Source organism: Lepidochelys kempii, chromosome 14, assembly GCF_965140285.1.
Source record: "Lepidochelys kempii isolate rLepKem1 chromosome 14, rLepKem1.hap1, whole genome shotgun sequence".
Classification (NCBI taxonomy): Eukaryota; Metazoa; Chordata; order Testudines; family Cheloniidae; genus Lepidochelys; species Lepidochelys kempii.
The window spans coordinates 29,811,664-29,882,115 of NC_136393.1; the positions used below are offsets into that span (position 1 = coordinate 29,811,664).

Consider the following 70,452-nt stretch of genomic DNA (forward strand, 5'->3'; position numbering starts at 1 on the left):
CTGTTATTTCATGTTAATCATCCAGAACCCAGAAAGGGAGAATAATTCCAGTGCACCAATTGCAGGGCTTTATTTGATTGGGAAAGGAGAATAACTTGTACAGTGTGAGGGTCTGACACCAGTTTGGGGTTATCCTTAAGCCCTATCCATAACCCTAACCCATAACCAATAGGGACTTAAGTATAAGTTTTTCTTTAAACCTTCAATGGGGCCACTCATGCTTAAAGTTTAGAATGTGCTGAAGTGGCTGCAGAATCAGGGCCTTTGTACAGAATATTCAAAGTGAGTTTTAATTTCATAAACGTGAGTGTTTGGACCAGATCCTCAGCTGGTGTAAATTCTCAGAGATCGATTGACTTCAACAGAGCGATGACAATTTAAACCAGCAGAGAATTAGCCCCTTGGTTTTTCAGGAACCCATGTATAAGTCCATTTATTCAGAGCAACAAAACAGAGCATGTTTAAAATGTATCCGGTCAATACAGCTCAAAGTCCAAACACCGAGTACTTTTGATGAGCTGTTTGTAAATGAGCAATGGAGTAAGATAGTCATAACAAATCTTTGCTAAATAATGTTTAATGAGGAGTACTTATAAGAAAATCAGCCCCTTCACACTTGCCCATAGGAGACCACCTCTATTTATAATTCCCTACCCGTCATTAAATCCACAGCCTGCCCTCGTATCCCACTTCACTACTGGCTATACCTGAGGTAAGAAGACACCAGTGCCCTGCTCCTGACACAACCTACCACAACCCAGTTCTGTATTGAATTGATGCAGACGGGACCCTCAAGGAACAGGTGCACCTCTCTCCTTTGATCACACCCATAGGGGGACGCAGACCCAGATCTTGTTAGATCACAATCATGGCTCTGTGATGCTCCTCAGCTCATCCCAAAATCTCCTCATATCACAATCACACCTCCATCTACTTGCTCTACCTACTGCCTCCACTACTCAACACAGCTAAAACGAGCACAGTGAATGCAGCTGGAGTACATGCAGCTAATTCCCAGCAGCTACTGTCAGCTCCTGGGGACAGAGTTAAGGTTATGTGAGCAGGTACCTTAACTCTGTATTTCTTGGGTTTCCAAAGTTTAAGGATTGCTGAACTTAATGTTCTGGTATGGAAAGAACTATGACCAGGTGACCTCAGCTCTGTGTTAACAAGTGTTTTTTTAGATAGATAGATTCTTATCTAATTTACACCGGTGTAAACCTAGAGTAACTCCACTGACTTCAGTGAGCTTAGTCGGGATTATTACTACCGTGAACACAAAGGTTTTGCGCAAAATGACTGCACATCCCGTTCTCGTGGAGACAATAATGCCATCAGTTGATTATATCTGTAAAGAAGCACAGTATGCAAACATAGTCATGGGAGAAATCTGGAAATTTTATTCTTCTTAAATAACTTCCCCTCAGTCAGTTTCCTCAGGGCACCTTTTATCTCCATGTTCCTCATGCTGTAGATGACTGTTGCTGTAGATGCTGGAGGAACCACAAAATCGAGAACAGTCACCATGAGATCCAGACCTGATGTTGAGCTGGAGGTGGGTTTCAGGTAGGCAAAAATACCAGTGCAAAGTAACAAGGAGGTCACAAGGAGGTGAGGGAGGCAGGTGGAGAGGGCTTTATGCTGGCCCGGCTCAGAGGGGATTCTCAGCACTGTTTTGAAGATCTGAACATATGACACAATTTTAAAGCAAAGCAGATTAAACCTAAAAGCACACTAAGAGAAATAACAACAACTTCACCGAGGTCTGCGTCAGAGCAGGCGAGGTGGAGGAGCTGGGGGATTTCACAAAACAACTGATCTACCTTGTTGCCGCCACAAAAGGTTAATGCAAATATGTTCCCAGTCTGCATAGTAGCAACGGGAATTCCATTGATCCAGGCACTGGCTGCCATTTGGACACAGACTCCTCTGTTCATTATAGTCTCATAGTGCAGTGGTTGGCAGATGGTGACTTCCCCTTCGGTCGTACGCCCAACAATGCTATAAGGGACCATTGGACCCTGGAGAAGGTGCACATGTAAGGTGAGATGGTGGCCTTGAGGGGAATAGGGGGTAGGTGTGAGCATTCTGAGTACACACCTGCGTGGGGGGGGGGGCAGAGGATGTGTGAGAAGAGGGGGTGGGGGGAATTTGGGACGTGCAGGGCTACGGTGGCCAGAGAAAGAGGCTCCAGGGCTGCGGCTGCTGGAGAGAGACCCTCTTCCTTTCCAGCTTCAGCTCTGTGGCTGCTCTGGCATGGGAGAGCCCCCTTGCCCCGCCCCCATCCTTTCCAGCCTGAACTCAGGGGCTCCTGCGGTGGGGGAGAGAACCCCGCTTCTTCCCATCCCCATCCTGGGGGCTGCTGCGGTGGTGGAGAGAGGGCACATCCATCGCATTAGAAAGTTTAAGACTATGGATATTAAAATATGAGTTGTGTGCTTTTATGTGTAGAACAAAAAAAAGTTAATGATTATGAGGGGTTTTTTTATGTAGCACTGTGATGAAGTGGGATTGTTCTTCATGTTTTCTCTGACTCCTCTGTGTGTGCCTCAGTTTCCCCTATGCATTTCTTAAGTATCTAGGTGGGGGAATAAGGGGGTATGATTGTTGCAGAGCCCTAGAGGGCCAGTGTGATGCCTTCAGCACAGAGACCGGCCAACTCCCTGTCTCCTGGCAACCGATGGCCTGGGCCCCTCCCCTGCCAGGTGCCAACTGAAGGTGTTGGAGAACAAAGAGATCAGGTGTCCTCCTGGCCCGGGAAAGAGACAAAGGCCAGAGGAGGGGCTGGAGAGTTTCCGTTTGGGAGCTGGCTGGGGAAATGGAAGGAGGCGCAGATGTGGTCTGGCCTCCCTGCCCCCCAAGATGGACCTGATTGAGAGGCCCTATTCTCCGTACCAACAAACTCTGTTTTAGACCGTGTTCCTGTCATCTAATAAACTTTCTGTTTACTGGCTGGCTGAGAGTCATGTCTGACTGCGGAGTTGGTTGCAGGGCCCTCTGGCTTCCCCAGGAGCCCTGCCTCTGCGGACTCGCTGCAGGAGGCACACGGTGAGGAAGGGGATATTGAATGATCCGAGGTCAGACCCAGGAAGGTAGAAGCTGTGAAGCTTCTTGCCCTGGAGACAGTCTGCTCACAGAGAGGAGGCGCCACGTGAAAAAGCCCTTTTATCCAAAGCGCTTTACAATGGTTAGCTCAGGGTACAAACAACATTGGGAAAGGTCATTAAGTGGTCTGTAAAGAGCCTCAGCAATTTTCAAGTGGTCCACGGAAAAAAAAGTTTGAGACCCACTGCTCTCACTGATCATCACTTTAACACCAAAACAACATTAATCGGGATGACTTTAAGTGAGGATTTGGAGGACACAGGGGATGTAATGTCTAAATCAATTCCCCACCAGGATAAGCTACCATGTGTAGTGACCCGAGGACGCTCAGTAGCATCTCCTTAGGCGGTTGCCTCACTGTGTCCTTGCCCGCCATCAGACTCTGCTACCTGTTGAAAACAGGAGGAAAAAAGAGGGCATGGGGGGCAAATTAGACTGTAGAGAGGGACAGAATTGTACAGGGACCAAACTGTTTCCAGAGCAGGGTAAAAGGGATGAAGGGAGAGGAAGGAGCTACCACCATGAGCACGTGCTTATAGCTATCCCCCATTTTTCTTCCATTGGTAGCTCAGTTTCCATTGTTCCTCTGTCAGAATGTGCTACCATCCCTCTTTACTTTAGGGGAACATCCCATCCCTCTGAATGAGACACCATTGTTTTCCCCAGAAATTGAAATAGGGGGGTGGGGTGTTTGAATTTACAGGAGGGTGGGGTCAGGGCCGATGAGGGTGAAGATGGGCTGTATGTCACAATAGTAAAAACTGAAAAATGTTTCATGAACATTTTATTAGATTTAACTCATGTTTTAAAATCATCACACAAATTAAAGTTGGCTACTCAAGTCTTCTATGAAGCACTACATCTACATCCTTCTTGGCTTTTTGTTATAATTTTGTACAACTCTGTTAATAAACCTCTTGAATGCAATGCGTTCATCTTTGGTGGCTTCTCGTGTGTCCAGAACTTCCATTCCTTCAATCGATATGCTCATTAGTTCATTCATATGATCAGGCAGAAGGCGACATCTTTCAGAACACAAAATTCTATTCAATGATGAAAAAGAACGCACAACGTTGTGACTGGGAGTAGCAAGAGATGAATTCGTACTTCTTTCATCCCAGGAAATATAGCACAAAGACAGGGTTGAGCCACTAGTGATGATAAAAAAAAGAAGTTGAAGTCAAATCTTCATTCATTCGTTGTATGATATTCCACTCTGTGTTCAAATTCTTTATTCTGTCCTGTGCAGATGGCAGCCCCATTGCTGGTAGAGCCTCACTCCACTCAGCTGTCGGTGTTTTATAGGACAAGGATCTGTAAAAGCTACGCAGAGGTTGAGTAGAATCTAGAAGTCACTGTTGTAGATTTTTAAGAATCAAGTCTGTGTACTTTTTCAGTTGTCTTAACAAACACTTCTTGTCCCCTTCACTTAAGGATTCAATATAAATGTCTTCATTAGTCAACTTCTGGGACTGAAGTCTTTGCTTCTTCTAGTACTTTTCCAATGGATAGCTCTCTGATTGATCCAAATGTAGCTTCTATTGCGGGACAAAGATCTACTACTGTTGTAGCAGATGCCTGGATGGCATTGTTTAATGACCCAAGTGGTTTCAACAGTAGACTTACGAGAGAGAGAATGGCAATAATCTTCCCTGAACGTAATAGCAAAAGTAATCCATCAGCCTCACTACTTAGATCCATCCCATCTTGGTAGATATTTTTCAAAGCCAGTAATAACAGCTGGAGTAATTTTAAGACAACAGCCAAGGATCGCTCATGAGAAAGCCAGAGGGTTTTCCCAGGTTGGACTAATTTGAACTTCAGTCCCAGTGTATCTTCTATGTTTTTCAAGATATTCAGTCTTTTTGGACTCTTGTTGAAAAAAGAATATAATGAAGACATTAAATTTATAGCTTTTAAAATGTCTTTTGAAGAGTCTGCAGCTTGTACTAGCACTAGTTGGAGTAGATGGCTTCTGCAGTGTGTATAGGAGAGATTAAGGATACACTTTTCTCTGAGCAAAGCTTGTGCTCCACCATGTCTTCTAGAGAAGTTTGCAGCTCCATCAAATGCACAAGCAGCCATCTGTTTGTGGTCCAACTGACAAACATTTAACTCTAAGATGTGGGTTGTCACAGATGCAGCCGATGTGTCTTCTATAACTTGAACATCTAGAAATGCATCTACTGGCCTACCACTGACATTAAGGTAATGTACACAATGACTCAATACTTGATGGCCATTTGCATCGGTGCATTCATCAGCCATGTATGCAATTTTTTTGAATGTGGTCAGAGAGTTCTTCACTTTTTCAGCTGAGTCTTTCACTGTTGCACCACATGCGTCTAGCCAGTCAGTTGAGTTGCCTGCAGAAAGACAGTGAACATTTGCTGGTCTTGTTCGGAACCAGTGTTCAACTTCAGGATGAACAAGTGACAATGCACTTAACATTGGCCTCCAGTTTGTAGTGTGTGGTATCTCTTGCTTAAACAGAAAGTACGATGCCACAGCCATGTTTGTTCACATGAACCGTATTGTGTCTCCAGCATTCTTAACAGCCTCATTAAGTACTTCTAAAATTGGCTTTGAAAGTGGGCTTATAAGGCTTTCTGCATGTTGATGGACTCCAGAGGCCTGGTGTTTTGCAGCCTTTTCACGTAGTTTGTCAGCATTAGCTTTGCTGATCGGTCTGACAAACCAAGCTCCTCCACTTTTACCAGTTAGAGCATTGGGAAGCTTTCCTTCTTCGTAAGCTTTTTTGCAAGAGGTGCACCAGTAGCCATCTTTTGTAACTTCAATAAATGGGAACACTTTGACCAACAACAATCGGGAACTGCCTTTAGGTTTTGGAGACACTGTTTCTTCAGTAGGTAGCTGTATTTGTGCTTCGGGGTGGTCGGATGTAGATGCACAACTTGACCCTTCAGATGACATGTTGATATATTCTTGGTTCTTGATGTGTTCTTCACCTTGCTTGGTTTTTGAGGCCTTTGAGTGGAAAAATTGTTGCATTGGTTTTTGTCTTTTCATTTTCACTTTGACCTGCAACATATAAAAGAGAAATGAATAAATTTTATTAGGATAATGCAAATTACACCAAAAGACATAACTGTTCTAGATTTCTAAAACAAATATACATGTTTTTAAATTATTTAATTTAAATTGACTTTTGAAAAATAAGCCAGCGTGGGATAAGAGGGAAGTCCTCTCCTGGATCAGTAACTAGTTAAAAGATGGGAAACAAAGGGGAGGAATAAATGATCAGTTTTCAGAATGGACAGAGATAAATAGTGGTATCCCTGAGGGGTCGGTACTGGGACCATTACTATTCAACATATTCATAAATTATCTGGAAAAATGGATAAACAGTGAGGTGGCAAAATTTGCAGATGAATCAAAACTATTCAAGATAGTTAAGCAAAGCAGACTGCGAAGAGTTACAAAGGGATCTCACTGGGTGACTGGGCAACAAAATGGCAGATAAAATTCAATGCTGATAAATGCAAAGTAATGCACATTGGCAAACATAATCTCAACTATACATACAAAATGATGGGGTCTAAATTAGCTTTTAACACTCAAGAAAGAGATGTTGGAGTCATTGTGGATGGTTCTCTGAAAATATCCATCCAATGTGCAGCGGCAGTCAACAAAAAGCAAACAGAATGTTGGGAATCATTAAGAAAGGGATAGATAATAAGACAGAAAATATCATATTGCCTCTATATAAATCCATGGTACGAGCACACCTTGAATACCGTGTGCAGATCTGGTCAACCCTGTTACCAGATGTGCCCGTTACTTTGGGGTATGCTCATTTATTAGGGCTATTCTTCGGGGGGGGGGCAGAATTCTGTAATTCTATTGATGTACTGCTTATGTCACTTGTGTGTTCATATGGAGCTCTACTCCTTCCTTCTGCAAGTCCCGTCCCAATGGAGCTATCCTACAGGACCTAGGTTACCCAGGACTGGGTTCCTCCAGCTCTAGAACTAGATGAACACACACACACAGAGCAAGTCTGAGCAGACCCGGTCAATCAGCACTTTCCAGCTGATTCCCTCATATGTCCCTGTACTCAATGGGCTGGGTTAAGCAGCACTTTCAGCTGCCCCCGTCTTATGTGCCACAGGTTTAACACGTCCCTATCCCACTTTCACGTCACACTTGTAAGGGTAGTAACCCACTTGATGAGCAAACCCCACAGTATTTTTGGGCGCTACAGGGATCTTTAGCTTAGGTAAAAGAAGCATTGTTGCAGAGTAAATGGGGAAAGCTAAACACAAAAGAGTAGAGTTCGGACAGAGAGAGAGAGGCAACCAGCTTAACCATAAAAGTTATTTATTGAATAATAGTGATAACGACACAAGGAGAGCCTAAAACAACATAACATAGATTATTAAAGGTTAATACCTGAGGTAGAAAGGAAAACAGAGAGGGGGGTGCAGGGGATCTCACCCACTCCAGGAGGCTTGAACTGGTCAGGGTTCCCAGGTGATGGTGGTAGCTCAGGGTCCTGAGGGCAGGAGACAGGCAGAGCCCCCAGCATGATCAGTCAGGAGAAGATGGAGTCCCAGTGGAACTGATGCATAGATTGGATCTAAGCATCAGAACACCGACTGGAGGGTGAGTAGGGATTTTTGTAAAAATGGTTCAAGAGAGAACACTAGATTTGTTTATAGGTAAACTGATGACTCAAGGGTTTTCTTTAGGCTAGACAACAGGAGCTGATCACTCTTGGCTCTGGGTGGTGTTTTCTTCCAGGGAGCTCCCAATGCAACTAGGCTGTTTCAGTATTTTGGATATCAATCAAGGATTTATTACTAGAATTGGTCCGATAATTGCTGAGCTGGGTGTGTGCAGGTGTAGGTGTAGGTGCATTAAAATCTGCAGAAGAGATTCCCATGATGCAGTGCGTACCTGCTTTTTTGGTCCCAGAGTTCAGTGCAGTTCTCTGTTCTCCATTCTGCATGCAAATTGAGATGTCTCCCTGTCCCATCTTTCATGCAGATGAGGCTAGGGGAGTTGTCTCTGTTCTTCATTCTGTATGCTAATGGAGATGTCTTAATCTTGTCACCCTTGTCAGGAGGGGTCTAGATGTGTCTCCCAATACCCTTCACTGCTCTTTGCAAGTATTTTTCTCTGATGGGTTTTGGTTTAAACAGAGACTGCTGGGGGGGGGGGGGGGGTCTTTCATGAGTCAGACTGGCTGGATACTGCACCCTGGTTCCCCAAGAACACAGAGCTGACTGGTATCAACCCATCCCAAAAAAGATATATTGAAATTGGAAAAGGTACAGAGATGGGCAACTAAAATGATTAGGGGTATGAAACAGGAGAGATTAAAATGACTGGGAATTTTCATTTTAGAAAAGAGACAACTAAGGGAGGATATGCTGGAGGTCTATATAATCTTGATTGGTGTGAAGAAAGTGAATAAGGAAATGTTATTTAATCATTCACATAACACAAGAATTAGTAGTCACCCAATAAAATTAATAGGCAGCAGGTTTAAAAAAACAAAACAAAAGGAAGTACTTCTTCACACAACATAAAGTCAACCCGTGAAACTCTTTACCAGGGGATGCTGTGAAGACCAAAACTATAAAAGGATTAAAAAAGAACTAGATAAATTCCTGGAGAATAGGTCTGTCATAAATATAAAGGGAAGGGTAAACACCCTTAAAATCCCTCCTGGCCAGAGGAAAAATCCTTTCACCTGTAAAGGGTTAAGAAGCTAGGATAACCTCGCTGGCACCTGACCAAAATGACCAATGAGGAGACAAGATACTTTCAAAAGCTGGGAGGAGGGAGAAAAACAAAGGGTCTGTGTCTGTCTGTGTGATACTTTTGCCGGGGACAGAACAGGAATGGAGTCTTAGAACTTAGTAAGTAATCTAGCTAGATGTGCGTTAGATTATGATTTCTTTAAATGGCTGAGAAAATAAGCTGTGCTGAATAGAATGAATATTCCTGTCTGTGTGTCTTTTTTGGAACTTAAGGTTTTGCCTAGAGGGATTCTCTATGTTTTGAATCTAATTACCCTGTAAGGTATTTACCATCCTGATTTTACAGAGGTGATTCTTTTTACTGTTTCTTCTATTAAAATGTTTCTTTTCAAGAACTGAATGTTTTTTTCATTGTTCTAAGATCCAAGGGTTTGGGTCTGTGTTCACCTATGCAAATTGGTGAGGATTTTTACCAAACCTTCCCCAGGAAGTGGTGTGCAAGGGTTGGGAGGATTTTGGGGGGAAAGACGTTTCCAAAACAACATTTTCCCAATAAACCCAGATAAACGTTTGGTAGTGGCAGTGGAAGTCCAAGGGCAAAGGGTAAAATAGTTTGTACCTTGGGGAAGTTTTAACCTAAGCTGGTAAAAGTAAGCTTGGGGGGTTTTCATGAAGGTCCCCACATCTGTACCCTAGAGTTCAGAGCTGGGAAGGAACCTTGATAAGGTCCATCAGTGGCTATTAGCCAGGATGGGGAGGGACGCATCACCATGCTCTGAGTGTCCCTAACCTGTTTGCCAGAAGCTGGGAATGGGCAACAGGGGATGGATCACTTGATGATTACCTGTTCTGTTCATTCCCTCTGAAGCATCTGGCCTTGACCACTGTTGGAAGACAGGATATTGGGCTATATGGACCATTGGTCTGACCCAGTATGACCATTCTTATATAAAAATTAATTACAATAATAAAAATGTTTTTAGTACAGAAACTCCCCAACATAATGACCTCTCAAGATAGCAATGATGTGAGATAACAACCTGGGCAAATAATGCATTTTAAAAATCTTGGCCTACTAGAAAACATATGTATATAGGTTTCCATTCCCAGTCACAAATCATTCTGTGCATTCTGGAGCAAAGTCACTCAAATATAGTCCAATAAACAAACATTATTTAACGTACCTCTCACTTTTCGCTCCACCGCACCCCACTCACTGGTGTTGTCCTTGGTCAGTGGAGACTCAGAGTTCAGAGGTGCTTTCACATGAGTTCAGCTCCCAGGTTGGGAGCAAGAAGGCATCTTGCTCGCTCCTCCAGCTGCTCACTATTCGCTCTAGCCACTGCTGTTTGTTGTGCCACCATTCACTCCACCACTTTGTTGCCAATGGCCCTGCGCTGTCACCTTCTGCTGCCACCTGCCACTGTGACCTCTGCGAATTGGTCTCTTGAGGTTCCACCCAGATCTCAGTGATTTCAGCTGAGCTCTCAGTGGGGGAACCTCACTGCCAGTGCAGACTGGACCGTCTCTTCCACGGCAACCCTGTCCCACAGCAGGTCTAAGCACTTAGACCTCAAAAAGAAAAGGAGTACTTGTGGCACCTTAGAGACTATCCAATTTATTTGAGCATGAGCTTTCGTGAGCTACAGCTCACTTCATCGGATGCATACCGTGGAAACTGCAGCAGACTTTATATACACACAGAGATCATAAAACAATACCTCCTCCCACCCCACTGTCCTGCTGGTAATAGCTTATCTAAAGTGATCATCAAGTTGGGCCATTTCCAGCACAAAACCAGGTTTTCTCACCCGCCACCCCCCCCACACACAAACTCACTCTCCTGCTGGTAATAGCCCACTTTAGATAAGCTATTACCAGCAGGACAGTGGGGTGGGAGGAGGTATTGTTTTATGATCTCTGTGTGTATATAAAGTCTGCTGCAGTTTCCACGGTATGCATCCGATGAAGTGAGCTGTAGCTCACGAAAGCTCATGCTCAAATAAATTGGTTAGTCTCTAAGGTGCCACAAGTACTCCTTTTCTTTTTGCAAATACAGACTAACACGGCTGTTACTCTGAAACCTGTCACTTAGACCTCATTATCAGTGATTTAAGCTGTAGTGGTCACTTAACAAAACAAAAGACTCTCTATGGAGCCTAATCAGCTCTGTCTTTAAACTGTGGAGAGGAGCAGTCAAATCGTACTTGTGACACAGGCAGAACATCAAGCAAAACACCTGTCCCCACCCTCTCTCTTGATGCCCTCAATCAACACAGGCTAAGTACAGTTCTACTGCCCTTTACTCATATAATAAGAATAACAACATTTCATTACCCCCCCACCACACACACACACACACATTCAAGTCATTTGTAACCCAACCCCAGCCAAAATCTATCACTTGGGAAACACAGCTCCATTTGCTGGATACCTAGGTAGATTAGGTGTGAATGTAAATACAGTCTGGTCCTGAAGCCTTTCCCCCCAGCCCGCAGCTCATCACGAGCTGTCAGGGAGAGCTCATTTAGACTTTTCTTACAAATCATAATTTGAAATGATTAGGTTGGCCAACATCACGGAAATGAATGCACTGACACTGTCGTAAAAAACAACAGCTGTATAAGGAAGCTAGTCTATGTTCATACTTTTCAAATCTATCATACTTTTTCAGATACACATATTTTATCATACACTTTATATGCTTTTAAAGTGTGTATTAATGTTTCAATTTCAATTCAAATTTCCAAACAGTCACTAAATTAGCATGTAGCTAGTTCATAAAACTGGGCAGGGGGCGTGGTTGGGAAAATTCAGGGGGGGTGTAGGGAAATCACTGCCGGTGCAGTCTTAACCAAAGGAACTGAAGGTGCACTAAGAACAACAAGAGTCATATGAACATTCAAAATAAATAATGCTAATGCCTTAGCCTGTGGATTACAGGAAAGGAAGTGTAATCTAGGCAATCAGGACAGCACTTGCTCCTTGACCTGACTTTTCCTAATCTGCCCATCTCCTTCTCTTGCCTCCAACAGTTCTCCCCTCCTTTGGACATATTTTTTACCCCTCCATGATGTCGAGGACTCGAACCCCCAGACGGCACGGGTCGTTGTCTGACCAGAGAGAGACAGGCAACACCAGCAAGGTCCGAACACAAAGCTCTTTACTGAAGAGTGCACACAAAAACAGAGAGCAACCCGTCTCCAAAGAGAACCAGCAGTCTCTAAGTAAAACTCATAGGTTTTTATAGACAGTTCCGTCACGTCACAGATTTATTCATAAAGCAGCCCACCCCTCCCCTATGTTAGTTAAAATCCTCTTTCTCTATTATGCATGCACTTCTACCCCCTTATTGTACATAACTTTTAGCAAATCGCAATGCTTCACTAACTTTCTTATCGGTATGGGTGTCAACAAGGAGACAAGGAGTTAAGAACAGACATAACACAAAAACAAGGAGTGGAAAACAGTGCCTCCTATCTCAAAAAACTGTTCCCAGAACATTTGGTACAAAAAGGCAGGAATACAGGCCTTTTTTTTTCTTACTCCCTGTAACTTAAACAAGTATTCCTTCATTCTGCTGTCAGAGGCTTTCCCAGCAGCCTCTCTTAGCCTGACTTTGGTTAGGTTGACATAACTGCTTCCTATTTAACTTTTCTCACCTGACAATGATTTCTCACCTTCTTTCCCCTCTCATTTTCTCCCACTTTTAGCACCATTTCCTTGCCGCAGGAAGCAGATTGGGAGGGTAGGAAGGGCAGAGTGAGGGCAGCAGCTTCAGCAGATGCCACTGAGCAATCTCGGATAGGTCCAGCAAAGGAGCAAATGCTCCAGGAAGCAGTTTCTCACCTGATTCGTCTGCCGCATCCCTGTCGGGGGCGAGAGGGAGGGAACAGTTCCTGCTGGGACAGCAAAATAAATAGCACAGGGTGGCTGAGGGAGGTAGCCATACAGGAGGCTTCTGAGAGCCTGGGATGGCACCAGAGAGCGCATTGCTCCAGGACTCTGTGTCTACACAGTGGGGGTTTCTCTCAGCTCAGGAAGGAGAGAAGGATTCTGGCTGGCATCCAGCAGCTGAGGGGTTACCACTGGAACGCCCGGCTGCTGCTCTGCTTAGTGCTGAGGGAGGGGAAGTTGCTCTGGCTCTTGCTGCTGCACAGGTGGGGGTTGGACTTCCTGAGTCAAACACTGACTGCTGCCTTCAGCTCCATACTGAGTCCGGGCTGAGCCGCTGCTGCCCAGCGGGGTCTGTGCGGGGAGAGACCTGCACTAACCCCCCTCTGGGCCCAGCCGGGGGACTTTCTCCGGGTGCTGGACCCAGCCCCTGGCTCTGCCGACACCAGCCCCTGAGCCGGAGCCTGCAGGTGAGGGGGAAGGGCCGGGGCCGGGCAGGAAAGTGACTCTGCACCAACGGCCCCTCCTCGCCCCAGCTCTGCTCCCGGGGGGGCGGGGGTCTGCGAGTCCCGGAGCTGCTGCCCTCCCTGACCCCCGCCCCCCGGCTCTGCCCCCCTGAGCGCCTGCAGGAGCCGAGCCAGCGCCGGGAGAGCGAACGGGCCGGGCTGGGCCAGGGACCGAGTCTCCCAGCCCGAGGGGACGGAGCAGGAGGGAGATGGGCAGAGGCTGGCAGGGGCAGCAGGAGCAATCAGTGGGGAGGGAGGTTCCCGGCTCCCAGCCTTGCCCAGCTCCGTTCCCTGCAGCACCCCGTGGCAGGTTGACTTCCCTGGGGAGGAGCAGGGAGAGGAAAAGCCAGTTCCTGCTTCTGCCTGGTCCCCGCGCTGCTGGGTCGATGCGCTGCCCTGGGGACCGTGTCGGGGGATCCCCCAAAGTGTCTGCTTTTATTCTGCTCTTTCAGTATAGCTGGACTGCACAGTGACATGGACCGTGTTGGCTGCACCGTTTTAGTCTAAAGGGACCTTTTCAGTTCCTTACAACACACTCAGAGTTACCTGACAGGCCTCAGGTCTGACATAGTTTGACAATTCCTAAGCTCATTTTAGAGCAGAGAGTCTCTGTCCTGGATGAATTTATTTGGAAAGTTTGATATGGGAAAACACTTAGCTTGTTTTTGAGAAGGGGCCTGGGAAAAGAGCAAATTACAATTTTACCATTTTATTTTTAAAATAATTCTAGTCCCTTAAGAATTTAAGTAAAAATTTTACATTTGACTGAGAAAGGATTCCTAGTCAAGAGACAAGGTGGGTGAGGCAATATATTATTGGACCAACTTCTGGTCATGAGAGAGACCAGCTTTTGAGCCACAGAGGGTATGTCTACACAGCAAAAGGAAAAACCCGTAGCTGGCCTATGCTAGCTGACATGGGCTCATGGGGTTCTGGTAGCAGCGCTGTTTCATTGCTACCTAGACTTCTTGGCTTGGGCTAGACCCTCCCACCCCACAGGGTGAAAGTGATTAACCACTGGAACAAATGACCAGGGGAAGTGGTGGATTTTCCATCTCTTGATGTCTTCAAATAAATACTGGATGCTTTTCTGACCAATATACTTTAGACAAATGCAGGTCATGGGGCTCAGAACTGGTGTAACTGAGTAAAATGCAAGGGACTGTGACATACAGAAGTCAGACTGATGATCTCATAGTCCTTTGTGGCCTTAAGCTGTATGAATCTTAGGAACTCATCCTACAAACACTCTCACATATTTAATATTAAGCATCTCAGTGCTTCCGTTGACTTCACTTACTCTCTGTCACTAACAGTGTTTAAAAGTCTGTATGGATTTAGTCCTTGTGGGAGGGGCTGGGCTGTAAATAAAGTGATAAAAGCCAGGATCCTTAAAAAACAAGAGACTAATGTAGACACCTACGTCTGTGTTCAGGCAGCTCAGTCATTGGCCTAATTATCAGCAAGGCTGGACACTCAGAACTGAGACCCAATGTGGCAGGCTCAACATTCTTGAAACGCAGGCCACTTATTGAGAGACTTGACTACAGATTTGGGACTAAACTTTGGGTTGTTTTGTTTTGTTTTTTAGTGTTTTGGCTCAAGTATTCTCCAGGATGACAGAGTCTAGGATGACAGAGAGTGTCTGTTGGCAGGGAAGGAGTCTGGGGAAAACTGGGGTGTGTAATGGATTAAACCTCTTCTGAAACCTTCCCTATCGCCCTTCTCACTCTGACAGGCTGCAGAATAAAATCCACATTTGCTCCAGTTCATCCCATCAACGGAGAGACGAGAAAGGGAAATGGCTGCAGCAGAGCCGGTGACCTTCGAGGAGGTGGCTGTGTATTTCTCTGAGGAAGAATGGGCCCTGCTGGATGTAGGTCAGAGGGCCCTGTACAGGGATGTTATGCAGGAGAATTATGAGACCGTGACCTCGCTGGGTAAGGATTCCTGTCCCATTGGGTATTAGAAACTGTGGGGTCTCAGAAGCATCTGGGTCAGCTTCTCTTCAGGATTCTTAATTGGTCCCCCATATTTCTATGACGATCTGCCCTGTTAGTCCCTAGATTGTGTGTCTGTGATATTGTCCCTTCCCACAAGACAGAAGATTGAGGGATATGTTGATGGTGCTACTCTTCCCAGAACCAAGATTTTTAAGTGCACTTTGTCTCCATCTTGACTGTATTCTGCCTGAGCCAGATATGTGAGCAGGAGCTCCCAGATGTTCCAGACTTTTCTACCTGTCAGGAAAGCCATGGACAGGAATCATGAGGCTGGTTGCCATTAGTGTCTCTAGAGCTACCTCTTCTGCCAAGGTGCTGAGTTCTTGGAAGGAGGATGTTGGTCCTGGTGTCTCTTCTTGGCCGTGATGGTTCCTTGCACTGAGGGGGCTGTGTTCTGGGGCTGAGGGAGGGTATATGAGGTAACTGGTGGTCTGAGAGTATTCTGTGAGTCTATCGATGTACTATATGAATGTCTGGGGGACGGCCCAGGGAGGTCAGAAGAATATTCACAAATTGGCAAAGGGTTCATAAAAGTGCCACAAGAATGATTTCAAGTTTGGAAAATGTGCCTTAGAGTGAGAGACTTAAAGCGCTCCATATATTGAATTTATCCAGGAGAAGATTAAGCAGTATTTTGAACAGAAGCCTTAGGTATCTACAGAGGGAGATTTCTGACAGCACAGGGTTCCTTAATCTAGCAGACAAAATCAGAAGGAGATCCAGAGGCTGGAAGCTGAAGCTGGATAAATTCAGACCAGTCATAAAGTGCAGATGTTTAACAGTGAGGTGAATTAACCATTGGAGTAATTTACGCAGGGATGTGGTGGATTCTCCATCACTAGGAGTCTTTGAATCAAGCTTGGATGTCTCTTTCTAACAAATATGTCTAGCTCAACCACAAGATATGGACTTGATGCAGGAATTTCTGCGCAAGGTTGTCTGACCTGTCTAATGTACAGGAGGTCAGACTAGATAATCCTAATACTCCCTTCTGACCTTTACATCTGGCAATCTATGTTTGCAGATCTGTAGATTAGTCAGAAATTTGGTCAAGTTCCAATTCAGCAAACTTCCCTATTCACCAAGCACTAATGTGACTCAAGTACTAACTATAAGAGAGATGCTCGACTAGGAACCTGAGGATTCAGGAACTATGGGGATTCACTTGGTGGGATTTCTTTGGATGAAACTGTCCTGCATCTAAGGAAAAGGAGGGAAATTAGCAGAATAAGGACAATGTTCTTCCAAAAAGCAGGCTTTCACAAACTCTGAGAACTTGGTATGTTTGGTCCCATAGGAAGAAAGTCTAAGGGAAAAAGGAGTTCAGGAGAGCTGGCAGTTTCTCAAAAAGACAATATTTACAAGACAAAAAGCATATCCCAATAATACAGAAAGATAGGAAGAATAGCAAGGGGCCAATATTGCTGCATCAGGAGGTCTTTAATGACACGAACATTGAAAAGGAATCCTGCAAAAAGTGGAAACATGGACAACTTGCTAAGGATGAGTATGAAATAACAGCAGAGGCATGTAGCGAGAAAATCAAAAAGGCTGAGCCACAAAATGAGTTACAAATAGCAAGGGACATAAAAGGCAATGAGAAGAGGTCCTGTAAATACATGAGGAGCAAGAGCAAAACGAAAGACAGTGTAGGCCCACTACTTGGAGGGGAAAGAGAGCTAAAAATTATAACATCAGGAAGGCTGAGTTGTTAATTCCTATTTTCCTTTAGTGTTTAGTAAAAAAAAAAAATATAATGTTGACCAGAAGCTTAATAGAACTAATATCAAAAACAAGGGGGAAGGAACACAAGCCAGAGTAGAGAAAGAACAGATTGAATACATCTAACTTACTTAAATATTCTTTAAGTCATCGGGGACTGACCAAATTCATCCTGGGGTACTTAAGGAACTAGCTGAAGCAATCTCGGAACTATTAACAGTTATCTTTGAGAATTCATGGAAGACAGGTGAGGTCCCAGAGACTGGAGAAGGACAAGCATAGTACTTATCATTAAAAGGAGGAACAAAGATGACTTGCAAATTATAGGCCAATCAGCCTAACTTTGATACCTGCATAGACATTGAACCAATTATTAAACAATCAATTTGTAAGCACCTAGTGGATAAGTAATAGTCAACATTGATTTGTCAAGAATAAATCAAGTCAAATCCAAAGTGTTACGCTGAGAAAGGATAAATCAAATGCACAAATACACAATGTGCAATAACTGGCCAGGAAGTAGTACTGTAGAAAAGCATTTGGGAGTTATAGTGGATCACAAATTGAATGTGAGCCAACAATGTGATGTAATTGCGAAAAAGGCTAATATCATGCTAGGCTGTATTAACGAGAGAGTCATATGTATGACACAGTAGGTAATTGTCCCTCCCTACTTGGCACTCATTAGGACTCATTTGGAGTACTGTGAACACTTCTGGGTGTCTCACTTTTGGAAAGATGTGGACACATTGGAGAGAGTATAGAGGAGAGCAAAAAAACCTGACCTATGAGAAAAGGCAAAAAGAAGTGGTCATGTTTAGTCTTGAGAAAAGAAGACTGAGTGGGAGACCTGATACCAGTCTTCAAATGTGGGAAGGTGTGTTATGAAGAGGCAGGTGATCGATTGTTCTCTATGTCCACAGAACATAGGAAATGAAGTGATGGATGGGCTTAACCTGCAGCAAGGGAGATTTAGGTTTGGTATTAGAAAGTTTTTCCCATCTGTAAGAACAGTTAGGTAATGGAACAGGTTAACAAGGAAAGTTGTGAAATTCCAGGCTTTGTCTACAGTACACAGCTTTTAGCGACATGGCTGTGTTGCCACAGCCCTGCCGCTAAAAGTTGTGCAGCGTATCCGCTGTTTGACAGCTCTCCTACTGACAAAAAACTTCCACCCACAATGAGTGGCATTCGCTTTGTCAGCAGGAGTGCTCTGTTCACACTGGCACTTGTCATGACAAAACTTTTGTCTTTCAGGTGATGGGGGTGTTTAACACCTCTGAAAGACAAAAGTTTTGTCATTCAATTGCGAGTGTAGACAAAGAGCCAGTCACTGGTTGCTTTTAAGAACAGGATAGACAAACATCTGTCAGGGTCGGTCTTGGGGTACCTACTTCTGTCTCAATGCAGGGGGCTGGGACAGATGAGCTCTTGCTGCTCTTTTCAGCAACATATTTCTATGATTCTGTGATTTGAGCCAAGGTGGGAGGAGAATGTCTACTCCACAGCCAGAGCTGTCCTCTCTGGGTCTGAGGTGTATGGAGCAGGCTAAGGGGGTAGGAAAAGCCAATACCAGGCCTGAGGTGGGAGTCAGCCAGGCCCCAGCAGGGCCAGATCCGGTCTTATGGATAAAGGGGAAGGACTGAATGACAGTTGATCAGCAAGCGTATGGGGGCCCTTGTGCTGGACCATCGTGACTCATGAGAGGAGGCTCTTTGCTCTCTGCACTGGACAGGGAGCAGGTGTATAGTGATCTTTTTCCAGGCCCTGGGTGGTGTTTCCTCTGTTTATTTCTGAGCAGCTTATCATTTGGGGAGAACCTAGGGTCCCCAATCAGGTGACACCAGTGGAGCTAGGTGCTGCATGGATGCAGACTAGGAGAGAGTCCCCATACCAAAGAGTTGATGGTCTGAGTATATCCTCCTGTTCTGCCTTGTGTTGAGAAGGGATGTGTGGGGGGGAGACGTGACTGTAAATGATGGAGGCTAAATCGTACCCCAGGTAACTTCAGAGTGTAGCAACTCTGCTCAACTCCTCAGGGGAATAAGTCAAGGCCATTCCCGAGGCAGAGTGGGTGAACTCCTGCTCCAGAGCTGCACATCATGGGATGTTGTATGATTTATAGTGCAGTCCCCATAGGGTTAGGGGTAGGGAGAGGAAGAAGCCTCCCTGGGTGGGCTGCTCAGATCCTTGGTTTGGAAGTAATAACAGCCCTGAGCTTAATGACCAAGATCAACACTTGTTTCCTCACCGCCTCTGCCAAGCAGGATTCCCAGTTTCCAAACCTGACGTGATCTCCCACCTGGAACGAGGGGAGAGGCTGTGCGTTTCTGGTCTCCAGGACTATGAGGAAAGGGAGATTCTGAGAGACCCCCACACAGGTGAGGAATCAGTTAAACGTACTCAGAAATCAGTTATTCTATCATCCTGGCAGACATCACATACGCATTTTCATCAAGCTTGTCTGACCCTTCATCTATGCTCATAGGATGTGGAGGAAAGATGGGTCCCCTCCTATGGGGAAGGGTATGGGGGGAGCAGGATTCAGCTCCTGATCGTTCAATCTCCCTAGCAGTTATTTGGGTTTGTTCTCCCCTTTCTGAGGTTCCCTGTCCCTGGCACAGGGACTGACTCCTGTCTGGATTTGCTCTCTGTCCCAACAGGTGATGGGATGGTGAATGAGGAGGAGAATCCGCAGCAGGAAAGTCCTGAGCAATTGGAACCACAGGGGATGGTATCAGGAAGATCTGATGTTTCCCAGAGTCCTGAGCAGGGAGAAGCCTGTGAAATTCAGCACAGACCAGAAAGGAAGCAGGGAAACTACTCAGAGGAGAGACTGGGTAAATCCACTCACAAGAGCAGAGGCATCAAGAAAATCAAAGAAACTGTTCAACAGAGAATTCGCACTGGAGAGAGTCCCTACTCGTGCGGTGATTGTGGGAAAAGCTTCAGTCAGAGCTTAACCCTTATTCACCATCAGAGAATCCACATGGGAGAGAAACCCTATAAATGTAATGAGTGTGGGAAAAGCTTCAGTGTGAGCTCAAAGTTTCTATTGCATCAGAGAACTCACACAGGAGAAAGACCCTATGACTGCCCCGTGTGTGGGAAAAGCTTCAGTGTGAGCTCCAACCTTATTCAACATCAGAGAATCCACACAGGAGAGAAACCCTATAAGTGTCCTGACTGCGGGAAAAGCTTCAATCAGAGTTCAAACCTTCTGTCACATCAGAGAATCCACACGGGAGAGAAACCCTTTGAATGTCTTGAGTGCAGGAAAAGCTTCAGTCGTAGATCGACCCTTCTATCACATCAGAGAATCCACACACAAGAGAAACCCTATACCTGCGCTGAGTGTGGGAAAAACTTCAGTCACAGTGCACACCTTACTAGTCACCAGAGAACCCACACAGGAGAGAAACCCTTCAAATGCAGCGAATGTGGGAAAAGCTTTAGTCAAAGCTCAAACCTTTATACACATCAGAGAATTCACATGGGAGAGAGACTCTATAATTGCCCTGACTGCGGGGAAAGCTTCAGACTGAAGTCAACTCTTGTTACTCACAAGAGAATCCACATGGCTGAGAAACCCTTTAAATGCCCCGCATGTGGGAAAAGCTTCAATGCGAGCTCAGCCCTTAGGAAACATCAGAGAATCCACAGTGGAGAGAGACCCTATGAGTGTCTTCACTGTGGGAAAAGTTTCTGTAGCAGCTCAGCCCTTTGTAATCATCAGAGCACTCACCTTGAGGACAGACCCTACAAATGCAATGAGTGCAGGAAAAGCTTCAGTCAAAGTTCCAACCTTATTCAACATCAGAGAATCCACACAGGAGAGAGACCCTATAACTGCCCCGACTGCAGGAAAAGCTTCAGTCGGAAATCAACCCTAATTAAGCATCAGAGAACCCATGTGGCGGAGAGAGACCCTATAAGTGAGCTAAATGTGGGAAAGGCTTCAGTGACAGCTCAAACCTCATTACACATCAGAGAATCCACACAGGACACAACACCTAGGAATGGGTCATGTGTATAAGACCTCTATTGAGACCCATGAATCTCAAAGGGTCAGGGCAGGCTGGAGTGGCCCTGTAATGAGGACCTGCAATAGTTAGTTATTAAAGCAGAGAATGAAATCACATGCCTGGAACATGTGTAGACCAAGAGACTGAGATAAGATTCCCATGTTGTGATGAGATTTGTTTATTGCACTCCCCCTGCCCCCCCCGACTCTCACACATACCTCCCCATGTACCCCTTATCTCCACACACCACCACCCTTATACATCTGACTCGCACCCCTAGGGCTATGATTCCCAGTGGGGTGCGGATGTTGTTTGCTCAGGGGAACAACATCCTTGACTTCCAAAAGAAAGTGAAATTGTCTTTCAAAATGCTGCAGGACAAGAAATGTTCTTCCCATAATTTAAAGCTCCCTCTCTCTTACCTGGGCCATCAGCTAATCAGAAGGATTTTTAATAATATGCAAGAAGGAATAGTAATAGCCCAGCTGCAGGAAGGGAAACTAAACCCATCTGAAACCTAACCTGTACTGAAGTCCACTCTGAACCCTTACAGATTCTGAAATAAGGAAAAAAATCTTGCTCTTCAAATAGTCAAGACAAACCCATCAGTTAAATTTATAATCTTAAAAAATAAAAAGTGGAATTGTTAATCAAGTGCCTCTGCTCACTTTTAAAAGAAATAATGAGTCCTTTGGCTGCCAGGCAGAAATGAGGGAGAGTTGCAGAACAGGTGTTCGTCAATCATGCTGGGCAGCAGGAGGAGCATACTCAAAGCCCAACAAAAAAACCTGGCGGGGGAAAAAACCCTTTCTCATAGAACTGTAGAAATGCAGGGGTGGGCTGGAAGGGACCATCAAGTCCAGTCCCCTGCTCTGTGGCCAGCGGACCAAGTAAACCTAGACCATCCCTGACAGGTGTTTGTCCAACTTTTTTTTTTTTAAAAGCTTCCGATGATAGGGACTCCTCGACCTCCCTTGGAAGCCAATTGAAGAGCTTAGTAACCCTTATATTTAGGTGAGATATTAGGAAAAACTTTCTAAATCTTCTTGGCTACAGATTAAGCCCATCACTTCATGTGCTATCTTCAGTGGACATGGAGAAAAATTGTTCACCATCCCCTTTATAACAGCTCTTAACATATTGAAAGACTATTTTCAGGTCACCCTTCAGTCTTCTGTTCTCAAGACTAAATATGCTCATTTTAAAAATCTTTACTCGTAGGTCAGGTTTTCTAAACCTTTAATCATTTTTATTGCTCTCCTCTGAGCCCCCACTCCTTCCCCCCACCCCCACCCCCGGTTCTTTTCAGTAGTACTACCACCTAAACAGTTGTTTCCCATTTTATTGTTCTACATTTGATTTTTCCTTCCTAAGTGAAGTACTATGCACTTGTCTTTATTTAATTTCATCTTGTTTTGAATCCAAACCAATTCTCCAATTTGTCAAGGTCATTTTGAATTTTAAACCTGTCCTCCAAAGTGCTTGGAACCCCTTCTAGCTTGCTGTCATCTGCAAATTTTATAAGCATACTCTCTACTGCATTATTGGGTCATTAATTAAAATATTGAATAGTGCCGGACCCAGGACTGACCCTGGTGGGAACCCACTGGATACAATCTCCCAATTTGACAGGAAACCATTGATAACTACACTTTGAGTATGGTCTTTCAACATGTTGTGCACCCACCTTATAGTAATTTCCTCTAGACCACATTTCCCTAGTTTGCCTATGAGAATGTCGTATGGAACTGTGTCAAAAACCTTACTAAAATCAGGTTATAACATGTCTACTGCTTCCTCCCAACCACTAAATCAGTAATCCTATCAAAGAAGGAAACTGAATTGGTTTGGCATGATTTGTTCTTGACAAATCTATTGTGACTATGGCTTATAACCTATTATCCCCCGGTGCTTACAAATTGATTGTTTAATACTTTGCTCCAGTATCTTTCCATCTGGTGAAGATAGGCTGACTGAACTATAATTCCCCAGGTCCTTCTTGTTCCTTTTTTTTTAAAGATAAGTACCATGTTTGCCCTTCTCCAGTCTTCTGGGATCTCACTGTCCTCCAGGAATTCTCTTTGAGAATTCCAATGACTTGGAGATTGCTTCAGCTTGTTCTTTATGTACCCTGGGATTAATTTAATTAGAGCCTGCTGACTGGAATACATATAACTTATCTAAATATTCTTTAACCTGGTTTTACCCTATTTTGGTTTGCTTTCATTTCCCCTGGTTGTCAATATTAATTGTGTTAAGTATCTGGTCATCATTGATGATTTTAGCGACGATTAAAGGAAAATAGGCATTAAGCACCTATTGTTGCTCTCCTTCCTCCTAAATAGAGTGCCCACACTTTTTGTTGTCTTTCTCTTGCTCCTAATGTATTTAAAGAACCTTTTCTGTCCCTTGCCAGGTGTAACTCATTTTGCGCCTTAGCCTTTCTGCTTTTGTCTCTCTGTTCTTGTGCTGTTCTTTTGTACTACTTATTAATCTGACCATGTTTCCACTTTTTGTAGGATTCCTTTTTGATTTTCAGGTCATTTAGAATTAAGCAAAAAACCATCAGGGTGCAACTTCGTTTAAAAAAAAAAAACCAACAACAATAAAAATCTTAAAAGAAAACCCAAAACATCAGTGAAACTTTGCTTTTTAAAATCAATCTTGGCACAGAACCCAGCATACTAGGTGGGAAGCCACTTAAGCTGCCCAGTGGAGGATGCCACCAGGAGAGGAGTCTTCTAAGCGCCATCCTTTTTATGGAGATAGGTGCCTATCTCTTCCTTCAAGTCAGGAACTGGGGAAGTTAGATGTTCCTCTGCCAATGGGGTCTGATACAGAAGTCCTATTCAGAGGTCACCTATCTCCACACAACACAGCTGGGGAGGAAGCAGATGGAGGAGCTTCTTTATAACCTTTAGCTTCATGGTTATTTTATTCACCCAGGATGTGGGAGACACCTTGTTCATGTCCCCCCACTACCTACTGAGGCAAAGGGATTTGAACAGGGATCTTGCACTTCTCAGGAGAGTGGCTGAACTACCAAGACATGGGATATTCTGATGTGAGTGTCTCCTTGTCTCTCCTAGTGAAGCAGCTCCACTGTATATAAATACTTAAGGAATCATTGGGCCAGAGTAAGAATGATTCCACAGCCTGAGGGCCAGGGCACCCACCTATAAGGTGGGTGACTCTGGATCCAATCCCCCTTCTCCAGTGATCGTAAGATCCTAAGTCCCACCACTCACCACAAAGAAGGCTGTACGCTGAACAGCAGAAGGAAGGGTGAGAAATTGCACCTGCTTGAAAGTGCAGAAAGATTTAGGAAATCAAAGCTTGCTGCGACAATTCCATAGGGATTTTCTGTGCTTCAAAGAAACAGAGCGTTAAAGGACATAACTAGAGTAAGATAGGGTTTGAATCTGACAACATTGCAGATTTTGGCTGCTTTAAATGACATGCTGTAACCTGTAGCTGCCAGACTTATTGTTCACACCATGGGTGTGTGGTGCTGGATGCACTTAACTTGGCTTACTAAATTATCTGGCTTACTGCTTAAAAGAGCTACCCTTCAAATTTTTGGTTTGAGGAGGACATAACTAAATCTCAGCTGTGCTGATTGTGTTACTGTATCTTTGTTGTCTTGTTTCAGCTCAAGTCCTATCTTGAAGTGTTACTAAGAACTAGCAACTTTGTTAATCACTGTTCTGCTCTTCCCTGGATTTTTCCCTCCGCACCTCCAGCTATTCGGTTTTTGCATCTGAGTGAGAATTAAGTGCAGGTTAGAGAAGCATCCTTAGATCTCTCACCCTTGTAACACTACACTGTGTGTGAGCGAGAGAACTAACTTCAAAATCTCACGTCAGTCTTTATTTGTGTATGTTCTAAACCTTAGAATAATTTTGTACTAACTTCAGTTGTGTTGTGTGTTTCTAACTACAGAATGAACTAATATGTTTATATTTTACACTTCACACAAACCTTTTCCCAATCTTGGAATAGGAATTTAACTAGTTCTTATTTTACATTTGTCAATTTTATATACCAGAAGCAGGGTACTTTGTGATAATTCTTTCTATATTTGAATGTTACAATGTTTACCTATTGATGTATTGAATTACCTTTAATAATCTCTCCCCCCCCTTCCCCCCCCGCTGCCAATTAAGTCAAATACCAGGATCTCCCTGCAATATACTGCCTTTCAACTTTCCAAGAAAAATCCCTCACTCTCCTTGACTAACTTTAATTTGAATACGTTGGTTAATCAAACTGCTTTCTGAACTTTCACCCTTGTAAAATTGCCTATTAACTCCACCAAACCAAAGCTAATCCTCTCTCATCTGCATTGTTGTATAATAATCAAATTGGGTGATTCTTGTACCCCATTTATTATGTGTCATTGTAACTATTTCCAACTAGATACATGTGTCTAAACACTGCTGAATTTTGAGCTGTAGTGATCCTATGACTTGCGAATTTGCCTTAAATCATGCTTAGCCTCACAATGCTACCTTATTAAGACAGAAATAAAAGTAGTAATAATGGATTTGGTAGATTTTGTGCTGTCTACACAACTTTCAGTGTTTGTACTATTCAACCTATCTAGTTTCACCCAAATTTGTTTTGAGTTTAAAAGTTTTAATCCAGTTACTTCACTGAGGTTATACATGGTTATCTGAAATGTTTTCTTTAAGATTAGCGGTTACATTCTGTTGATGATACTTCGCTACAAGTGAATTTTATTTGGGGGCGGGAACCATTGATGCTTGTTAGTATCCAAAGTTATTCTATTTTAGAATTTCATGTTAGTTAAGATGTTATTTTAAGATTTCATACATTGTATCATTTGTTTTATTTACCTTTTTTTCAGTTGGGGTGTCTCATTTAGATAATCCTTGTGGATTTAATTTTTTGTTGGTTTCTTCAATCAGTTTTGATTACTTAAATGTTTCCCTATTTTAAATTTGAGTTCAGTTGTTTTGTTTTGGGCTGTACTTTAGTATAAAGGAAGCAGAATCCTTTGTTCATTTTTAAGCGGTTACTCCTGGATTGCAGTCTCATTTCTTTTTAGCATATGCGCAACGTGCCTCAGGTGGCATGTGACCAGGATTCATCACCAATTTTGGTCTGCTGCAGTCTCCTTAATATCAATAATCAATCATTCTATGTGTTGGTTTGGTTTTCCTGAAATAGTCATATGAGAAGCAATTCATTAATAATTCCATCTCATTAATGGTTTCTCCCAATTATGAATTTTTATACTTATTTGGTTCTTTTACTTTGAAAATCACCTGCCATCCAACCCCTTTCTACCCCCACTCCTGTCATTTCCAGAGCCAGTTTATCCACTGCCTTCCTGGCTTATGAACCATTTTCCTGGCCCCTTGGACAGGAGAAAGGAGCTGTTTAACTACACTCTGAGCAGCTAGTCCAGTGAAATGCGCATTTGGAAGACTGAAGGGGAGGAGGAGGAGGAACCTCTTGAGAAGGCTGGAGGCTGCTGAGCAATCTCTGCCTCACTTGATAGGTGGTTGCTGTGTTTTGCACAACATCTGTGAAAGCCAGGGGAGATCCTCACCAAAGGCTGAGAGGCAGAGGGATTTCCTGTATGTTGTGAACAGCTACAAGGTGCCCCCAGTGATCAGGGACGTGTTGTGCTCTTACTTTGATGTCAGAGTGTAGTGGTGGAAAATGAATGTTCTGTAGCCAGTTAAATGAAGGCAGTGCGTTTGTGTACAGATTGTATTGATAATCAATGTTAGGGAAAGGGGAGCTGCAGCTCAATGCAATTTTTCAGTTGATGAATGCTATTGATTTGACAAAGCATAATGTAAACGTAATGCCAGTGGGCCTGTAGAGGAACATGCCCAAAGTGCTGAGTGTCCACATGGCTGTACTAATGGATTCACAAAAATGTGTAGGTGGAAACTCTTCTGTTGTCTTGGTGGGTAGAATGTAGAAATGATGAAAAATAAAAATAGAATTCTGTCAAGTCTAGTTATAACTTTAGCTATTTTGGCATAAATTGTATTGAGTTCTCAAGCAGAAGTTAGTTTTATTTATTTATCTGCTGTCTTATCCCACTTCAATGAATCCTCTTTGGAGGTGATGTTACTGTACGCCTTAGTTCTACTGGTATAAGGTTTGTTTGGATTACTTCTATACCACTTCTGGCAGTTCTCCCACTGCTATCCCCCACTGCATTGCTTCGCACCCAGGTCAGCCTGTGTTTACCTCTGTGCGCTCTACTGCTCTTGACCAGATGACACATCTCCATGTGCACCCTTTTAGGAATCCTAGGCCTTGTCAACAAAACCCTGTAGTGTGTGTAAACAAAAGTTACGCTGCTTTAATTAAACTGCTGTTGCATGTCCACACTGTGCTCCTTGCGTTGGCAGAGCGCATCCACACTAGCAGCTCTTGCATTGACGCAGTGCACTGTCTATCCCACTGCGCAACTGGCTGCAGGGTGCTTTGGGAAAGGTTTGCAATGCCTCATAGGTCAGGTACAGCATCACATGATGCAGATTTCTCAGTCCCATTGTTCCATGGGCATCCTATTAGATCGCAAGCTGCTTTTCAACTGAAGTGTGTGGGGTGGAGAGGTTGAGAGTGTGTGACAAGGAGCATGTGTGTGAGGGGGAAGAGACAAAGTGTGTGTTGGGGGAAAGTGTTGGCATGCTGTCTCTTTAAGTTTGGACAGCAGTCTGAGCAACCAATCCTGAAGTGGTGGTGGTGGTGGAGGGGGACCCCCCACCCTGCATTCATCAACCCCTGCCTCAGCACAACATGAGTCTTTCCCCCTTCTGCAGCAGCCCACCCTGCCTACCTGCCAGCCACCGTGCTCCTAGGGCTGGGGAGAGCAGGATTCCACATTAATGATTCTGTGATTCCCTCCAAGTTCTCCCACAGACCAATGATCCACCCCTCCCCAGTAGTCCAGGCAGGAGCGTGTTTGCTGTTTTGCTGCTAGGAGCTGCATGCTCAGCTGGGTAGCAGCTATGTGAGCTCTAGAGTTTCAGAACTTCCTGGAGCTTGGGAAGGGGAGGGGCGCATGCCTGTGTAGCTGAAATGCAGGGCAGTGGAGTGGTCACAGCAGGCATTGTGGGATACTGGGGGAGGCCAGTTACAGTGACATACCGGCAGCATCTATGCTGATGCTTTGTCACTTGGCCACAAAAAGCTCTGTCTCTCATTGAGGTGGTTTTATTTTGTCAGCAAAAGAGGTAGTTTAGTCACCAAAAGTAGCTTTGTGGTGTGTATACCTCTGCTGTTTTGTTGGTCCCATCTGGTGCTCCTGGCCTGCCTTGCCCTCTGGGAAGAGAAGCACATCCAGTCCCTCTGAACAAGTGTCACCAGAATGTCATGACCTATAAGCAACTGGCAGAGCACATGCCAGATCACTCCCTGGCCACAGCTGCATCTCCAATGGTGCTACAAGAACAGAGGGAAGAGAAGAGGACCTCTGGCAATGTGCCCCATACCTGCCATGCTATGAGGAGTGGGGCTGGATTTTAGAAATAAGGCACCCACTGAACCCCACTGAGAGGCTCTGGGCAGTTTGGAGCCAACCACTCCAAAGAAATTCAACTGAGTCCTGACCTCAGCCAGGAGGAGATATTCTCAGAGAGCCAATATCTCTTTGGCATGCCCAAGCCAGTGACCAAGGTGCTGGAGATGCCCCTGAAATCCAGGAGGGGATTGTCATCACTCAATGTTATGTGCTGTGTTGAAATACACCTCTACAGGGGGATTTGACCTATGTTGTTCTGGGTACTGGCCAGGTGCTGCCATGTTCAGTGGATGTGAACTATCAGCCTCTCCTTGTTTTCCCCCACCCTGACCCGCAGTGTGTTCAAAATGGTGTTGACTTTGGACACTTTAAACTCTGAAGGGCTTATTTCCCTGAAGTATCAGATCTCAAATTGAGCAAATATGAAGCTCCACTACCCACTTTCTAGTGCTGCTTGGTGCTCCCCTTCCCTCCCCATGCACTGCAGCCTTCCTCTGACCCTGTCCAAAACAATGGTACTGTATTGGTTTAAAAAATGCAGGCCGGTTGCAGGGCAGGCATAATTACTGTAGCAGCAGTCAGAGAAAGAGCAAAAGCAATAGAGAAGTCCTTTGTTTCACAGTATGATCAGCACCCTGTGCTTTTACCTCCCTTTACATTTGAAAACATACTATATTAGGAAGCTAATGGCACAAATGAGGCTATAGATCAGAGGTCTCAAACTCAGTTTACCTCAGGGCCAGTGCCAGTCCTCAAATTCTGCTAGCGGGCCAATGTCGCTGAAGATGGTGTTCAGAAAAGAAAATGTTTATATTGTATTTTATTTTGAATTTCTTAGAAATAATAAAACTGTCATACAGCTTTGTACAATTCTTCACCTGCCAGAGTTTTTAGAGTTTGCCAGACACCTGGCAACACTTCAGTTCGTTAATGTTTGGCCTCAGTGACTGAGCTGTTAAAACCTTCAGGATTGCAGCAAGGTGGGCATCAGATAGTCATGTTCAGTATTTTGACTTGTTAAAATTCATTGTGGAAAAAAGTGATGCTGACTCTGCCCAGCAACTCATGATGCTGCCTCCATGGCTGACTCTACCTGGTGTTAGGCAAAAAGATTTTCCCCAAGAATCAGGCAAGCACAGACAATACTGAAGAGGGTTTATTCACCATACCGGGAAGACTGATAAACAGCTTTGAAAATAATATGGTGCCATAGTGGCCAGTTATATACATTCTCTTATCAATTCATTTGCATTTATCTGTTCATACAGAAACAGACATTGTTACAAGTCAAGAGAGAACCCTGAACAAAGATAAAAATAGGAACAGTATGTATGTATAGAGGTCATCCTGATTGCATCAAGCATCTAAGGCTACCTTGTGGGGGAGAAAGAGGTGGGGTGGGGTAAGGTTGAGTGCTTACAGATATCCAGTGGGCTGAGAAGGGAGGGTTTGTTCTGTTCTAAGAGCTGAGTTACGGGGTGGGCTTTGACCATATAAGTTTATCAATTGTTTACAGTGGTCAGTGTCCTTGGCTGAAGCATTCCTGCTTGATCTGCGGTTTGTGTCTTAGCCGTTAGCTAAATTCTAACTCTTGCCTGACGCCGGCAACTAACGATGCTGCCTCCATGGCTGACTCTGCCTGGTGACTAGTGATGGTATTTCTGTCCCTCTGCCCCAGCCAATGGGAGCTGTGGGGGGTGGCGCCTGCAGCAGACATTGCCAGCAGCATGTCTGCATCCCTCTCTCCTCCTATAGATATATTTCATAATGCATAAAAAACAGGGTAGGTGTGGCTACAGTGTAAACACTGTGGGTTCAGACCAGTTTCAAAATTTATTTTGCAGTGCTCTTTGTGCTTGTGTAGGTGTTATGAAAAAGAATTTAAGGTATGAGGAGGGCTGTACTTTGGCATGCACAGTGCAAGGCAATGTAGCCTTCCCTAGGTTGCAATACAAGTGGTACTTCCCTTCCTCTCCTGCACCAGCTGGGAGCAAGGGGGACCATCCTGATAAAGATCAGGACTGCATCTCTTCCTGGTTTCCCCCACTGCCTTTGTGATCAAGACCCTTCCCTGCCTCTTGGGAACTCACTTCAGGGTAACATCCTCCAGTGTAAGGATGAACTGTAGGAGGTGCACATGAAATTACGATCCTGCCACCTCCTCCCATGGGAACACATGGACAAAGGAAAGGACAGGCAGGAAAAGATGCTGGATGTGATGCAGAGGGAAACAGCTCTACTGGAGAGCACTGTGGAGCTACATTCACAGCCCACACCCCAGCCTAGCCATGTCCTGCAGCCTGTGAAGAACAAAAGGCATGGGGAGCCCCCTTTTGCTCCCCAAGATGGCAGGCCCTGCCGCACCATTCCATTCACTAAGACAAAGAGAAGAGTTTCCACCAGACATTGTTATAAGCCTGTCAGCACAGCTACATGTGCACTCAGCACTTTGGGCATGTTCCTCCACAGCTCCATTGGTCTGCGGGTTGCACTGTGTAATATGAAATCAATAAAGGGTTTACCATGTATCATCAACTGAAAAAGATCCATTAAGGAACATCACCTTTCTAATAACGTCAATAATAAAATAGTCACACAAACACACTGCATTAATTTCCTTGGTTACAGGATATTTATTTTTCTACCACTACACTCTGACATCAAAGTAGGAGCCCATCACATCTCTGACCTTGTCCCCGACTACTGGTAGAGGTCCATCTCTGGCTGTTCATAACATACAGAAAGTCCCTCTACTTTTGCTGCTCAGCCATCACGGAGGATCTCCCTCTGGCTTTCACAATGCAAAGCACCTACCTATCGCATGAGGCAGATATTTCTCAGTAGCCTCCAGCTATGTCAGGAAGCTCCTTCTTATTCCCTTCACTCTGCCAAACACCCACCCCTTTGCAAATCTGCAGCTATCTCAGGGTTTAGTTAAACAGCTCCTTTCTACTGGACAAATATCAGGGAAAATGGTTCATTATCCAAGGATGCAGAGGTTGACCACATCCTCATAACTACCCAAGTGTGGGGTAGAAAGTGGTTGGACACCAGGTAATTTTCAAAGTAAAATTATCAAACGAATACCAAACAATTAACATTGATAACTAGGAGAAAAAATATTACATGGAATTCTAGTTATTCATTTTGTTTAATAAAGATACTGCACTCAGGAGTGACCACATAAAAATATACCATGGATTATTTTTCCTGTACACTCTGGGATGTCCCAAAATAAATAATTGAACTTGACTTTAAATAAAGAACTGTTTATTTAAGTAAACAAAAATTACAGGAGAACATAAGAATGGCCATACTGAGTCAGACCAAAGGTCCATCTAACCCAGTATCCTGTATTCCAACAGTGGCCAGTGCCAGGTGCCCCAGAGGGATTAAACAGAACAGGATCACTTGATAATTACCATTCCTTGTTGCCCATTCCCAGAAAACATAAGTGACGGACACCATCCCTGCCCATCCTGGCTAATAGCCATTGATGGACCCTATCCTCTATGAATGTATCTAGTTCTTTTTTGAACCCTGTTATAGTCTTGGCCTTCACAACATCCTCTGACAAAGAGTTCCACAGGTTGACTGTGCATTGTGTGAAGAAATATTTCCTTTTGTTTGTTTTAAACCTGCTGCCTATTAATTTCATTTGATGACCCCTAGTTCTTGTGATATGAGAAGGAGTAAACAACACTTATTTACTTTCTCCACACCAATCATTATTTTATAGATCTCTATCATATGCCCCCTTAGTTGTCTCTTTTCCAAGCTGAAAAGTCCCAGACTTATTAATCTCTCCTCCTGTGGCAGCTGTTCTGTACCCCTAATCATTTTTGTTGCCTTTTTCTGAACCTTTTCCAATTCCAATATACCTTTTCTTGAGATGGGGCAACCACATCAGCATGCAGCATTCAAGATGTGGGCATACCATGGATTTATACAGAGGCAATATGATATTTTCTTATTGTATATCCCTTTCCTAATGACTCCCAACATTCTGTTCACTTTGACTGCTGCTACACACTGAGTGGATGTTTTCAGAGAACTATCCACAATGACTCAAAGATCTCTTTCTTGAGTGGTAACAGCTAATTTAGACCCCATAATTTTATATGTATAGTTGGGATTATGTTTTCCAATCTGCATTACTTTGCATTTATCAACATTGAATTTTTGTTGCCCAGTCACCCATTTTTCCGAGATCCTTTTGTAGCTCTTTGCAGTCTGCTTGGGACTTGAACGGTCTTAAGTAATTTTGTATCTGCAAATTTTGCCACCTCACTGTTTACCCCTTTTTCCAGATCATTTATGAATATGTTGCATAGGCACCGACTCCGTGGGTGCTCCAGCAATTAGGAGTACTCAGCAGCAGCCAAGCTCCCCCCTCTCCCCAGGGCCTTTCACCTGCCAGTGGCCCCGCTGATCAAATCCTCCCACTCCCTCCCAGCGCCTCCTGTTGGGATGGCAAAACAGCTGTTTTGTGGCATTCAGGAGGCTCTAGGAGGGAGGGGGAGGAGTGGGGACAGGGCGCGCATGGGGGAGGAAGTGGAAAGAGGCAGCGTGGGAGCGGAGCGGGGATAGGAAGAGGCAGGGCAGATGAGAGGGTTTGGGGGAAGGGGTGGAGTGGGGGTGGGGATGGAACAGGGGTGGAGTGGGGGCAGGGCCTAGGGCAGAGAGTGGGGGGAGGGAGGGGGGTCGAGCACCTGCCAGCTAGAGGGGAAGTCGGCACCTATGATATGTTGAACAGCACTGGTCCCAGTACAGACCCTTGGGGGACACCACTATTTACTTTTCTCCATTCTGAAAATTGACCATTTATTCCTACCCTTTGTTTCCTATCTTTTAAGCAGTTACCAATCCATGGGAGGACCTTCCCTCTTATCCTATGACAGCTTACTTTGCTTTAGAGCCTTTGGTGAGGGACTTTGTTAAGGCTTTCTGAAAATCTAAGTATACGATATCCACTGGATCCCCTGTGACATTCTATACCTTGGGGGAGCCCCCTGTAACTCCTATATTCCTCATTTGAACATAATTGTGATATTGCATATAAAGCAGGCCATGTGAGGTATCATGGGAAAGGTTATGATCGGCCGAAAGTCACTGTTCTATCTAAATATGTATATCTTCAGTGCATATGAAGTTATGAGATTGTGTTGTATAGTTGTCACTAAAACGTGCTGTAAGTTGGGGAATTGGCCTGATATTAGCTCTCCAGAGACAACAGCAAAGAAAGTAACCAACGCTCAGGCAGGTGTCAAACAACCATCAGCAGCCATTGTCCAGCAAGGGAGTTATAATTCAATGACTCACCTGCATACGGCCACACCAGGGGAATTGCTCAACCTTGCCTGGGAACTCATCAATGCCCACCAGTCATGCCTGGACTTGTATTCTCCAAGCACATAGGACTGAGGGTATAAAACAGAACACAGGAGCCTCGTGCTTGGCCTCTCTCCTTTCCCCAACTATGATGCAAGCAACCAGGACACTGAGAAGACTGAAGACTCTAACAGAGGAGAAACCTGTATATTATGAACTGCAATATCAAGTAGGGTGAGAAAAACTTCTTAATCTAGTTGTTGCCCAGTCTAGTAGCGTTGAGAGTTTAGACTGCATGCTTATATTTTATTTCTTTTGGTAACTAACTTTGACTTTTTGCCTATCACTTATAGTCACTTAAAATCTAACTTTTGTAGTCAAGAAACTTGTTTTACTGTTTATCTTTACAAGTGAGTTTGCCTAGCCAATGTATATCCACTTTTCTTTGAAGTGGTGAACCAATTCATAAATTCCAATTGCTCAAGAAAGGGACTTGAGCAGTGCAAGATAATATATTACTGAGGTACAAGGCTGGGAACTGTGGGGATTTGGCTGGTGCCTTTCTCTGAGTGATTCATGAATGGCTCTGGGAGCATTCATGCAGTTTAGCTGGGTGTGGGGCTCCACCTGCTGTTGTGCTGAGTGATCACAGCGTCTGGAGGGGTTTGCTGCCTGTCATTAGCAAAGCATTGCGAGAGACAGCCCAGGCTGGAGAGTTAAGGGAGCACAGTAGTCCCCACAGTCCCAGGCTGCAACACAGGGATCCTGTTACATCCCCCTTGTCCTCATGCTTGCCGATACCCTCAAAGAATTCTAGTAGATTGATGAGGTATGATTTCCTGTTACAAAAACCCTGTTGACTATTCCCCAGCAAATTTGTTCTTTACTATAGTTTCAACCAGTTTACCTGGTACTGAAGTCAGGCTTACCACCCTGTAATGGCCAGGATCACCTCTGGAGCCCTTTTTAAAAATGGGTATCACATTAGCTATCCTCCAGTCATTTCATACAGAAGCAAATTTAAATGATAGGTTACAAACTACAGTTAGTAGTTATGCAATTTCACATTGGAGTTCCATCAGAACTCTTGGGTGAAAACTATCTAGTCCTGGTGACTTACTACTGTTTAGTTTATCAATTTCTTCCAAAACCTCCTCTAATGACACCGCAATCTAGGACAGTTCCTCAGATTTGTCACCTAAAAAGAATGGCTCAGATTTGGGAATCTCCCTCATATCCTCAACTGTGAAGACTGATTAAAGAATTCATTTAGTTTCTCCGCAATGGCCTTATCGTCCTTGAGTGCTCCTTTAGCATCTTGATTGTCCAGTGGCCCCACTCGTTATTTAACAGGCTTCCTGCTTCTGATGTACTTAAAAATATTTTTGCTATTACTCTGAGTCTTTGGCTAGCTGTTTTTCAAGTTATTTTTTGGCCTTCCTAATTATATTTTTACACTTCCTTTTTCAGCGTTTATGCTCCTTTCTATTTGCCTCACTAGACTTTACCTTCCACTTTTAAAAGAATGCCTTTTTGTCACCCACTGTTTCTTTTACTTTGTTGTTTAGCCATGGTGACACTTTTTTGGTTCTCTTACTATGTTTTTTAATTTGGGGTATACATTTCAGTTGAGCCTCTATTATGATGTCTTTAAAAAGTTTCCATTCAGCTTTCAGGGATTTCACTTTTGGCACTGTACCTTTTAATTTCTATTTAACTAACTCTCATTTTTGTTTAGTCCCCCTCTCTGAAATTAAATGCTATAGTGTTGGGCTGCTGTGAGGTTTAATTTAATTATACTATGGTCACTGGTACCAAGCGGTCCAGCTTATTCACCTCTTGGACCAGATCCTGTGCTCCACTTTGGACTAAATCAAGAATGGTCTTTCTCTTGTGGATTCCAGGACTAGCTGCTCCAGGAAGCAGTCTTTTAAGGTGTCAGTAAGGTGTCTTTGCATCCCATCGTGAGGTGACATGTATCCAGTCATTGTGGGGATAGTTGAAAACCCCCATTATTATTGAGGTTTTTTTATGTTTATAGCCTCTCTAATCTCCCTGAGCATTTCACAGTCACTATCACCATTCTGGTCAAGTGGTTAGTAATATATCCCTACTGCTATATTCTTATAATTAGAGCATTAAATTAATATCCAAAGAGATTCTATGGTACAGTTAAGTTCATTTAAGATTTGATTCTACGCTTTCTTTCACATATAGTGTGACTCCATGTTCCCTCTAATTTTTGACACTCCGTGTGCCCAAAAAATGTCTTCTGTGCAAATTTTTGACAGGCTGTGTGTACAAAAAAATCTCTTCTATGCAAATTGTCGTGCTTCTGTGCAAATTTGTGTGTGTGTGGTATTTTGCTGTGTGCACAGGGTTTAGGATCTGTGTCCCCCACCAGCATGACCTGTATATTTCTGATATACTTTGAACTCTGGTATTACTGTGTCCAAGTGATTATACTCATTACAACAAGTTTCTGTGATGCCTATTAGATCAATCTTATTATTTAGGCTTCTAGCATTTGTATACAAGGACTTTAAAAACTTGTCACCTTTTAGCGGTCTGCCATTACATGATATACTTGAATGGGACTCTTTTATTTGACTGTTTCTGACTGATTCAGAAATCCCACCTGTATTTTATCATCTTCCATCCTCTTCTCCTTACAAGACAGAGAATCTCCATTAATAGATCATCCCCAAATCACATGCTTCTCCGCGCCTGTCAGCTTTCCTCCAACCCTTAGTTTAAAAACTGCTCTATGTCCTTTTTTATTTTAAGTGCCAGCAATCTGGTTCCATTTTGGATTAGGTGGAGCCCATCTTTCCTGTATAGGCTCCCCCTTTCCCAAAAGTTTCCTCATTTCTTAATAGATCTAAAGCCCTCCTCCCTACACCATTGTCTCATCCATGCATTGAGACCCTGCAGTTCTGCCTGTTTGAATGGCCCTACACATGGAACTTGAAGCATTTCAGAGAATGCTACCATGAAGGTCCTGGACTTCAATCTCTTGTCTAGCAGCCTAAATTTGGCCTCCAGGACCTCTCTCCTATCTGTCCCTATGTATTTGGTACCTACATGTACCATGACTACCGGCTTCTCCCCAGTACTACACATAAGTCTATCTGGATGTCTCGAGAGATCTGCAACCTTCGCACCAGGCAGGCAAGTCACCTGCGGTTCTCTCAGTCATTGCAAACCCAGCTATGTATATGTGGACAAATTGGAGGAAGTCCAGAGAAGAGCAACAAAAATTATTCAAGGTCTAGAAAACACAACCTATGAGGGAAGATTAAAAAAATGAGTTTGTTTATTCTGGAGAAGAGAAGATTAAGAGGGAACATAACAGTTTGAGTACATAAAAGGTTGTTACCAGGAGAAGGGACAAGAAGCAATGGGCTTAAATTGCAGCAAGGGCAGTTTAGGTTGAACATTAGGAAAAACTTCCTACTGGTCAGGGTAGTTAAGTGCTAGAATAAATTGCCTAGGAAGATTATGGAATTTCCATAATTGGAGATTAAGAATGGGCAGGGGACTGGACTAGATGACTGCTTGAGGTCCCTTCCAGTCCTACGATTCTATGACTATCAAATTCTAAAATAGAAAATAATGAAAACAGTTGGTTAACAATATAGAATGGATGAGTATTATACTCAGTTTTATAACATTGAAAAAACCCTATGAGCATTAACTACTATGGTATTCATTTAATTATGTAAGATTAACAGTATCCACATGTTGTTTACCCTAGTTAAAATTCACAAGTAGTAGAATTGAACAGCTAAATTTGGATAAATAGTGTCAGATAACCAAGAATCAATTCAATGAAGTAACTATATTACAACATCTACAATTCAACTTGATATTAAAACTTTTAAACTACAAACAATTTTGGACAAAAATAAATAGGTTGAATAGAACAGTGGAACAGAAAGTAGTGTCAGCTTAACACAAGCTAGCAAAACTGTTTTAAGAAGATAGTCTGAGGCTAAGCATGATTCTTAAGGCAAATTCACAGTCATTGGATTACTATAGCTTGAAATTCAGCACTGTTTAGACACACACAGTAACTGGGATAGAAGAATCACCCAATGTGATTATTATGCATCAGTGCAGAATAGATCAGATAACTCCTCCAAATCAGAGCTAAATAGATAATTTTACAAGTGTGAAAGTTCAGAAAGCAGTTTGATTAACAGAGATATTCCAATTAAAGTTAATCAAGCAGTTTCAGTGGTTGTTCTCAGAGAGCTGATAGGCAGAGAGTGTACTGTAAGGAGATCATGATATATGAGCTAATTGGCAGAAGAGCGAGCTTAAAGATGATTCCATACACCAATGGATCATCAAAAAATACCCTGGTTTTGGGATTTAAAATAGACAAAGGTAAAATAAGGGCTAGTCAAGTTCGCACACAAAGGTTAGAATAAGGCTAGTGTGGAGTAGAAGGTATGAACATAAGGTAACTAATTTAAAACACACACAACTAAGTAAGCATAAAAGTATTCTAAAGTTTAGAACACACACCAATAAAGAATGAGGTGAGATTTTGAAGTTAAAAGTAGCTTTTCTTAGTCATTCACACAGGGTAATGTTACAAGAAAGTGAGATCTAAGGATGTTTCTCTCTCTGGTAGATGGGTACACTTACCACCAAATTATAGTCACACTTACTGTTTCTGTCTCTGGCCCAATGACTTAAGTATTTGTATACAGTGGAACATCTTCACTAGCAGAAAATGGAGCAGAATATCCAATAGCTCAGTGGCTGGGGTACTCCCCTGAGAAGGGGCAGATCACTGTTCAAATCTCTTTGTCTCATCCACTAGAGGGACGACTTTAACTGGTGGTCTCCTGGATCCTGGGTGAGTACCCTAACCACTGGCATAAAAGTTATGAGGGAGGACCTTCTCTTCCGGTGTTTTTTTGGTGGAGTTAGGTAGCCTCTGAACCTGTCTACAGGCCCAGGCCCCATCTACAGGTCAGTGTCTAACTCCCCTGATTCATGAATTGCAGACAAAGAAGCGCCTATCTTTGTAAGAGGGGTGGGGCTTAGAACATACCTAAAAAGTATGTGTTGTGAGGCTCGGTGTCACCACACTTAAGTATCTGGGTGAACACTGTTTTAGAACACTATCAAGAAGAAATGAGAAGTCACAGCATATAAAATACACACCTCAAACCATGTTTAACACCAAGCTTAAATGTAGCAACTGAACAGAGGATGCGAACAGAGTAATTAAATCCCATCACAATGTGGGAATATTATCTCAGCGTCTGCTCTGCATGGCTCTGTTCCAGGAAGGTGATTTCATCCTCTGCCTTAGTAACTATGGCATGTCCTTGTTACATGGCCACTCCCGCCTAGCCTAACTGAGATTTGTGGGAATTGGCGAAGGTATCATTCACTTAGCCCATCACTAACCAGGACACTTCTAGGGTTCTGTGTGGATTCTCTTATGTATAGGGAGGTTTTAGCTGTGCTGGACAACAGAGGCAGACAGATAGAGGAGAGAAGAGATAGGACAGTGAAGATGGGGGGAAAATACAGCTTTTGTTGGTGTTCTCAGCATATGGGGAACTCCTTGGTAACAGATGGATACTTTGGGCTGGCAAGTCATTCATGACAGCTGTTGCTCAGGACCCCAGCTCACTTCCCTGGTCAGGGACATTGTCTGGCTGATCTGGTTGGCTCCCTCCCCTTCACTGGCCCTTCTTAGTATGAGCAGCGCCAGGTGGACTTTATCATCTCACCTTGCTGGCGTTGTGCAGTGCAGCTTTTTTTCAAGATCAAGGTTGAAAGCTGAGAGACTGAGATAGGACAGGAGCAAGATGGGGGGGAGGGGCAGAAAGGAGCAAATAATGGATGGGAACACAGAGCAGGAGCTTACATGTATCAGATCAAGGACCTTGCTGGCACAGTGAAAATGGTCAAGCATCTCCACTAAAGTTTCTGCTGCAATTGCGGTGATAATAAAAGTTCTTTCTTTTCCAAGAAGCCCTCTTTTTAAGAGCCCCCAAAAGGGTGGGTGGAATAATCCATCCTCTTTATTTTGTGCACCTATCAGTCCTAGTTTCTGACACACCAGTTTTGGTTCATTGATTTCTGATGCTCTCCTCCTCTTGTTTAAGAGTCACAATTTTAATACAGTTTTTATGTGTGGGTACAGGCTAAAGTCTGGGTACTAGTTCAGTCCAGGCTGATAACCTGTTCACTTTGCAGTGAGGATACAGGCAATATCCTTTGAATACTAACAGTCTGTCAACGCCTTCCCACAATTCCTCCCCACTCCCCGTGCGCCCAGAAGGACAGACAAGTTCTCACAAAATTCAGTGGGAATGAATCAAAGAGCAGCTCAGCTCCCTGCAGTGCTAAGAACCATGTGGTGGGCTCCCACAAGTTACAGCAACACACACACACAATGTGCACAGCACCAATGAGGACACAGTCACTGCTCACAATCACTAGGGTTCAATATCCTGAGCTTTTCACCAACAACGTCCATTCCCCCACACAGAGCCAGCCAGACACTGGACATGGATGTCAGAAACACCAGACCTGCTTCTGTCACCAGCCCAGTCAGGTTGCTCCTTACTTCAGGCAAAAAACAATCTTTGTAGAGATTGCTCTCCTGCTATCCCGCGCACTACAGACCCAGAGAAATGGAGGAGCTGCTCTATTCCCACCTAGGCTCAAACACAGACAGAGTCCTCCTAATCCATGAAGCAGCAGTTACCATAATGCTCCATTCCCAGGACCTCCTGAAAATTCTCCCCAATGAAGAGGCCAGGGAGCACAAAGACATATTAATGAATCACAATAGCCAATTCCTTAATTCTCTGCTGCTTCTGACAGTCTGGCACTGGAGAGCCCCCTTCCCACTTCACGGCCCTGCAACAGCTAAAGCAGGTATGGAAAAAGCTGGTGATGGGTTGAACATGAGCAGAGAGAGAGATCAGAACATGGAACTCTTGTAATCCTACACCAGTGTTCCCGTGGCACCAGGCCAAGAATAGTTATTACAGCAGCACCTGGATTCTCAGTGGGAATTCAGGGCCCCATTGGGCTATCAGTGATGCTTATATGGCCCCAATGACCACAATATCTATACATAGTAAAGGCATTTATTATAACCCCTGTAAAATAGGAGGTGCCATTATCCACATTGTACAGGGACTGAGGCACGGACAGTCTAAGGGTGTTGCCCAAATTCACACAGGACATCTGAGGCAGAGCAGGGAATTGAACCCATCTCTCCTGAGTTTCAATCCCAAACCCTAATCTCCCTGGACTTTGACAGTAGGCACAAGAGATTCATAGAGGCAGAGACAGTTCCAGCCCCAAAAGCATTTCAGTGTAAAATGACAAGACAGACAGTGGACGATTATCTCTTTCACAGAGGGGGAACTGAGGATCAGAGTAATGAAGCTGGGACCTTTAAAGGGGTCCAGCTACACAAGGCAATGGAAGTTGGATGTTTAATTCTTTGGGGCTCCTCTGGGGCCTGCAGCCTCAGTGACGGACAAAAGCTCAGAGCCTGCAGCAGAGTCTGGAACTGACCCCAGGTCTCCTGAGTCCCAGAGTAGGCCCTGAAACATAAGAGTCCTCCTCACTTTTTTCTGCCATAGGAATATACCCCACGGACCACTCCCAGACCATACCTTACTTCATACACCCTCCCTCAGTCCCAGAACCCAGCCCCTCTCACTGCAAGGAACCACCACTTCACCAGACCAGGAACAGACACCAGCAGCAACACCCTCCTTCCAGGAATTCAGCACACTGGCACAAGGGGTAGCCTTGGAGGCATTGACAGCAGCGAGACACAGCCCCATGATTCTGCTTCATTCTCTTCCTGACAGCCAGAAGAGTTGAGAACATCTGTGGCCTGCTGCTAACACAGCTGGGGTGGAACATGGGCAAGATGGAGGTGAAGCACATTTGAAAATCTGGCTGTTGGGGACATAGGCAGAGCTGAGTCATGAGACATTGCTCCATCTCAGAGACTAGGGTCAGTGGTCCCAGAGGATGCAGCTTGCCTTGGGAAGGGGAAGGAAAGAATGAGTTTGTCTCACATGAAAATCTTGGTTATGGGAAGATTAGCACCATTATGTCCCTGAATCTCTTTTGTCCTTGGGGAGAGGACAGTCTCACCCACACAGGATCTATGGATTATAGGGGCTGATCCCCCTGAAATCTGGGAGACCAATGGACAATGCTGCACAGAAGCTGACCAAGATGATTTGGACAACCCACAGCTTCTAATATCCTATGGGACAGGAATCCTTACCCAGGGAAACCACACTCTCATAATTCTCCCACATGATGTCCCTGTACAGGGATCTCTGACTTGAGTCCAGCAGGGCCCATTCCCTCTCAGTGAAATACACAGCCATCTCCTCGAAGCTCACCAGCTCTACTGCAGCCATTTCCTTTCCCTGTCCCCAGGGACAGGTCAGATGATCTGATGCAAACTATGGACGTGATCCTGCCACCTGTCAGGGTGAGAAGGGCAATTGGGAAGTTTCAGAAGGGGCTTTAGTGCATTTCACACCTCACTTGCCTACAGGTTCTTTTCCTGAAGACAGTCATTCTAGACTCTGTCATCCTAGGGAAATGCTTGACCAAGATATTAAAAACCAACCACCTAAATTAGGACCCAAATCCATATACTGTTGTCTCAATAAGTAATCTGAGTTTCGAAAATACAGAGCCTGCAACACTGGGACTCAGTTCTGAGTGTCCAGTGCTTTTGTAATCAGGGCCTTTATTCAGGTGCCTGAATATGGATTTAGGTGTCTGAATTTAGGCTCCTATATTTAAAAATCCTGGACTTTATCACTTTATTATGGCACAGACCTAGCCCCTCCCACCATGACTAAATCTAGAGACTTTTTTTACACCCTCTTGGTAACAGAGATTAAGTGCAGTGTTTGGGACCATCCAGATTCTAAACAAGTATTTGTGGAATGAAATCCTAAAATTCAAAGAGTTTAAGGCCAGAAGAGATTATTCAATCATCTCATCTCACTTCCTGTATGCCACAGGCATTAAATGTAACCCAGTTAACCTATTCCCCCTAAACACATTTTTCAAAAAGTCATCCAGTGTTGATCTAATCTAGAGATGGATAATCCACCACTTCCTTTGGTCATTTGTTGCAGCAGTTAATCACCTCCACTATTAAAAATTTGTGCTTAATTTCTAATCTGAATTTGTCTGGCTTCATCAGCTACCTAATGGTTGAAGTTATGCCTTTATCCACGAAACTAGTGGCTCTCAATCTTTCCAGACTACTGTACCCCTTTCAAGAGTGCTTCTTATGTAGCCTGTTGTCAAACTAGGCAAATAGCTAGATGAGTTGATGTACCCCCAGAAGACCCCTAAGTATCCCCATGGGTACACATACCCCTGGCTGAGAACCACTGCACTAAACTAAACTATTTTCTCTCTGTGAAGATACTTGTACAGTATAATCAAATCACCTTTCAACTTTTTTTTAAATAATAAACTAAATCGATTAAGCTCTTTATGTCTTTCACTGTAAGGATTATTCTACAGCCTCCTAAAATCATATTTATGACTCTTTTCTGCAATCTCTAAAAAAAAATCTACATCAAAACAGATTTCTACAAGATTAAAGAGAGAAATTCATCTGATGTATGAGATACATTTACATTTGACAGAAGTTCCAGTCGATATTGTTAAGAAAATAGAGTTGATTAAAAACATTTTTTAAATGTTAAAATTGTAACTTGCTCTTTTCCCCAGATCCTTCTCAAAAACAGGGTAGGTGTTTTTTTTTCCCCCCAACTTTCAAAAATAGATTCACCCAAGACAGAGACTAGCTACCCTAAAGATGAACACAGAAATAGTCAGACTGTGTCAGACCCTAGGTCCATCTAGTAACGCTGAACATGTTATAAGCATCGAAAAGGGCCCTTTAGAGACTAAAATTGTGCAGCCGACACTAACTGTCACTGTGTGCTCCAGCTGCATTGAAAGGACAGAATCAAAGGAGCCTCTCTGGGGGATCCCCCCTGACACTGTCCCCAGGGCAGCGCATCCCCCCAGCAGCGCGGGGACTAGGCAGAGGCAGGAACTGGCTTTTCCTCTCCCTGCTCCTCCCCTTCTCCCCGGGAAAGTCAATCTGCAGGGAATGGGGCAGGGCTGGGAGCAGGAACCTCCCTCCCCACTGATTGCTCCTGCTGCCTCTGCCAGTCTCTGCCCCTGTCTCTCTCCTGCCCCCTCCCCTCAGGCTGGGAGACTCGGTCCCTGGCCCGGGGCAGTCGCTCTCCCAGAGCTGCAGGCACTCAGGGGAGCAGAGCCTGGGGCAGGGTGTGTCAGGGAGGGCAGCAGCTCTGGGAATCGCAGACCCCCACCCCCCTGGGAGCAGAGCTGGGGCAAGGAGGGGCTGTTGGTGCAGAGTCACTTTCCTGCCCAGCCCCAGCCCTTTTCCCCCGGGTCTCTCCCCTCACCTGCAGGCTCCGGCTCAGGGGCTGGTGTGGGCAGAGCGCAGGGCTGCCCCAGGGGCTGGTTCCAGCCACTGGAGAAAGTCCCCAACCCCAGCTGGGCACAGATGGGGGCTAATGCAGGTCTTTCCCACAGACCCCTCTGGGGAGCAGCAGCAGATCAGCCTGGGCTCCCAGATCACAATAGAGGCAGTAGCCTCTGACCCAGGAAGTTCAGCCCTGGATCTGAGCAGTAACATCTACAGGAGGATTAAGGGAGGTGAATGGCTCAGGGCAGGAATGGCAGCACCAGGGTTTCTCCTTAGGGAAAGGGCTGGTCAGGTGAGCTGCGGGAAATCTGGCCCTGGGCTCCCCTTGGCAGTGGGTTGGAGGAATCCAGGACCCTTGTGCTAGACACTATAATCTGGACTGTAAGTGGCCTGTACATGGCGTAGGGAGGAGACAAGCTTGGGAAATGCCTGTCAAAGTGCAAATGGCTCCCAGTGGCGTTCGTGCCAAGCGTGCTAACACGGAAGGGCAGCGATGACCAAGGAGAGAATCTTGAGAGCCGAACACTTCCCTGGAGTCAGATTGAAAAGGCTGCCGAGGCAATGAGCTCCCATGTGTGGTGTACAGGTTGAGCATGACCTGGGCTGTATGCACAGGAGGACAGGGAGCAGGGCAGTGGGGTCACCTCTACATATGGCTCTGGGGAGACCAGCACTGGCTCTCAGGTCCAGATCTGGGCTCTGCCCTGCAGAAAGGACATGGAGACACTGCAGGGGCTCAGAGAAGAGCTCCAAAGAGGAGTCAAGAAAGACCCAAAAAACCTGCCTCTTTGCGTATGGAGCTACATGTAGTTAGCCTAGCCAGAGATGGCTGAGAGAGGCTTGATACATCTCCAAGTACCAGATGTGGTGAAGATTTGATACTAGAGCTTCCTAGTCTAGCAGACAAAAGGGCAGAGGGTCCTGCAGAGCATTGCCCAGCCCTGTGGCTGCCAGGGGTGTCCTGGGGGCATCCTGGAGCCTGGCAGGGAAAATCCCCCTGTCCATCCTGCTAGTCCCCCAGCCAGAGGGTTATTTCTCTGGCCTCTCCCTGCAAGGCTCTTGAGATAGATCCTGGGTGTCAGATCCCCAGCTGGCAGGAGTTTCTCATCTGTCTCTCCCAGCACCATGCCCAGCCTGGAGAATGCAGAACCAGGGGCTGGTCCCTTCCTCTCACCCTCTGCTCCCCGCGCTGTGCCCTGCTCCCCTGCCTGAGGGCCTGTCCCTCAGTTCCAGCAGAGCCCTGGAGCCACCCCTCCTGCATTAACCCTTTCCCTGCCAAGCCCAACCCCACATTCCCTCTCATTGACTCTGCTGCCTTCGGGGATCTTTGGGAGCCTCTCAGTGGTGCAAGTAGAAATCATTTCTTGCCGGTACTACACTTATGGGAGGGACACAATGAGCGGGGGCATGTGATATCCCCACGTGACCCTCCATGTGACTCCTCCCCACCCTGCCCCCAACCCAGGGCCCCCACGCTCTCCCCATCCCCTCGGACACCTCCCTTTCATAGAATCATAGAATCATAGAATATCAGGGTTGGAAGGGACCCCAGAAGGTCATCTAGTCCAACCCCCTGCTCAAAGCAGGACCAATTCCCAGTTAAATCATCCCAGCCAGGGCTTTGTCAAGCCTGACCTTAAAAACCTCTAAGGAAGGAGATTCTACCACCTCCCTAGGTAACTCATTCCAGTGTTTCACCACCCTCTTAGTGAAAAAGTTTTTCCTAATATCCAATCTAAACCTCCCCCACTGCAACTTGAGACCATTACTCCTCGTTCTGTCATCTGCTACCATTGAGAACAGTCTAGAGCCATCCTCTTTGGAACCCACTTTCAGGTAGTTGAAAGCAGCTATCAAATCCCCCCTCATTCTTCTCTTCTGCAGGCTAAACAATCCCAGCTCCCTCAGCCTCTCCTCATAACTCATGTGTTCCAGTCCCCAAATCATTTTTGTTGCCCTTCGCTGGACTCTCTCCAATTTATCCACATCCTTCTTGAAGTGTGGGGCCCAAAACTGGACACAGTACTCCAGATGAGGCCTCACCAATGTCGAATAGAGGGGAACGATCACGTCCCTCGATCTGCTCGCTATGCCCCTACTTATACATCCCAAAATGCCATTGGCCTTCTTGGCAACAAGGGCACACTGCTGACTCATATCCAGCTTCTCGTCCACTGTCACCCCTAGGTCCTTTTCCGCAGAACTGCTGCCTAGCCAATGATCAATGAGGGGACAAGATACTTTCAAAAGCTGGGGGGGAGGGAGAAACAAAGCCTCTCTCTCTCTGTGATGCTTTTGCTGGGGACAGAAAAGAAATGGAGTCTTAGAACTTAGTAAGTAAGCTAGCTAGATATGCGTTAGATTCTGATTTCTTTAAATGGCTAAGAAAATAAGCTGTGCTGAATGGAATGTAGATTCCTGTTTTTGTGTCTTTTTGTAACTTAAGGTTTTGCATAGAGGGATTCTCTGTTTTCAATCTGATTACCCTGTAAGGTATTTACCATCCTGATTTTTACAGAGGTGATTCTTTTATTTGTTTCTTCTATTAAAATTCTTTTTCATTGTTCTTAAGATCCAAGGGTTTGGGTCTGTGTTCACCTATACAAATTGGTGAGGATTTTTATCAAACCTTCCCCAGAAAAGGGGGTGTAAGATTTAGAAGGATTTTTTGGGGGGGGAGGGAAACGTTTCCAAACGGGCTCTTTCCCAACTATATCCCTGTTAGACGTTTGGTGGTGGCAGGGATAAAGTCCAAGGGCAAAAAGTAAAATAGTTTGTACCTTGGGGAAGTTTTAACCTAAGCTGGTAAAAGTAAGCTTAGGAGGTTTTCATGCAGGTCCTCACATCTGTACCCTAGAGTTCCGAGTGGGGAAGGAACCTTGACAGGGCCCATGCAAAAGTTAATATCACATGTATAAAGTCCCATGTATATAGCTCAGTGGTTTGCGTATTGGCCTGCTAAACCCAGGGTTGAGAGTTCAATCCTTAAGGGGGCCATTTAGGGGTCTCTGGCAAAAATTGGAGATTGGCCCTGCTTTGAGCAGGGGGTTGGACTAGATGACCTCCTGAGGTCCCTTCCAACCCTGATATTCTATGATACTATGCCCACCTTTATTTGAATGAAGCTTCTTCTGATCTGACAGCTCAGGCATTGTCTGTTTCATCCAAAATAATTCACAAACCTGAAACCTAATCCTGTAAATCCGTAATCATTTGATCAGTCCCATTGTCTTCAATGGGATTGATTTGCATTACTGACTACTTTTGTGGACTGGTAAGAGTTTCAGGAGTCTGTTTCTATAAAGGAAGTTGAATCTCCAGTTGAACTGCAATGCTTGGGTATAATACCATAAAGCAGTTTAGGACACAGTTCTATGATCATTTTGGTCAGGTGCCAGTGAGGTTATCCTAGCTTCTTAACCCTTTACAGGTGGAAGGGTTTTTCCTCTGGCCAGGAGAGATTTTAAAGGTGTTTACCCTTCCTTTTATATTCATGACAGGCCCATATTTGCCGACCAATAGGTTCAATATTGATTGTACATGCAGACTTTGCCAATTGTTTATTAAATTTGCTTCTGCTTAAAGGGACCCTGCTCCCAGGATCCTGTGCAGCCCTTCAGCCATTTTTAAGTGACATCAAGTTATGCTCACACCATTCATTCAGTATGACTACACCAATTTGGCACCATCCCAACATGCTCCACCCCCACTTCATCCCAGGCCCTACTCCCACTCAGTCCCCTCCTCTGAGCCCCTCCCCCCCCACTGCTTGTGACTGTTTGCACCTTCCCTGTAGCCACCTTGGCAGGCAGCAGAACCTCAAGGGAAGAGGTGGAGCAAGGGTGGGATCTTGGGGGAAGAGGTAGAGTGGGGGCAGGAAGAGGAGCAGTGCAGGCAGGACCACAGGGGAAGAGGACAAGTGGGAGCAGGGCCTTGGAGCAGAGGGTGGGCAGGGCTACATCCTTGGCACCCTTTGGGCAGCAGTGCTCCCAAGGCAGTGGGCTGGTACACCTCCAGAAGGAGGAAGTCCCCCTCCAGTGCAGGATGAGTATGCCCCAAGTCTCTTAGGGTATAGAGTTGGGGCATACATAACCCACATCTATATCTCTCAAGCCCAAATCAATATCCCCATCCTTCTTAACAGGGTAATATGACCTAATGGCCAAAGTCACTGTACTCACCCTTAATAGCTGGGCAGTGTGGTCCAATGGCCAGAGTCAATAGATTCACCCCTCTTAGCAGGGCAGTAAGGCCTAGCCACTACAATCAGTAAATTTGCCCCTGTCAGTGGGGCAGTAAGGCCTAGTGGTATGGGGGCTGCCATGCACAAGAAAGGGGAGTGGCAGCCCAGGTATGGGGGGTTCCAACTGAAACATGCTGACTCAAAATCCTGGTTCTCTAACCAGGCCCCTATCAAATTCTCCTGGGCTGCTTCCTACCATAGTTCCTGCCACCACATCTGAGCAGCTCTGTAATTTCCAGGTTCTCTGGTCTGTACTGTCCTCGGTGACTTCAGACTAGCAAGGTCTCTGTAGGTGCCCTGATGTCTGCCTGGGTTGCAGCATTTCTGGCTTCCATGGCCTCAGGCTTAAGCTGATCCTTGGCTGGAGCCAGTGACATAAATCTTTCCTCCCTGGTGATCAGCCACAACTGAGCTGAGCTGCTCCCTTTTATACTAGAGCATTTGGAGCATGCCCAGCATAGTGCAGGGGGCATGGTTTCCTCAGCCCACAATGTAGGGTTAACCCTTCCCCATCCAGAGCGGGGCGAGTGAATCCGTCACAGGGAGGCTTAGCCTCCTCTGGCCTCTTGTACCCACTGCCCATGATCACAATGGTCTCTTCTGGTCTTGGAGTCTCTGAATCTATGGACTTACAGAACGGAGGACTGTGTCCTGGAAAGCCATGATTCAGGCCATGTCTACACTGGCAGAGTTTTTCACCAAAAGTTTTGTTGACAATCAAAAAGTGCTAAAAGAAAATTGTTGTTGCTTGTTCACACTGTCTTCCTCTGTTGGCATAGTGCATCCACACTTGGGGCAGTAGCACTGACAGAGAGAGCAATGCACTGTGGGTAGCTGTCCCAAGTTCAGCTCTCCACTTTCTGTTGCTAGGTCTTGTGGAAATGTGGAGTGGATTGCAGTGCATCATGAATCCGGGTGCAATGTCCCATAATGCATTGCTTTCCGTCCCAGCATTGTATGTGCTTCCATCTTCGGTTTGTGGCATTTTTCAACATCCTTTGTTTTCTGCTCACCCCATCATTTGTGTCTGAAAGAATGGATCTCTCCAGTGCTCTGCTAGCTGTCAATAACACATTGCAAATGGCAGGGTAGTTAATCGTGAAGTTCCTAACTCAACGGGAATCACAGTTGCCTAACGCACTGTCTGACATGGATAGGAGCAACATTAGATTACTTTTGGCATTCACAGAACAGCTGAACATGGTGGACCGTTGCTTTTGGGCTCAGGAAACTAGCACTGAGTGGTGGGATCTCATCGTTATGCAGGTCAGGGGTGATGAGCTGTGGCTGAAGAACTTTTGGATTAACTTTTTTTGTTTTGGAAGAACTTCCTGAAACTGTGTGAGGCGCTCACCCCAGACCTGCAGTGCAGGGACATCCAAATGAGAGCTGCCCTCTTGGTGGAGAAATGTGTGGCAATGGCAGTGGAAGCTGGCAACTCCAGATTGCTACTGATCAGTCGCAGATCAGTTTGGAGTCAGGAAGTCAGCTGTTGGGCAAGTGTGCAGGGCCATTAATCTCACACTGCTGTGAAGGATCATGACTCTTGGCAATGTGCATGAAATAGTGGATGGCTTTGCAGAAATGGGTTTCCCTAACAGTGGAGGGGCAATAGATGGAACACATATTCCAATTTTGGCTCCGGACCATCTTGTGACGGAGTACATCAGTAGGAAGGCACAAGGGCATTGGAGCCTTCCCAAAAGTGGAGGGGCTGGGAGCCCCCTGAGGCACCCTAAGGCCCTGCCCCTGGCCAAGCCAGATGCTGGAGCAGGATGGGGAATCCATGCCCCTCCCCCACCTGGGGTGGGGTGGGGACCAATAACAGCTCCCTGCCTGTGTACCTGCCCCCTGTGTCCCTCACCCATTGCAGGTGAAGGGATCCACTCCCCACAGCTGCCCGTTTGGCTCTTCCTGACTCAGCTCTGGCTGTGGGGAGACCTTGGAGCCACAGCCTGGCCATGATAAGAGCTGCGTGGGGCCTGGCAGCTGTGGGAAGCTGCAGCAGACCCTCCACCTGCCCACAGTGTGGGGCACCCAAGGAGAGCAGCCCCAAGCCTGTTTCCCTGCCCCTCGGGCCCCTCCTTACAGCTGCCTGCATGGCTCTTACCATGGCCGGGCTGCAGCTCCGAGGCACCCCATTCCCATGCCCAGCCAGAGTGGGGTCGGGGAGAGCCATGCGAGCAGCTGTGAGGAGCCGGCGCTTAGTTGTGGACCCTCCACTTCCACCTTCCCCAGGCGGGGCAGGCAGCCTAGGGGATGGGATGCTCTCAGACCCCCTGCACTGCGGGCAGATGGAGGGTCCGCATGGCTACCAGAACTGGGCTCCATGCTGGCCTGGCTGGGGATGGGGCCTCAGGGGGAAGAGGAGGGGAAGAGGGCGGGGTCTGCCACAGTGAAAAGTGGATGAACCAGGCCTGTCCACTTTCAAAAAGTGGGAGGGCCCTGGCCCCCTGGCTTCCCCGTTCCAGCGCTACTGGGTGCTATGAGCGCTTGTGGGTCACTATGGGCATTTCACTGACATCAATGCGGGGTGGTCTGGAAAGATGCAGGAACACTGGCCTGTACAGAAAGCTGAAAGCAGAGGCTTTCTTTCTAGCCCAGAAGATTACAGTGTGGGATGTTGAAAAATACCACAGTGATCCTAGGAGACCCAGCCTCCCGCTCATGAATCCTTACACAGGAAACCTAGATAGAAGCTTACAAGAAGTGGAAAATTGGACAAATGACCAGGGAAGAGTATAAAAATATTGCTCGGGGATGCAGGAGTGAAATCAGGAAGGCCAAATCACACCTGGAGTTGCAGCTAGCAAGAGATGTTAAGAGTAATAAGAAGGGTTTCTTCAGGTATGTTAGCAACAAGAAGAGAGTCAAGGGAAGTGTGGGCCCCTTACTGAATGATGGAGGCAACCTAGTGACAGAGGATGTGGAAAAAGCTAATGTACTCAGTGCTTTTTTTGCCTCTGTCTTCACGAACAAGGTCAGCTCCCAGACTACTGCACTGGGCAGCACAGCATGGGGAGGAGGTGACCAGCCCTCTGTGGAGAAAGAAGTGGTTCGGGACTATTTAGAAAAGCTGGACAAGCACAAGTCCATGGGGCCAGATGCGCTGCATCCGAGAGTGCTAAAGGAGTTGGCGGATGTGATTGCAGAGCCATTGGCCATTATCTTTGAAAACTCATGGCGATCAGGGGAAGTCCCGGACGACTGAAAAAAAGCTAATGTAGTGCCCATCTTTAAAAAAGGGAAGAAGGAGGATCCTGGGAACTACAGGCCAGTCAGCCTCACCTCAGTCCCTGGAAAAATCATGGAGCAGGTCCTCAAGGATTCAATTCTGAAGCACTTAGAGGAGAGGAAAGTGATCAGGAACAGTCAGCATGGATTCACCAAGGGCAAGTCATGCCTGACTAATCTAATTGCCTTGTATGACAAGATAACTGGCTCCGTGGATGAGGGGAAAGCGGTGGACGTGTTATTCCTTGACTTTAGTAAACCTTTTGACACGGTCTCCCACAGTATTCTTGTCAGCAAGTTAAAGAAGTATGGGCTGGATGAATGAACTATAAGGTGGATAGAAAGTTGGCTAGATTGTCGGGCTCAACGGGTAGTGATCAATGGCTCCATGTCTAGTTGGCAGCCGGTATCAAGTGGAGTGTCCCAAGGGTCGGTCCTGGGGCCGGTTTTGTTCAATATTTTCATAAATGATCTGGAGGATGGTGTGGATTGCACCCTCAGCAAGTTTGCAGATGACACTAAACTGGGAGGAGAGGTAGATACGCTGGAGGGTAGGGATAGGATACAGAGGGACCTAGACAAATTGGAGGATTGGACCAAAAGAAATCTGATGAGGTTCAACAAGGACAAGTGCAGAGTCCTGCACTTAGGACGGAAGAACCCCATGCACCGCTAGAGATTAGGGACCGAATGTATAGGTAGGGGCATTGCCAGCAGATCGAGGGACGTGATTGTTCCCCTCTATTCGACATTGGTGAGGCCTCATCTGGAGTACCGTGTCCAGTTTTGGGCCCCACACTACAGGAAGGATGTGGAAAAATTGGAAAGAGTCCAGCGGAGGGCAACAAAAATTATTAGGGGACTGGAACACATGACTTATGAGGAGAGGCTGAGGGAACTAGGATTGTTTAGTCTGCGGAAGAGAAGAATGAGGGGGGATTTGATAGCTGCTTTCAACTATCTGAAAGGGGGTTCCAAAGAGGATGGATCTAGACTGTTCTCAGTGGTAGCTGATGACAGAACAAGGAGTAATGGTCTCAAGTTGCAGTGGGGGAGGTTTAGGTTGGATATTAGGAAAAACTTTTTCACTAGGAGGATGGTGAAACACTGGAATGTGTTACCTAGGGAGGTGGTGGAATCTTCTTCCTTAGATATTTTTAAGGTCAGGCTTGACAAAGCCCTGGCTGGGATGATTTGGTTGGGGATTGGTCTTGCTTTGAGCAGGGGGTTGGACTAGATGACCTCCTGAGTTCCCTTCCAACCCTGATATTCTATGATTCTATGATTCTATGATTCTATGGCAGTAAGGAGTGGTTCAACAATAGGCTGAGTAGGTGCAGAATGACTTTGGAATGTGCATTTGGTAGTTTAAAGGCATGTTAGCAATGCCTTTATGACAGGTTAGACCTCAGTGAGGTTAATATTCCCATGGTCATAGCTGCGTGTTGCACGTTGCACAATATTTGTGACGGGAAGGGTGAAAAGTTTGCTCATGGGTGGGCTGCCAAAGCAGAACTCCTGGCAGCTGCTTTTGAGCAGCCAGATACCAGGGCTATTAGAGGGGCACAACAGGGGGGCAATTCAAATCAGGGAGGCTTTGAGGCAACACTTTGAAGATAAGAACCAATAATGTATGTTGCTATGTTCTGAACTACAATGCTTAATTAAATCGAGTTTTGCAAGGAAGCACTTGTGATGCTTTTGTGGCCAAGGATTCAATGTAAGCAATTGATTAAATGGCTTGTTTATTTGTTGCTGCCATCTGCTATCACAATTTGCAGGAGACAAATAAAGAGTGCTTATCATTCAAACAACTTTGCTTTTGTTGCACAAAGAACTACAACACCACCCACAAATGCTTGGTCTGAGAAGAGGTACCGGGGAGGGTTGACTATCAGAGCTGTCTGTAAGTCCAGCTATCCTTTGAAAAGGTGTCTGTGGGGGTGGAGTGAGCGGGAAACTGAGAAGTCCCAGACAGCAGAAAGGAATGTGGGGGTGGAGTTTGTTGAGGTCACGGGACAGAGTTCTGAATATGCTGAAGGTGAGGGAGGGCACACATCTGCTCAGTCTGGAGTCTTATGAGGGACTTCAGCATCTCAGTTTGCTTCTCCATAGCTTTCATAGAATCATAGAATATCAGGGTTGGAAGGGACCTCAGGAGGTCATCTAGTCCAACCCCCTGCTCAAAGCAGGACCAATCCCCAATTAAATCATCCCAGCCAGGGCTTTGTCAAGCCTGACCTTAAAAACTTCTAAGGAAGGAGATTCTACCACCTCCCTAGGTAACGCATTCCAGTGTTTCACCACCCTCCTAGTGAAAAAGTTTTTCCTAATATCCAACCTAAACCTCCCCCACTGCAACTTGAGACCATTACTCCTTGTCCTGTCCTCTTCTACCACTGAGAATAGTCTAGAACCATCCTCTCTGGAACCACCTCTCAGGTAGTTGAAAGCAGCTATCAAATCCCCCCTCATTCTTCTCTTCTGCAGACTAAACAATCCCAGTTCCCTCAGCCTCTCCTCATAAGTCATGTGTTCCAGACCCCTAATCATTTTTGTTGCCCTTCGCTGGACTCTCTCCAATTTATCCACATCCTTCTTCTAGTGTGGGGCCCAAAACTGGACACAGTACTCCAGATGAGGCCTCACCAATGTCGAATAGAGGGGGACGATCACGTCCCTCGATCTGCTCGCTATGCCCCTACTTATACATCCCAAAATGCCATTGGCCTTCTTGGCAAAAGGGCACACTGCTGACTCATATCCAGCTTCTCGTCCACTGTCACCCCTAGGTCCTTTTCCGCAGAACTGCTGCCTAGCCATTCGGTCCCTAGTCTGTAGCTGTGCATTGGGTTCTTCCATCCTAAGTGCAGGACCCTGCACTTATCCTTATTGAACCTCCTCAGATTTCTTTTGGCCCAATCCTCCAATTTGTCTAGGTCCTTCTGTATCCTATCCCTCCCCTCCAGCATATCTACCACTCCTCCCAGTTTAGTATCATCTGCAAATTTGCTGAGAGTGCAATCCACACCATCCTCCAGATCATTTATGAAGATATTGAACAAAACCGGCCCCAGGACCGACCCTTGGGGCACTCCACTTGATACCGGCTGCCAACTAGACATGGAGCCATTGATCACTACCCGTTGAGCCCGACAATCTAGCCAGCTTTCTACCCACCTTATAGTGCATTCATCCAGCCCATACTTCCTTAACTTGCTGACAAGAATACTGTGGGAGACCGTGTCAAAAGCTTTGCTAAAGTCAAGAAACAATACATCCACTGCTTTCCCTTCATCCACAGAACCAATAATCTCATCATAAAAGGCGATTAGATTAGTCAGGCATGACCTTTCCTTGGTGAATCCATGCTTACATACAGTCTGGTGGGTGCTCCCCAAGTACATACACAGTTGCAATTGTTACATAGTCAATATTCCTAACTTCAGTTACAGAAATGATACATGCATACAAATTGGATAATTACATTCAGTAAAACATAACCTTTCCAATGATACCTCACATAACCCACTTTGCATAAAACATATCTTAGTTATGCCATATTCATATCATAAGCATATTTCTATAAAGAATATGGGGCATAATGTCACAATGTCAAGGCTAACTTCCCTAGGATTACTAAAGATCTATGTCTGTTTTATGTAACCAGTGCATCTCTGGGTTAAAAGTATAATTTTAAAAAGTCAATTTTTAAATATTTTCTCAAATATATATCTACTTAATTGTACAAGGTTTGTTATGTTTGGAACCATTGTGTTTGTGATAGAAAGGACTTTCAAATGATACCCAACTTGACCTATTTCCAATGATACTGTCCAATCAAAATTTCCACCAACCTGGAAGACCTGGAGCTGGCAGGTGGGGGCAGCAGTGAGTCCCCATTGCCACATCGCAGAGGGTAACACCACTAAAATTATGTTTCTCTAGGTTTTTACAAATCAAATGACGCCTCCCTGACCTTTCTATCAGTAATCTGTCCCTGAAATGAGGTCGTACTACATTATGCTCCCAGAAGACAAGTTCCACGAGAGCTAAGCCAGAAGCCAGAGAAAATACAAGGTCTTAGGGATTTCACACCATGTCCATTCTCCATTCTAGATTCAGTAGCAGGTTGTTACATGGGGTAAAGCTATTTGATAATAATAACACATGCATTTCTATAGTGCTTTCAAAGCTTTCCTAAGAGATTTGGACTCCCTTTAAGATTAATGCTACCATAGCAGCACAAGGCAGATAGAGTAGGATTGAGAATCTGGTTATTACTGTTAATCAATTAAAATCTCTGTCTATCACTGAAAGTATGCTGAATTGTAACCCCCCTGATCTCTCTGCATAGAAACTGGAACATCTAAATCTAGGCCCAATGACTTAAACAGGGGAACCTTTGCTTATAACAATGCTCTTTATACATGTCTTCTTTTGATCTGTCTATATGGTGCATCTCCTCTTCCTAAAGTTTATAAACTCACTGTGTCTTTCTCAGCTGTTCTACGGGATTCCAAGTAGTCTCTGAGTTGGACTTTAGTCTTCTCCATATTGAGTGAGAGTCCTAGACTTCAGTAAGCTTGTGCAAATAAACCCAGTGCAGACTGAAGGTCATTCTTAGTGTGCATGAGGATAGCAAAGTCATCAGCATACTGAAGATCAGTAGTGGACACCCTAAGGACTTTCGTCTTTGAGCAGAGATGTCGAAGATCAAAAAGCTGCCCATCCATTCTATATTGAATGTCAACTCCTCTGAGGAGGTGGAACTGGACCAAAATGACTGCTAAATGGATGAAGAATAGGGTTGGGGCAATAACGCATCCTTGCTTAACCCCAGTTTTGATGACGAAAGAGTCTGTCTCCGGGCCATTACAGAGAAAAGTGGCCATCATCTGCTCATGAAGAAGCCTTAGGACCTTAATACATTTTGGAGGGCAGCCATATCTGGCCAGCACCTTCCATAGGGCTTCATGACTGACGGAGTCAAAGGCCTTTGTCAAATCAATGAAGGCCATGTACAGGTCCTGATTTTGCTCCTGACATTTTTCCTGGATTTGGCAATGAAGTTCATGTGAGTTTTCCTGCAGGATGGTCTAAAACCACACTGAGATTCGGACAATATTTCCTCAGCAAGGGGAAATAATCGGTTTAAGAGGACATGGACAAGAATTTTCCCTGCTGTAGAAAGCAAAGCAATGCCTCAATAATTTCCACACTCCAACTTATCTCCTTTCTTAAAGATTGTAACAATGTTGGCATTTCTCAAATCTTCTGGAATCTTCTCATTATACCAGATATGAAGGAAAAATTTTTGGAGCTTCCTTACAGTTCTTCACCTCCAAAATTGTAGACTTCAGCTGGTATGCCATCTGGCCCTGCTGCATAATGTATCATGTTACTTCTTTGAGGGTGATGGGGCAGTCAGCAAGAGATTCTCTTTCACGTCTGTCAAGTTTCCTTCCCCACTCTGAACTCTAGGGTACAGATGTGGGGACCTGCATGAAAACCTCCTAAGCTTACTTTTACCAGCTTAGGTTAAAACTTCCCCAAGGTACCTTGGACTTCTACTGCCACCACCAAACTTTATCTGGGTTCCTGAAAAAACATAGTTTGGACACGTCTTTCCCCAAAAAATCCTCCCAACCCTTGCACCCCACTTCCTGGGGAAGGTTTGGTAAAAATCCTCACCAATTTGAATAGGTGACCACAGACCCAAACCCTTGGATCTTAAGAACAATGAAAAAGCATTCAGTTTTCTTACAAGAAGACTTTTAATAGAAGTAAAAAGGAATGATCTCTGTAAAATCAGGATGGTAGATATCTTACAGGGTAATTAGATTCAAACCATAGAGAATCCCTCTAGGCAAAATCTCAAGTTACAAAAAAGACACACAGACAGGAATATTCATTCTATTCAGCACAGCTTAATTTCTCAGCCATTTAAAGAAACCATAATCTAACGCATATCTAGCTAGATTACTTACTAAATTCTAAGACTCCATTCCTGTTCTGTCCCCGGCAAAAGCATCACACAAACAGACTCAGACCCTTTGTTTTTCTCCGTCCTCCCAGCTTTTGAAAGTATCTTGTCTCGTCATTGGTCATTTTGGTCAGGTGCCAGCGAGGTTACCTTTAGCTTCTTAACCCTTTACAAGTGAGAGGATTTTTTCCTCTGGCCAGGAGGGATTTTAAAAGGGTTTACCCATCCCTTTATTTTTATGACAACGTCATTGAAGTATAGATTTGATGGTGGCATCAGAGAAGTTGACTCATGGTTCAGGAATAAATCAAAATGCTCCTTCCATCTGGTTTTTATAACTTTGCTATCCTCAAAATATGTCGACCTGTCTTGGGATTGAGTGCTGTGGGACATTGGGACCATGGACCATAAATGGCCCTTATTGCCAGAAAAAAGCTCCTCGTGTCATATTTATCAGCGTAAAGCTCAATCTCCTTTACCTTTTCTCAACACCACTTATTTCTGATGTCGCGGGTTTTCCTTTTGGCTTCAGCCTTGAGTTGCTTGTACAACTCTTTCTTCTGCTGGTGTGATATGTCGTTTTGTCATATGCAATGAGGTTTTCTTTTCTGGTTGAGCAGACCCTGAATCTCAGCATCATTCTTATCAAATCAATCTTGGTGATGGCAGGTGACATAGACAATGGACTCAGTACATGCTGAGAGAAGGGCAGTCTTTAATCCCTTCCATTATCATCATCAGCTGTAGGCATAGTGGCGAACCTCTTTTGGAGATACTGCTGAAGTTTATCCCAAGTCACTATATCCTAAAGAGACTTTGATGCTGAATTTCTTCTGTACTGATTTTGCCTATTTACAATGCCTTGAGGCCATCTGGAAATTCATGATAGATCTAACAAGGCAATTTCTGTCTGTCCAACAGTCATCGGTTCCATGCATGGCCCTCATGATGCAGACACCCTTCCAGTCTTGAGCTCTAACAATAACATTGTCAAGTCAAGCCAATGCCTGGAGTGAAGGTGTCTCCAGGTGGTCTTTTACTTCTTGCTTTGTCTAAAGATGATGTTCATGATGACTAGGCCATGTTCTACACATTTGCTCAGGAGGAGGATGCCATTGGAGTTGATCTTTCCTACTCCTTCTTTTTGATAGTGCCATTCCAGAGATCTGACTACCCCCCAACTCTAGCATTAAAATCTCCTAGGAGAATGATCTTGTCCTCCTTGGGAATGTTGGTCAAGACTCTGTCAAGATCTGTATAGAATTGTTACTTGATATCCTTGATAGAATCAAGCGTTAGGGCATATGCACTGATGACAGCAGCAGACTGGTTGTTGCTGAGTTTAAGACCAAGAGTCATAAGACATTCATTGATTCCTACAAGAAATTCTGTAAACTGACTGAAAAACGTATTTCTAATAGCAAAACCGACACCATGAAAGTGCCTGTCCTCTGCAGATTTTCCTTTTCACCTTCTTCTCTCAGTTGACCTTCATCTGGGCACCTTGCCTCACTCAGGGCAGAGACGTTGATGTTATATCTTGCAAGTTCCCTGGGGACGATAGCAGTTCTTCTTTCCGGTTGTACATTATCTTTGTTATCCATCAGGGTGCAAACATTCCATGTAGCAAAAATCACTGTCTTTTTATAGTTTCGACCACAGGCAGAATGATCCCACTGGATGCAGTAATCCAGCCAGGAGTGTATGAGACAGCACCTTTTCTAGCCCCTAGAATACCAGGATTGGAAGGGACCTTAGGAGGTCATCTAGTCCAACCCCCTGCTCAAAGCAGGACCAACCCCCAATTTTTGCCTCAGATCCCTAAATGGCCCCCTCAAAGATTGAACTCACAACCCTGGGTTTAGCAGGCCAATGCTCAAAACCACTGAGCTATCCCTCCCTCTCCATGGTTCAGACAGAGACACCCCTTAGGGGAGGATCTACTAATGGAGATTCTGTAAGTCCTAGTAAGGAGGAGAGGATGGAAGACGATAAAATACGGGTAGGATCTGATGACAAACTGTCAAATCAGAAAGAGTCCCATTCAATTACATCATGTAATGGCAGACAGCTAAAAAGTGACAATTTTTAAAGTGCTATTATACAAATTCTAGAAGTCTAAATAATAAGATGGGTGAACTAGAATCCCTCATTTTAAATGAGGATATTGATAGAACAGGCATCACAGAAGCTTGGTGGAATGAGGATAACCAGTGGGACACAGTAATACCAGGGTACAAAATCTATAGGAAGGACAGGACAGGTTGTGCTGGTGGGGGAATGGCACTATATGTGAAAGAAAGCATAGAGTCAAATGAAGTAAAAATCTTAAATGAACCAGACTGTACCATAATATCTCTATGGATAGTAATTCCATGCTCTAATAATAAGGATATAGCAGTAGGGAAACATTACTGACCATCTGACCAGGATGGTGATAGTGACTGTGAAACACTCAGGAAGATTAGAGAGGCTGTAAAAATAAAAAACTCAATAAAATGGGGGATTTCAACTATCCCTGTATTGACTGGGTACATGTGACCTCAGGAAGGGATGCTGAGATAAAGTTTCTTGACACCATAAATGACTGCTTTTTGGAGCAGATAGTCCTTGAACCCACAAGAGGAGAGGCAATTCTTGATTTAGGCCTGAGTGGAGCACAGGATCTGGTCCAAGTTGTGAATATAGCTGGACTGCTCAGGAATAGTGACCATAATACAATTAAATTTAACATCCCTGTGGTGGGGAAAACACCACAGGACCCCAACACGGTAGTATTTAATTTCAGAAAGAGGACTACACAAAAATGAGAAAGTTAGTTAAACCTACCTAAAAGGTACAGTGCTAAAAGTGAAATCCCTGCAAACTGCATGGAAACTTTTAAAAGACACCATAATAGACACCAACTTAAATGTATATCCCAAATAAAAACACATAGTAAGAGAACCAAAAAAGCATGGCAGTGGCTAAACAACAAAGTAAAAGAAGCAGTGAGAGACTGTCATAAATATAAAGGGAAGGGTAAACCCCTTTGAAATCCCTCCTGGCCAGGGGAAAGCTCCTCTCACCTGTAAAGGGTTAAGAAGCTAAAGGTAACCTCGCTGGCACCTGACCAAAATGACCAATGAGGAGACAAGATACTTTCAAAAGCTGGGAGGAGGGAGAGAAACAAAGGGTCTGTGTCTGTCTGTATGCTGGTTTCTGCCAGGGATAGACCAGGAATGGAGCCTTAGAACTTTTAGTAAGTAATCTAGCTAGGTATGTGTTAGATTATGATTTCTTTAAATGGCTGAGAAAAGAATTGTGCTGAATAGAATAACTATTTCTGTCTGTGTATCTTTTTTGTAACTTAAGGTTTTGCCTAGAGGGGTTCTCTATGTTTTTGAATCTAATTACCCTGTAAGATATCTACCATCCTGATTTTACAGGGGGGATTTCTTTATTTCTATTTACTTCTATTTTTTATTAAAAGTCTTCTTGTAAAACACTGAATGCTTTTTCATTGTTCTCAGATCCAAGGGTTTGGGTCTGTGGTCACCTATGCAAATTGGTGAGGCTTTTTATCCAACATTTCCCAGGAAAGGGGGGGTGCAAGTGTTGGGAGGATTGTTCATTGTTCTTAAGATCCAAGGGTCTGGGTCTGTAGTCACCTAGGCAAATTGGTGAGGCTTTTTACCAAACCTTGTCCAGGAAGTGGGGTGCAAGGTTTTGGGAAGTATTTTTGGGGGAAGGACGCGTCCAAACAGCTCTTCCCCAGTAACCAGTATTAGTTTGGTGGTGGTAGCAGCCAGTCCAAGGATAACGGGTGTAATATTTTGTACCTTGGGGAAGTTTTGACCTAAGCTGGTAAAGATAAGCTTAGGAGGTTTTTCATGCAGGTCCCCACATCTGTACCCTAGAGTTCAGAGTGGGGGAGGAACCTTGACATAGACAAAAAGATTTCCTTTATAAAGTGGAAGTTAAATCCTAGTGAGGAAAATAGAAAGGAGCATAAACTCTGGCAAGTGAAGTGTAAAAATATAATTAGGATGGCCAAAAAAGAATTTGAAGAACAGCTAGCCAAAGACTCAAAACGTAATAGCAAAAAAATTTTTAAGTATATCAGAAGCAGGAAGCCTGCTAAACAATGAGTGAGGCCACTGGACGATCAAGATGCTAAAGGAGCACTCAAGGATGATAAAGGCATTGCAGAGAAACTAAATGAATTCTTTGCATCCGTCTTCAGGTCTGAGGATGTGAGAGCGATTCACAAACCTGAGCCATTCTTTTTAGGTGACAAATCTGAGGAATTGTCACAGATTGAGGTGTCATTAGAGAAGGTTTTGGAACAAATTGGTAAATTAAATAGTAATTAGTCACCAGGACCAGATGGCATTCACCCAAGAGTTCTGAAGAAACTCAGATGTGAAATTGCAGAACTACTAACTGTGGTTTGTAACCTACCATTTAAATCAGTTTCTGTATCAAATGACTGAAGGATAGCTAATGTGATACCAATTTTTAAAAAGGGCTCCAGAGGCGATCCCAGCAACTACAGGCCAGTAAGCTTGACTTCAGTACTGGGCAAACTGGTTGATATTATGGTAGTGAACAGAATTGTCAGAGACACATGGATAAACATAATTTGTTGGGGAACAGTCAACATAGCCTTTTTAAAGGAAATCATGCTTCACCAATCTACTAGAATTCTTTGAGGTGGTCAACAAGCATGTGGACAAGGGAGATATAGTGGAAATAGTGTACTTAGATTTTCAGAAAGCCTTTAACAAGGTCCCTCACCAAAGGCTCTTAAGCAAAGTAAGCACTCATGGGATAAGATGGAAGGCCCTCTCATAGATTGGTAACTTGTTAAAAGATAGGAAAGAATGGGTAGGAATAAAGGGTCAGTTTTCAGAATGGAGAGAGGTAAATCATAGAATCATAGAATATCAGGGTTGGCAGGGACCTTAGGAGGTCATCTAGTCCAACCCCCTGCTCAAAGCAGGACCGATCCCCGACTAAATCATCCCAGCCAGGGCTTTGTCAAGCCTGACCTTAAAAACTTCTAGGGAAGGAGATTCCACCATGTCCCTAGGTAACACATTCCAGTGTTTCACCACCCTCATAGTGAAAAAGTTTTTCCTAATATCCAACCTAAATCTCCCCCACTGCAACTTGAGACCATTACTCCTTGTCCTGTCATCTGCTACCACTGAAAACAGTCTAGAGCCATCCTCTTTGGATCCCCCTTTCAGGTAGTTGAAAGCAGCTATCAAATCCCCCCTCATTCTTCTCTTCTGCAGGCTAAACAATCCCAGCTCCCTCAGCCTCTCCTCATAAGTCATGTGTTCCAGTCCCCTAATCATTTTTGTTGCCCTCCGCTGGACTCTTTCCAATTTTTCCACATCCTTCTTGTAGTGTGGGGCCCAAAACTGGACACGGTACTCCAGATGAGGCCTCACCAATGTCGAATAGAGGGGAACAATCACGTCCCTCGATCTGCTGGCAATGCCCCAACTTATGCATCCCAAAATGCCATTGGCCTTCTTGGCAACAAGGGCACACTGTTGACTCATATCCAACTTCTCGTCCACTGTAACCCCTAGGTCCTTTCCTGCAGAACTGCTGCCTAGCCATTCGGTCCCTAGTCTGTAGCGGTGCACTGGATTCTTCCATCCTAAGTGCAGGACTCTGCACTTGTCCTTGTTGAACCTCATCAGTTTTCTTTTGGCCCAATCCTCCAATTTGTCTTGGTCCCTCTGTATCCTATCCCTACCCTCCAGCGTATCTACCACTCCTCCCACTTTAGTGTCATCTGCAAACTTGCTGAGGGTGCAATCCACACCATCCTCCAGATCATTTATGAAGATATTGAACAAAACCGGCCCCAGGACAGACCCCTGGGGCACTCCGCTTGATACCGGCTGCCAACTGGACATGGAGCCATTGATCACTACCCGTTGAGCCCAACAATCTAGCCAGATTTCTATCCACCTTATAGTCCATTCATCCAGCCCATACTTCTTTAACTTGCTGGCAAGGATACTGTGGGAGACCGTGTCAAAAGCTTTGCTAAAGTCAAGGAACAACACATCCACTGCTTTCCCTTCATCCACAGAGCCAATTATCTCGTCATAGAAGGCAATTAGATTAGTCAGGCATGACTTGCCCTTGGTGAATCCATGCTGACTGTTCCTGATCAGGGAACAGGGAACAAAGGTAAGCAGCAGGATACGGACCCTGGACTTCAGGAAAGCAGACTTCGACTCCCTCAGGGAACGGATGGCCAGGATCCCCTGGGGGACTAACTTGAAGGGGAAAGGAGTCCAGGAGAGCTGGCTGTATTTCAAGGAATCCCTGTTGAGGTTACAGGGACAAACCATCCCGATGAGTCGAAAGAATAGTAAATATGGCAGGCGACCAACTTGGCTTCATGGTGAAATCCTAGCGGATCTTAAACATAAAAAAGAAGCTTACAAGAAGTGGAAGGTTGGACATATGACCAGGGAAGAGTATAAAAATATTCCTCGGGCATGTAGGAATGTTATCAGGAGGGCCAAATCGCACCTGGAGCTGCAGCTAGCCAGAGATGTCAAGAGTAACAAGAAGGGTTTCTTCAGGTATGTTGGCAACAAGAAGAAAGCCAAGGAATGTGTGGGCCCCTTACTGAATGAGGGAGGCAACCTAGTGACAGAGGATGTGGAAAAAGCTAATGTACTCAATGCTTTTTTTGCCTCTGTTTTCACTAACAAGGTCAGCTCTCAGACTGCTGCGCTGGGCATCACAAAATGCGGAAGAGATGGCCAGCCCTCTGTGGAGATAGAGGCGGTTAGGGACTATTTAGAAAAGCTGGACATGCACAAGTCCATGGGGCCGGACGAGTTGCATCCGAGAGTGCTGAAGAAATTGGCGGCTGTGATTGCAGAGCCACTGGCCATTATCTTTGAAAACTCGTGGCGAACCGGGGAAGTCCCGGATGACTGGAAAAAGGCTAATGTAGTGCCAATCTTTAAAAAAGGGAAGAAGGAAGATCCTGGGAACTACAGGCCAGTCAGCCTCACCTCAGTTCCTGGAAAAATCATGGAGCAGGTCCTCAAAGAATCAATCCTGAAGCACTTGCATGAGAGGAAAGTGATCAGGAACAGCCAGCATGGATTCACCAAGGGAAGGTCATGCCTGACTAATCTAATCACCTTTTATGATGAGATTACTGGTTCTGTGGATGAAGGGAAAGCAGTGGATGTATTGTTTCTTGACTTTAGCAAAGCTTTTGACACGGTCTCCCATAGTATTCTTGTCAGCAAGTTAAGGAAGTATGGGCTGGATGAATGCACTATAAGATGGGTAGAAAGCTGGCTAGATTGTCGGGCTCAACGGGTAGTGATCAATGGCTCCATGTCTAGTTGGCAGCCGGTATCAAGTGGAGTGCCCCAAGGGTCGGTCCTGGGGCCGGTTTTATTCAATATCTTCATAAATGATCTGGAGGATGGTGTGGATTGCACTCTCAGCAAATTTGCAGATGATACTAAACTGGGAGGAGTGGTAGATACGCTGGAGGGGAGGGATAGGATACAGAAGGACCTAGACCAATTGGAAGATTGGGCCAAAAGGAATCTGATGAGGTTCAATAAGGATAAGTGCAGGGTCCTGCACTTAGGATGGAAGAACCCAATGCACAGCTACAGACTAGGGACCGAATGGCTAGGCAGCAGTTCTGCGGAAAAGGACCTAGGGGTGACAGTGGACGAGAAGCTGGATATGAGTCAGCAGTGTGCCCTTGTTGCCAAGAAGGCCAATGGCATTTTGGGATGTATAAGTAGGGGCATAGCGAGCAGATCGAGGGACGTGATCGTTCCCCTCTATTCGACATTGGTGAGGCCTCATCTGGAGTACTGTGTCCAGTTTTGGGCCCCACACTTCAAGAAGGATGTGGATAAATTGGAGAGAGTCCAGCGAAGGGCAACAAAAATGATTAGGGGACTGGAACACATGAGTTATGAGGAGAGGCTGAGGGAGCTGGGATTGTTTAGCCTGCAGAAGAGAAGAATGAGGGGGGATTTGATAGCTGCTTTCAACTACCTGAAAGGGGGTTCCAAAGAGGATGGCTCTAGACTGTTCTCAATGGTAGCAGATGACAGAACGAGGAGTAATGGTCTCAAGTTGCAGTGGGGGAGGTTTAGATTGGATATTAGGAAAAACTTTTTCACTAAGAGGGTGGTGAAACACTGGAATGCGTTACCTAGGGAGGTGGTAGAATCTCCTTCCTTAGAGGTTTTTAAGGTCAGGCTTGACAAAGCCCTGGCTGGGATGATTTAACTGGGAATTGGTCCTGCTTTGAGCAGGGGGTTGGACTAGATGACCTTCTGGGGTCCCTTCCAACCCTGATATTCTATGATTCTATGATTCTATGATCACTTTACTCTCCTCTAAGTGCTTCAGAATTGATTCCTTGAGGACCTGCTCCATGATTTTTCCAGGGACTGACATGAGGCTGACTGGCCTGTAGTTTCCAGGATCCTTCTTCTTCTACATTAGCCTTTTTCCAGTCATCTGGGATCTCCCCTGATCGCCATGAGTTTTCAAAGATAATGGCCAATGGCTCTGCAATCATACCCGCCAACTCCTTTAGCATTCTCAGATGCAACGCATCCGGCCCCATGGACTTGTGCTTGTCTAGGTTTTCTAAATAGTCCCGAAGCACTTCTTTCTCCAGAGGGCTGGTCACTTCCTCCCCATGCTGTGCTGCCCAGTGCAGTAGTCTGGGAGCTGACCTTGTTCGTGAAGACAGAGGCAAAAAAAGCATTGAGTACATTAGCTTTTTCCACATCCTCTGTCACTAGGTTGCCTCCCTCATTCAGTAAGGGGCCCACAATTTCCTTGACTTTCTTCTTGTTGCTAACATACCTGAAGAAACCCTTTTTGTTACTCTTAACATCTCTTGCTAGCTGCAACTCCAGATGTGATTTGGCCTTCCTGATTTCACTCCTGCAAGCCCGAGCAATATTTTTATACTCATCCCTGGCCATTTGTCCAATCTTCCACTTCTTGTAAGCTTCTTTTTTGTATTTAAGAGCAGCAAGGATTTCACTGTTAAGCCAAGCTGGTCGCCTGCCATATTTATTATTCTTTCTACACATCAGGATGGTTTGTCCCTGTAACCTCAATAAGGATTCTTTAAAACATAGCCAGCTCTCCTGGACTTCTTTCTCCCTCATGTTATTCTCCCATGGGATCTTGCCCATCAGTTCCCTGAGGGAGTCAAAGTCTGCTTTTCTGAAGTCCAGGGTCTGTATTCTGCTGCTCTCCTTTCTTCCTTGTGTTAGGATCCTGAACTCGACCATTTCATGGTCACTGCCTCCCAGGTTCCCATCCACTTTTGCTTCCCCTACTAATTCTTCCCAGTTTGTGAGCAGCAGGTCAAGAAGAGCTCTGCCCCTAGTTGGTTCCTCCAGCACTTGCACCAGGAAATTGTCCCCTACATTTTCCAAAAACTTCCTGGATTGCCTGTGCACCGCTGTATTGCTCTCCCAGCAGATATCAGGGTGATTGAAGTCTCCCATGAGAACCAGGGCCTGCGATCTAGTAACTTCTGCGAGTTGCCGGAAGAAAGCCTCGTCCACCTCATCCCCCTGGTCTGGTGGTCTATAGCAGACTCCCACTACGACATCACCCTTGTTGCTGACGCTTCTAAACTTAATCCAGAGACTCTCAGGTTTTTCTGCAGTTTCATACTTGAGCTCTGAGCAGTCATACTGCTTTCTTACATACAGTGCAACTCCCCCACCTTTTCTGCCCTTCCTGTCCTTCCTGAACAGCTTATATCCATCCATGACAGTACTCCAGTCATGTGAGTTATCCCACCAAGTCTCTGTTGTTCCAATCACATCATAATTCCTTGACTGAGCCAGGACTTCCAGTTCTCCCTCCTTGTTTCCCAGGCTTAGTGCATTTGTATATAGGCACTTGAGGTAACCTGCTGATCGCTCCTCTTTCTCAGTATGAGGCAGGAGCCATCCCCTCTCACGCACTCCTGCTCGTGCCTCCTCCCGGTATCCCACTTCCCCACTTACCTCAGGACTTTGGTCTCCTTCCCCCGGTGAACCTAGTTTAAAGCCCTCCTCACTAGGTTAGCCAGACTGCTTGCGAAGATGCTCTTCCCTCTCTTCGTTAGGTGGAGCCCGTCTCTGCCTAGCACTCCTTGGAACGCCATCCCATGGTCAAAGAATCCAAAGCCTTCTCTCTGACACCACCTGCGTAGCCATTCGTTGACTTACACGATTCGACGGTCCCTACCCCAGCCTTTTCCTTCTACGGGGAGGATGGACGAGAACACCACTTGCGCCTCAAACTCCTTTATCCTTCTTCCCAGAGCCACGTAGTCTGCAGTGATCTGCTCAAGGTCATTCTTGGCAGTATCATTGGTGCCCACGTGAAGAAGCAGGAAGGGGTAGCGATCTGAGGGCTTGATGAGTCTCGGCAGTCTCTCCGTCACATCGCGAATCTTAGTTCCTGGCAAGCAGCAGACTTCTCGGTTTTCCCGGTTGGGGCGGCAGATAGATGACTCAGTCCCCCTGAGGAGAGAGTCCCCGCCCACCATCACCCACCTCCTTCTCTTGGGAGCGGTGGTCGTGGAACCCCCAACCCTAGGACAGTGCATCCCATGCCTTCCAATCAGCAGAGTCTCCTTCTGCTCCCTTCCCTCAGACGTATCATCTAGTCCACTCTCCACATTAGTACCTGTGGAGAGAACATGAAAACGGTTACTTACCTGTATCTGCCCTGCTGGTACATGGACATTCCCCTTTTTTCTTCTGGAGGTCACATGATGCCAAATTTCTTCACCATCCTTCTGTCCCCAATGTGCAGCCTGCTCTGAATCTTCAGAACCTTGTGCCCGTAGAAGCCTATCCTGACATCTGTCCAGGAAATCTTCAGTTTCTCTTATGCAACGCAGGGTCAATACCTGTTGCTCCAGACCTTGAACTTTCTCTTCCAGTATGGAGACCAGATAATAAGACAGCAAATATCATAATGCCACTATATAAATTCATTGTATGCCCACACCTTGAATACGATGTACAGTTCTGGTTGCCCCATCTCAAAAAAGATATATTAGAATTAGAAAAAGTACAGAGAAAGGCAACACAATGATTAGGGGTATGGAACAGCTTCCATATGAGGAGAGATTAACAAGACTTGGACTTTTCAGCTTGGAAAAGAGATGACTAAGGGTGGATATGTGAGAGGTCTACAAAATCATGACAGGTGTGGAGAAAGTGAATGTATTATAACACATAACACAAAAACCAGGAATCACCTAATGAAATTAATAGGAAGCACTTCTTCACACAACACACTGTCAACCTGTGGAAGTCATTGCCACGGGATGTTGTCAAGGTCAAAAGTATAACTGGGTTGAAAAAAGAATGAGATACGTTAATGGAGGATGGGTACACCAATGGCTATTAGCCAAGATGGTCAGGGATGCAACCCCATGCTCTGGGTGTCCCTAAATCTCTGAGTGCCAGAAGTTGGGTCTGGACGACATGGGATGGATCACTTTGTATCTGCCCTGTTCTGTTTATGCCCTCTGAAGCATCTGGCACTGGCCACTGAAGACAGCACACTGAGTGAGATGGACCATTGGTCTCACCCCATATGTTCTTATGTTCTTAGGCCTGTGTTCAAGTCCCGCTCTGAGTCAGACATGGGGGAGTGAGTGCTGTAAGCACGAGGCTATTGAGTCCTGGGGTGTACCACCACACCTACCCAGTCCCTGGCTTTCTCTGAAGGGCTGGCCTGGCTTGGGTGCCTGACCCCAGCAGAGGGTTCAGAGCTGTGGCTCCCAAAAGGAGATAGGTGCCTCCTGCCCTTGGACCCAGAGTTAGGCCACACCCCTCCCACTGGCATTTCCTGCGGGCTCGCTTAGGCAGCTCCCTGTTCAATTTGCTGGCTCCTGGGGATCCCATTCTCAGCACCAAACTCTGACTTTACATTGTGTACGGAGCCTGGGTGCTGGACGTGGGGCTGAAATGCTAAGTCCCCTTTGTGGACGTAGAGCAAAAGTCTTCCAGCTGAAGGGGGATAGCAGGACTACGTATCTCAGAGAGGTATGAGCTGGGAAAATATTAGAGGGAGAGAAAATAATGAAGATAGAGAAGGCAAACTGGGCACTTCTTTTCATCCTCTCCCATTCTACAAGAAAAAGGGGCCATCTGATGGACCTGAAAGGCAGCAAATTTAAAACTGGTAATGGAAAGTCACTGTCACGCAGCATGTGGTTAGTCTGTGGAACTCACTGCCACAAGATAACACAGAGGCCAAGGGATTAACAAGATTTAGAAGAGCAACAGAACTTTTATCTGGATGATGACAACTTGTGGAGTTACATCACAAAGGGTTAAAAAAAGACTCTGGAAGGGGTATATTATTTTTAAGGAGTATTGGGCATTCTAGGAGACAAGCTACTGGGCTAGCTGGACCCCTGCTCAGACCCAATGTGAATGGGAAGTGGGGATGCCAGGCTAGGTGGACCATTGGGTTGATGTGGCACAGCAGAGAGGCAGGGGTACAGGATTAGCTGGAGTACTGGTCATGGTCTGAATGGCAATCGAGGTGTTTACAACTGAAAGCAAACCAGAACGAAGAGTTGTCATGCCTATTACAGTATTGGCC

At 45.2% G+C, this 70,452-nt stretch overlaps 1 protein-coding gene and 1 long non-coding RNA gene across 4 annotated transcripts; one reads left to right on the plus strand and one right to left on the minus strand.

Annotated features, from left to right (window-relative positions):
• Window positions 1–3,891: 3,891 nt before the first annotated feature.
• Window positions 3,892–12,692, minus strand: LOC140898250 (uncharacterized). 3 transcript variants are annotated; one of them, XR_012154926.2, is made up of 5 exons: window positions 12,497–12,683; window positions 10,019–10,406; window positions 9,679–9,718; window positions 7,519–7,621; window positions 3,892–6,147 (listed from the first exon to the last, which is right to left on the minus strand). It is a non-coding gene; the product is annotated as an uncharacterized LOC140898250 (long non-coding RNA). The 3 variants fall into 3 exon arrangements; XR_013634654.1 differs by lacking the exon at window positions 10,019–10,406 and having other exon boundaries at window positions 12,515–12,692; XR_012154927.2 differs by lacking the exon at window positions 10,019–10,406 and having other exon boundaries at window positions 12,497–12,692.
• Window position 12,693: 1 nt separating this feature from the next.
• LOC140898221 (uncharacterized) lies at window positions 12,694–20,991 on the plus strand. Its single transcript, XM_073311747.2, is given in 5 exon segments — window positions 12,694–13,198; window positions 14,973–15,174; window positions 19,227–19,340; window positions 19,623–20,875; window positions 20,878–20,991. Coding segments are annotated over 4 exon segments (1,527 nt in total). The 5' UTR covers window positions 12,694–13,198; window positions 14,973–15,035; the 3' UTR covers window positions 20,899–20,991.
• Window positions 20,992–70,452: the final 49,461 nt, after the last annotated feature.